General features: G+C 45.9%; 2 protein-coding genes and 1 long non-coding RNA gene across 4 annotated transcripts; 1 reads left to right on the plus strand and 2 right to left on the minus strand.

Annotated features, from left to right (window-relative positions):
* The first annotated feature begins 3,914 nt into the window (after positions 1 to 3,914).
* Positions 3,915 to 30,578, plus strand: LOC132447981 (progestin and adipoQ receptor family member 3-like). The gene is made up of 6 exons (XM_060039044.1): positions 3,915 to 5,237; positions 5,632 to 5,794; positions 16,913 to 17,068; positions 17,521 to 17,718; positions 17,965 to 18,055; positions 28,201 to 30,578. The coding sequence occupies exons 1-6, from the start codon at positions 5,023 to 5,025 to the stop codon at positions 28,344 to 28,346; spliced, it is 969 nt and encodes a 322-aa protein (XP_059895027.1). The 5' UTR covers positions 3,915 to 5,022; the 3' UTR covers positions 28,347 to 30,578.
* On the minus strand, positions 25,351 to 26,052 carry LOC132447824 (uncharacterized). The gene is made up of 2 exons (XR_009523218.1): positions 25,792 to 26,052; positions 25,351 to 25,528 (listed from the first exon to the last, which is right to left on the minus strand). It is a non-coding gene; the product is annotated as an uncharacterized LOC132447824 (long non-coding RNA).
* On the minus strand, positions 30,290 to 56,277 carry slc26a1 (solute carrier family 26 member 1). Of its 2 annotated transcripts, none has more exons than XM_060039043.1 (8): positions 56,073 to 56,277; positions 48,218 to 48,692; positions 47,671 to 47,859; positions 40,457 to 40,703; positions 39,935 to 40,166; positions 39,490 to 39,673; positions 33,826 to 34,113; positions 30,290 to 33,386 (listed from the first exon to the last, which is right to left on the minus strand). In XM_060039043.1, the coding sequence occupies exons 2-8, from the start codon at positions 48,614 to 48,616 to the stop codon at positions 32,799 to 32,801; spliced, it is 2,127 nt and encodes a 708-aa protein (XP_059895026.1). In that variant the 5' UTR covers positions 48,617 to 48,692; positions 56,073 to 56,277; the 3' UTR covers positions 30,290 to 32,798. The 2 variants fall into 2 exon arrangements, with proteins under 2 accessions (XP_059895026.1, XP_059895025.1); XM_060039042.1 differs by lacking the exon at positions 56,073 to 56,277 and adding an exon at positions 54,918 to 55,077.
* Positions 56,278 to 72,089: the final 15,812 nt, after the last annotated feature.

Consider the following 72,089-nt stretch of genomic DNA (forward strand, 5'->3'; position numbering starts at 1 on the left):
AGCTTCGGGGTCTCTGGTGAGGGGAAGAACCCAACGGGAACCGGACGGCGACAGACATGGCGGCGCCTTTCTCACATCGAGCCCAGTGACCATCAAGACGCCTAGATACACCGGTAAGGCTGACTGGGAAGCTTTCCACGCTCAATTTGAACTTTTGGCCGATGCTGCCGGATGGTCAGTGAAGGTCCGAGCGCTGCAGCTTGCGATGTGTCTGGCGGAAGACACACTGTCATGTTTGTTGCTGCTTAGCCCAGAGGACAGGGGGGACTATGTTGCCCTAGTGGGGGCACTAAGGAGGCGCTTTGGACTGTGTGTTTAGCCGGGGCTAATACGCACAGAACTCTGTAATAGGCGCAGGATGCCGGGGGAGACGCTGCGGGCCCTGGCCAACGATATCGAGCATATGCCCACATGCCGCCAGCCGTGCAGAGCGAACTTGCTCGGGATCAGTTTCTCCAGGCCCTTTCCCCTACAGAACTACGCACGCAAACCCAGCTAGCCCACCCGCAGACCTTGCAAGAGGCCCTGGAGATGGCCATAGAGAGGGTGCTGGTGTGGGCTGGAGTGATCGTCAGTCATCCTGCTCCCCAGCCGATGGTGAGATCGGCAAGGGAGAAGAGTGAGGACTCACAGATGCCTGCTTGGGGGGACGAGCTCACTGAACTCGTCCGCGCTGTCTCTATGCAGGTGGACCGCCGCTCCCTGTCTCGCCGAGGGCAGAGGGTCTGCTGGGGCTGCGGGCAGCCTGGCCACCTTGTCAGAGAGTGCCCTAAAGCTGTGAGAGCCCAGTGAAACGAGTCAGGGTCTACGTAATTGGGGAGACGCGAGGCCCTGCCCCCTTACCCCCACCGTCATAGTCTGGGGGAGCCCACCATCGCAGCCGGGGGGGGCGGGGCTCCACCCCCCCCAGAAGCAGACGATGGCATCCTGGAGCCTGTTGTCATGGTGGGGCGGACCTGGGTGGGGGACTTTTGTCATGTTCCTGTCACTGTTGAGGGGGTGGCCTGTTTTGGCTTTAGTCGATACAGGGTCTACAGTGACCCTGGTGAGGCCAGACATTTTGCCAAGCTGGAAAGTACTCCAACCTACAACTGTGCAGCTCCGCACAGTCATGGGGGAGAGGGCTCCCATGAAAGGAAAGGGGTTGTCGTCCATCTGCATGGGGGGAAAGACTGTCCTCCACCCATCCTAGGGCTGGACTTCCTGCGGTGCACAGGCTGCCAGCTGGACCTTTAGAGGGGGGCGATTGGCTTCCAAGGAGGGCCCACAGTCTATATGGCCCCGCCAAACATCTCCTACATCCGGCCCCCACCGACAGCCCAGATGGACCAGTCACACGTCGCCGGCCCCCTTCACCCCCATGCAAAGACCTTCCAACCACCCTGTCTTCCCGATCCCTTTCGATTGACCCAGTCCTCCTTCCGCAACCCTTCCCCCTCCCTCCCATCCCCTCATGTCAATGTTGCGGCCCCTGCAGACTACTCCCTTGCCACCCCAACACCCAACTCCGTGAGCCTGGGCCCCTTCCCCTGCCCTGCCTAGCTTCCCCAGACAGGTGAGGAGACTGTGCTGTCTACTGCGGGCAATTACGCAGGGGCACTGTGATGGACTAGACCCTCAAGAGCAGGAGCAGCTGTGGCGACTACTGGCGGAGTTTAAGGACAGCTTTGCCTTGAATGAGAGCGATATGGGTCAGACGCACCTGGTGCAGCATGAAATCAACACTGGGGATGCCAGGCCCATCAGATTGCGCCCGCGTTGCCTGCCCTTGGCCCGCCAGGAGGCTGCGGACCAGGCGCTGTGGGAGGCCTGGGCAGCAGGCGGGCCTCATAGAGCCCTTAGATAGTCCCTGGGCAGCAGCCGTGGTGATGGTGCCTAAGAAGGGGGGTAAGTGGAGGTTCTGTGTCGACTACAGCTCACTTAACGCAGTAACAAGGAAGGACTCCTACCCCATCCCGCGCATTGATGAGGCCTTAGATGTCGTAGCTGGGCAGTCCTGGTTCTCCTCACTCGATCTCTGCTCTGGCTACTTCCAGTGCCCTCTCGCCCCTGACGCCAGACCCAAGACTGCATTCTGCACTAGAAGAGGATTGTGGCAGTTTCAGGTCCTGCCTTTTGGCCTCTGCAATGCACCTGCGACCTTCGAGAGGCTGATGGACAGAGTGCTCGCCGGCATCCCCCGGCAGCAGTGTATCGTCTACCTGGACGATATACTGGCACCCGGGGGCTCCTTCAAAACAGCACTTGCCCCGCTGCGTCAGGTTCTGGAGAGAGTAGCTGCGGCGGGCTTGAAGCTCCTTCCTGATAAGTGCCATTTCATGAGGAGAGAGGTAACTTTCCTTGGGCACAAGGTGGGGGGAGAAGGCATTAGCACCATGGAGGACAAAGTGCAAGCTGTCCAGGACTGGCCCACCCCCACTGACACCAGACAGCTGAAAAGCTTCCTCGGACTGGCGTCATACTACAGACGCTTTGTGATTGGCTTCTCCTGTGAGGCCGGTCCCCTGTTCCGCCTGCTGCAGAAGAACCGGGAGTTTGTGTGGGCAGAGGTTTGCCAGTCTGCCTTCGAGACACTCAAGGGAGCTCTCACCAAAGCCCCGGTGCTCTCCCCTCCTGACCCTGCCCTGCCCTTCATCCTGGACACGGAAGCTAGTGACATTGGCAATGGCGCCGTCCTGGCACAGGAGGGGCCGGAAGGGGATCGGGTGGTGGCGTATTACAGCAGGACATTTAACAAAGCTGAACGCCGCTACTGCGTCACTCGTCACAAGCTGCTGGCTAGAGCTGTACGCCACTTCAAATATTACCTCTGTGGCCTGCACTTCGTACCATTCAACGAAACATAAAAAGGTCAATGCTTAACTAAAATGGTTAGCAATGACAAGTAATTGATTGACGTAGGTGAGGGCAGATTCCAGACTCAGATTTCCACAAAAAGTAGACTAGACTATGAAATAATATATGTCAACATTATTAGCGTTTTTATTTATTATAGTTTTATTATATTAAAGTTCACTTTACATTCCCATAAATTTTTTGTTGGTAATTATAGCACAAAATGCATCACCCATTAAATTAAGACTGCATCTGCTGGGGTCAGCTGGGAATCAGCTGATCCAGTACGAGTCGTTACGCCCCGTGCCCACTACCTCCGTCAGTTGTCCGTTGCCCATTGACTTTGAATGGGGACGGTCGCGCAATGCATTGTGGATCCGTCCGTTGACTTGGAGCGTTCGCCACCGTCAAAAAGTTGAAAAATTTTCAACTTTTTCGGCCGCGACGGATACGTCATCCAATCAGATCGCGTATGCAAATTTAAGCACTGTGACGCGACTCGGGCTCTGACGATACTGGAAAGCGGGAAAGCGGGTCATCTTGCCTCGCAACAAGCAGGAAGAAGCGGGAAGAACCCGGCGAAGCGATTTGATTGGCTGACGGTTGCCTCTGCAAAGACTACTCCCCCATCCGTCAGCCACGCCTTCCCACGTCCGTTGACTGACGGTGCAGTGGGCACGAGGCGTTACACAGCAATCACGTTCAACCTCGTGCGCAGCTGCGTGTTAAACTCCAAAACCGCCGTTTTAAGGAGTACGGTTTTAAAGCGCAGCAATGCTAACTGACAGAGCAATTGGCCCGTGTAGTCTTTCTCATTGTGTTGTCTCTACAGCCTTTAACTGAACAATTGCGAAATAAACGGTCAAACTCTTGACATGAAAAAATATCATTTAAATCCACAAACAACATATGTGTAATCCGGGGCATATAAAGACTGGGACCAGAAAATAATTACTTTCTCTCCATTGAAACCCATTCATATTTTTCGATCTCATAGGTCCCATGGGCTCTAACGGAAAAGGGCGTGACTTCGCCACTCTATTGTATTTATTATAATAACATTATTAGTGGCTAGTAATAATTATTATTCGTATCATCTATATTAAGTCTAATGTTTTGGGATTATTATTTCATATATTTTATATTTCTTTCTACAAATACTCAAATAATTGGTTTTGGATTTAAACTCGCTAATCTACTACCACGACTTTATAGAGATCAGAGGAGAAAGAGAGGACGGATTCACCGGAAGTTACCAGGAAGATATACGGAATTGACAATCCACAATGATTTACAATCATTGAGATCTTTCTTAAATGAAACTACGGCTCATTTATTTATATTCACAACTTGACTGCTGATCAAGTAAAAAAGGATTTCAGATCAATTTAAGTGATAATCATTACATTTATTTAATGTATTTCTTATCTTCCAGGACCTGACCTGCTCTACGGTAACCGGAGCGGAGCTGTTACCCGGGCTGGGAGCATAGCGCTACACACCGCGTTTTATTCCTCCTGTACAGTATTAGAAGTGTACTTTTTTTGTCAAGTGTAGCTATATCGATGTGTATCAACTATCCGGACGAACACCTCGACCGCCAAACCACAACAAATGGTATGGAGTTTAATGGATTATTTCCTGTTATTATCTCTGTCCCATTAGCGCTATATCACTAGGTCTACTGTGCACACACGTAACACAACACCCGTCATACAACACCAACAGGACAACACCGAACCTCTGTACAGATCGGTATGTGAAGCCTGCGTGTGTTTCATATTGCTTAGCTTTGACTGTGAAATCCACGTCACATGGGCGGTGCAGTGGAGCAGGGTCCGACTCCTCAGGTTCAGTCATTGAAACATTCATTCACTCGTTCACTCATTCATTGACTTCATCAAACCAGGCAGCGGAGCTGACAGCTCATAACCCACAAGTTATAATTATAGTCGGGGATCATACGGATGCATCCGAGGCAGGGAACTGTAGGCCCTTATCCTACCAGCACCCCACATCTAAACCAAACAGTCCAGTCTATAAACCAGTCCGGCTGGTCAATGTGGGTTATGTTGAACTGAGACAAAGTGAGTTAATCAGCTGTTAATCCGCACCACCACGTTCTGTCCCCGTCGCCCCAGCTTGTGTCCCGTAGCTAGATTCGGTATTTGCGCATAAAAGCGCACGATGCTGCTGAAAGCTGCTCAGCAGAAAGCTGTGCGCAGCGGGGGGCCCATGGAGCAGTACATGGTACATGGAGGCAGCGTCCACCACTGGCCCGTTGTACTCCCGCAGAGAATCCGGCTGTACACGTACGAGCAGATCCCCCAGTTCCTGAAGGAGAACCCCTTCATCACGGACGGTTACCGGGCACACCTCCCCTCCAAACTATGCCTCAAGAGGTAAGACTCGACATGCATAACAGGCTGTCTGTGATATAAAGTCTGGTTATGTGTGTGAAATTAATGAAGCATATATAGGCTACGACATTATTACAGTTTGTGCGCTAAGAAATGTCCGCATTCACACGTTTAGAAATTTAGAAAAACTGACATATTCAGCACGTGTACTTTGACTGATCTTAATCTGATTTAAGGCAACCCGTCGGATTCATTAACCATGTTGACAACGAAATTCCGTGAAATTCATTAGTTAAAAAAAATTGATGTACATGTATAGTAATAAAAACATGTATCATTATGTTTACATGCACATTAATTAACATTTCACTGGTCAGGTCAACACTGTAGCTGGATTTTGCCAGTTAATAGTTTTCCACTGCCTTCCTGTCTCCAGTATCTTCATGCTGTCCAACGAGACGGTGAATATCTGGACCCACCTTCTGGGCTTCCTGCTGTTTTTCACCCTGGGGGTCAACGACCTCGCCTACGTCCTGCCCTCGGCTGACGCCAGCCACGAGGACTACCTCATCTACGCTGCCGGACTCTTCTGCTTCCAGGTGTGTGTGTGTGTGTGTGTTTGTGAATGTCTTTGAATAAAAGCGGCTTTAGATAAAAATTGTAATGTTATGGGCTGTTAAGAGACATTTTGTCTGGATAATTTATTTGAATGAATATTTCTGTTGCTCAATGTTCAATCTAAATTTACATTTTAAGATGCATTTTAATTTGTTGCTGCAAGGGTGATATTATCTGCCATGTCCCCCATCCGGTAGCAGGATGTGATCATCCTGCTACTGGGTTAATCATGATTGTCATTTACACGATGTGTTGTTTTCATTGCATTGGTTTCACAGACATCAGACGGTTAATGGCCATGTGTATCCATGTGTCACGCATACAATCACATACACACACATCTCTTCCCTCTAAGGCTGGTAAGATGTTAGCCTTAGCACGGCTGCTAGGTGGTTAGCCTTAGCATGTCTGTTTTTAACCCAAATCAACTGTGCCGCCCCTCCACTAGCATTGATATTAGCGTAGTGGTAGTGTTGTAAAACGTGTATCAGTGTGAGCTCAGTCTGTAGTACAACTGTTTGAGTGTGGATTAGGGATGTTAACCGATGACCATTTGACCGATGGTTGACCGTATCAACGTTAACCGATCAATCTTGTCGCTTGTCGGTTAAAGAAAAAATTGGGGTCAATGTGGACTGTGGAGTGTGTGTTGGTTTCACTTCACACAAAAAGATGAGGTGACTTATTGGAAGTTGGACGGACACCACGTCTCTGGCCCACTGTTTAATTTCTCCTAAAGTCTTAATCATTCCCGCATGCGAGCGGCGGAGAATATGATCTCCTAAATTATTATGGATAGTGGACTATGCGCTATAAGACTACAGTTAGCCATCTCATTCCAAGATCTTTTTGTGTGCAGTAAAAAAAGGTATCCCTCACACTCAATTTTTCCGTCTGCTCAAAACTAAACAAGCGGCGTCTCTTCGGAGCTGTCATTTTCTTATATGAGCCGCGGCAATGTTTCAAATGAGCTCCTAACACTGCCCTCTTCCGATTGGCCCCTGGTGAATCCCGCGCAGGGTCTCAACCAGGTCTGCGCCATCTCAGACCATTGTGGCCGTTCGAGCCCGCTCTCTACACACGGTCAACTAAGCATGCCTCGTGTTTCAATTCAAACACAGGTCGTGCCGCGGTTAGAGCCACTCACTCGGAGAGTGTGTGTGTGTGTGTGTGTGAGTCGGAGGCAGAACAGGAGGGAGATATGCAGAGTTACGAAATAGCAGGCTGCTGGCGCGGCTCAAAATGGCTGTTATTTCAAATAGCACATTTTTCTCTGATCGGTTAACCGGTTTCAACCGGTTAATGAGGCTCGGTGGTCAGTCAAGAATATTTTACATTTTCGCCATCCCTAGTGTGGATCTCCTGTATTGTGTGAACCTCAGTATTAGACCCTGTTTTTAATGGTTTTGTCATGTTTCTTTTTTTTAACTATGCTACATTAGCGATATGAATGAATTTATCTGTAGTTTGTGGAGGTTAAGTGAGGTTTTTTATCATGCAGAAGAATTTGCAACACATTTGCAAAATGATTAACTATTAATCAATTTTATTTATATGGCACATTTCATACACAAGGCAGACTCGATGAGCTTCACATAAAAACATGCCTCACAATGAACAGGATAAATAAGAGGGCGTGAAATTCATTTAACAACTGGATTTAAAATAATCCGTAAAATACATATGAAAACCGGTTTTAAAAGAGTGCATGAAAGACATTGAAGTTAAAATTGAATAAAAGCAAAAACAAAACGTTTTTAACCTTGATTTAACCATAGTCAGGGTCGGAGCAAGTCTCAGCTCTTCAGGAAGTTTGTTCCAGCTTTGTGTTGTATATTCGCTGAATCCTGCCCTCCATGTTCTGTTTTGGAAACAATTAGCTGACTGGTCCCAGTGGATCTTAAAGGTCTAGAGGGTTTGTTATAGCGGAAGTGTTACGGGTCCCAGGATTGGGTGCCACGGCAACAATAAAGAAATATTTCGCGGAATGCCCGCAAGGCAATACACAGGGTGAACAATAAACCCATAATCGGCGGGAACTGCCGTTTCGCGCCTTCCGGTATTTACCCCTGCCATTGTACTCAACGGCGGTATTTTAAAGTCTTTTAAGTTCGCTAAAAACACAACAAAACATGACCCGAACTTCTTTAACAGTTATACATATAAAGCAAGGCTTTAGAAGGTTGACATTTTATAGTTTGAACCAACTACTGACCTGTAATGTACAGAAAATGGTGAGAAACAATGAAGACACGACTGCTCAGTTCGTCATCCAAGTTGCGTCTGAGGACGCGGGAGGAAGTGCTCCCGTCTGACGACAACCCGGAACGCAACTACTTCAGTGTCAACAGTTCCACCTGGGTGCTGCTTAGATATTAAGTTCCTCTCAACCCTAATTATGAGGAATAAATGAATGTACTGGTCTCATACATTTATAAAAATCGTTTCAAGCCCTTAAATTCAGAGAAAATTACCTTCTGCTAATATAAATCAAATAATCAGTTTTGAGAGTACCACATACTCCCCCACAAACAAAAGTGGCTCCCGACACTTGCTTCTAACAGCTCAACTTAAAATGTTCACCCTTGTTTTCTCTCTTTTTGTTATTAAAGCTTAATAAACTCAACAGTGTACAAAAAAAACAAGCACAAAAATATATTGTACACCCAAAATCTGAAGTGGTGTAAGTAATGTTGTAAGTGTGCAATGTTTACTCATCAATAGCAGTGTATAGGGTAATAAACTGGCATGTATGGAGGAAGGATAATGGGTAGGGGTTGGAATGGATGGAAATATGGCTGTGGGTACTGATGAGTGTAAACTGTGGGCTGTGTCTGTATTGCACTCACGATGAGACGTGGCTGGTATGTCGGTTGACCAAGGGCTGTATAGGTGAGCATCTGGCCAGGGTGTCTTTCTCTGGTAGACCTCCTTAGTGCAGGCTGAGCGTCAAGCTGAATGTCTTGAATATCTCTGTCTGGACTGTGAACCTGAGCCAGCTCCTGTTCCTGGTAAGGCTGGGGTTCCTCAGCACAAGGCACACTTTCATTTTGTCTTTCATGTTCTTCCTCACTGTTACTTTCTCTTTCAGGTGCAGGCTCAACATGAACTGTTTCCTCGAGGTAAGTTCCAATCTGTTCGGTATTGTGTTGTGTTTCACAGGTAACAGTTTGATGAGGTAATGGATTTGCGATCCTTAGCACTTCCCTTGCTATCCGCAGCCAATATCTTGGTTGATCGTCTTCGTCGTCTGATCCACTTGAGTCATCATTCTGTGTCTGTTCGATTTTTCTTGTGGGTTTGGTTGACTTTCCATTTCCCCTTTGTGACTTGGCAGGTGCATTTGTGACTGGTGGCTCTACAGGTAAGTCATTCACTTGGAGCAACAAGTTTCGGTGGAGAGTGCGAGTGGGACGGTTTCCTGTCTCAGGACTCACCTTATAGACTGGGTTTTCACCGAGCTGTTCTTGTACAATATAGATTGTCTTTTCCCAGTAGGGTGTCAGTTTGCATGGACCTCCTCTTATAGAAACGTTGCGAACGAGAACCCTGTCTCCTGGCTGTAGAGTGACGCCTCTGTTTTTCCTGTCATAATATTGTTTGCCTTTTGCACTTGATTGTTGGCTATTGGTGCTGGCTATTTTGTATGCTTCGATCATTTTCTCTGCCCACTTTTCCGCATAGCTACTTGCTGTGTTTTCTTCTTTCTCTGTTACCAAACCGAACAGAAGGTCAACAGGAAGACGTGGATGATGACCATATAACAGGTAGTATGGGGAATAGCCTGTTGCCTCATGCTTGGTACAATTGTATGCATGGATGATATGAGGCAGGTGGTCCTTCCAGCTTTCTCTCTCTTTCTCGCCCAAAGTTCGGAGCATTTGTAACAGAGTCCGGTTGAACCTCTCTGCGGGATTACCTTGGGGATGGTAAGGGGATGTTCTTGAATGGTTCACGCCTGCGAACTGTCTGAGGGCTCTGAACAGTTCATTTTCGAACTCCCGGCCTTGATCATGGTGGAGTTTAGCCGGGTATCCGAACCGAGGGACAAAGTCATTGAAAATCCTGTCAGCAGCTGTTTTGCCGGCCTTGTTTTTGGTAGAGTATGCCTGGGCAAACCGGGTAAAGTGGTCGACCACCACCAGGATATATTCGTATCCACCACGGCTGGTTTCAAGGTGGAGAAAGTCAATACAGACTAGATCGAGGGGTGAGCTGGATGTTATACTGCCCATCGGCGCCCGGTCATGTACAGCTGGCTTCTTTTGTTTAATACAACGACACTTCCTGGTGATGTACTCCTCAATATCATTTTTCATGTATGGCCAATAGAATCTCTCTCTTGCGAGGCTCAAAACTCGCTCTACACCAACATGTCCCATATTGTCGTGCAGGTAGGTTAGGGCTGTCTGTTTATAAGTGGCTGGCAAGACTAGCTGTTTACGACCAAGAGTTTTCCTATACAGGATGTCATTTTCCACGTGCAGTCTGCTCCACTCTCTTGAGAGTTTTCTTGTGGATTTGTCCATTGCTCTGCGTCCCACTTCCGTCAATTCACTGTTTTTCTCCTTTAATTCCAAGATTTTCCCAATGACTGGGTCTTTTTTCTGTTCACTTGACAGTTCATGGTGGTCAATTGTTGGGAAAGGTTCCGTGTAAGTTTGCTGTTGAGATGAGATGTTAAGGGCCGCCACCCATGCTACTTCTCCATGCTGGGCTGTCCTGCTGCCTTCCCAGGTGGCGCACACTGCCTCCTCTGACAATTTCTCAGAACACTGACTCATGTAGGCATTGATGTCAAGGGGACAGCGGGATAGGATGTCTGCAACAACATTCAATTTCCCTGGTTTGTACCTTATTTCAAAGTCAAAGTCTGCAAGCTCCCCTACCCAGCGATGGCCCACTGCATTAAGCTTAGCTGTGCTCATCATGTAGGTCAAGGGATTATTATCGGTGTAGACAATGAAATGGGGAGAATAAAACAGGTAATCCCTGAACTTTTCACATACTGCCCACTTCAAAGCCAAAAACTCGAGCTTGCCACTGTGAAGATGGTAACTTTGCTCCGCTGGTGTCAGTGTGCGGGACCCATAGCCGATCACTCTCATTTTCCCATCCTGATTTTGGTAGAGTACCGCCCCAAGGCCCTGTTGGGAGGCATCAGTGTGGAGTATGAAGGGCTGATTGAAATCTGGGTAGCCCAGTACTGGTGGGTTTGTAAGGATGTTTATCAGGCGTTCAAGGATCTGCTGGTGCTCACTGTTCCACTTCACTGGGGTGCGTGAATGTAGTTGAGGGCCCTGTGGTTTTCCCCTTGCAGGCTTGGGTTCTGGTGGACTTTTTTTTTTCTGAAGTAGCTCATATAGGGGACTGGCTATCCGTGAGAAGTCTTGTACGTATGTTCGGTAATAGCTCAGAAAACCTAACAGTCTCCTTACATCCCCCACTGTTCTCGGAGTTTTCTCCTTCAAGGCTTGCACTGCTTCCACATCTTTCGGATCCACCCTCACCCCATCTGCAGACACCAGCCGACCCACATACCTGACCTCTTTGCGAAACAGTTCACACTTTTCAGGTCTTAACTTTACTCCATGGCGCTGCAGAGCTCGAAGTACATTGCGCAGTACCTCAACATGCTGTTCGAAGGACTTTGAAAAACAGAGGACGTCGTCTAGATAAGGGATGCAACACTCATCCCTCAGCGTGTCAAGCATCTCCTCCATGCTTCTTTGAAAAGATGCTGGGGCATTTGACAAACCGAAGGGTATTCTAACCCATTCGTAAAAACCCCAAGGGGTTGTGAAGGCGGTCATGTGTCTGGACCCCTCTGCAATGAAGCCTTGGTGGTAGGCTTTGCCCTGGTCTAGGATGGAAAACCAGCCATAGCCACCAAGTGAGTCGATTAAGTCCTGTATCCGGGGAAGAGGATGTTTGTCGGGTACTGTCTTTTGGTTGAGCAGTCGATAGTCGACACAAAGGCGCAGTGATCCATCCTTTTTCCTGACACAAACAATAGGTGCGGCATAGGGTGAGTGTGATTTCACGATCCATCCTTTCACAATCAAATCTTGGATGTACTCTTTCACTTCCTTGTACAGTGGTTTTGGGATGGAAGCATAAGACCTCTGAACAGGGATGTCGTCTTTAAGCCTGATTGACATCTGAAGAGAGGGGATACACCCTATGTCTTCGCCGTCGTGGGCGAATGCTGCAGACTCCTCGCGCAACATTTCCTCAACCATTCGCTGCTGTTCAAGGTCAAGATGACTGAGGTCAACAGGTGGTCGCCAGGGCTCAGTCGGGGGGGTTTCACAGGTGGTAACATTGTGGACTTCAGCCCTAACTGTTGTACCCTGTGGTTTCTCAACCTGTTGTGTCTCTGTCTTATCCGTTTCAATGACTTTGGCTACGTGCTGGATGGATCCCAGCTGAGTTCTCTTTGGGAGAATTACTTCATGCTTAGTGTGGTTAGAAACAGGCACGTTGACAAGAGGCCACCTGCTGTTATTAATTTCCAGTATACCCTCCCCGACACTTAATTGTTCCAAGGGTGTGCTCCCTTCTGCGGGTTCATAAAGGACAACAGGGTTGGACGTGTCAAAGGTAGGTGGTACTCTGCACCGCACATGCAATGTTTTTCCAGCTGGGATGCTCACATCCTCTTTACCAACTCTGATCGTGGCCATGCTGTAGTTGGGTGTCTTTTGGCCCTGTATGAAGTTAACCATAGCTGCTGCCTGTTCCTCTTCAACACCCAATGCTTTTTGGAAGAGACCAATAACCATTTCATGTGCATCAGCGGGAGATTCTTGCCCATTCATCATCACTTGGAGAACATTCGCTCCCAATATAGGCTGAGGGAGGGGAAGCTGGCTGACCAGAAAAGGTGTCTGTATTGAAAGGTTTGGATTGTCATTTCCGGGGAGGTTGACCGTTAGCTCCACCCATCCATCATACGGGATTGGTTGTCCATTTGCTGCATACAGAGTGAGGCTTTCCTCTGTGTCAAGAAGCTCATGCAATGGTCGTACTGGGTGATTGGGGATAAATGTCTCTCTCCAGGGCCGGTCAATCATGCTCACTTGCGAGCCAGAGTCAAAAAGCACTGTTACTGCATAACCGTTGATGAAACATTTGAGCATGCTCTTTCTACCAACCAGCGGTGCTGTGAGAATGGCATCTTCAGGGGTTACTGGTGTCTCTCGAGAGTAGCGATCACAAGCTCTTTTACGATTTATATCTTTTTTTTGGCGTTGCTGCTTCAGTGTGGAAGTTACTGAGTGGGACTGGAACTTTGGAACGGCCCCTGGTTGTCCCTCATCAAAGACCGGTTCCCGTTTCCCTGCTGCCTGGTTCTCTTTAAACAGCCCACAGCCCGGTGTCCTGATTCACCACACACAAAACAATGATTACAATCCTCCGCACCTTGGTGTGAACACTTTGTGCAGACAGGCATTTTACCCTTTCTTGTGTGGGAGAGCTGGCCGGGGAAAGACGTAGGAGGGGCGTGTGGCTGTACATGAGGTTGGCCTAGTGCTTGGACAGGTAGGATCTTTGAGTGAGTCGCGTATACCACTGGGTTTTGCTGATCTATTAAAGCTGCAACCATGTTGGTTAAAGTCTCCACCTGAGCGCTGAGCTGCTGTATTGTCTTCTGTTCTCTAGTGTCTGAAGTCTGATCACCATCAACTTGAACACTGTTTGTGTGTGTTGCTCTCTGTCGGGAGACATTACCAAATCTACGTTGATGTTCGTTTTCAGAGTTGATTATCTTCATCACCCTGCTGACGATCTCTTCATCAGAAATTTGGTTGTTTGTGATGAGTGGCCTCAGCTGCTGGCGAATGTCTGTGTGTTTGGACCCGAGGCCCTGGTAAATGGAGTGCAGAAAAACTTGCTGGATGGTCTTGGGGTCATAGTGGATTTCTGTGTTTGCCTGTTTTGACTGGAAGAGGATTTTCTGTTTGAGGCCTATCATGCGATAGATGAACTGCTGAGGAGGTTCATGTTCGTCTTGCTTTGCACACATTAGATCCTGAAACAGTTCAGTGCCTGCCTTTTCACACAGATGAGACCGGAGAAAGCCCTTCAGTTCACAGATTGTAATGTCATCTTTATTGGTGAGCATGTTCTTAAAAGCACCAGGTTTTACACACTTCAGCACTCCTCGGATGACCTCTGTCTCTGTAAAGCCCTCTCTGTCTCCTTCGTCTATTTGCTTGCTGATACTGTTATATGTGATATCAGAGCTTTGGTCCCCAATCTGTCCTCCATGGACCTTGAATTCCCTCCGTTGCAGGTAAGACAGATGCTTTAAGGAGTCCACTTTCTCTTCGTCAACATGTAGTGGGTCGTGACGTGGGAGTTGGTGTTGTAGTTGCTGACCTAGACTGGTGGACTTACTGTGTGCTGTGCAAGCCATATCTTTGTAGTATTGAAGCTTTTTTCCGAGGTCTTCGTGCATTGCTTGTAGCTGGTCAATACTTTGAGTGGTAATGTCTCTGTCGAGGTTAGCATGTTGTTGTGTGGTGTGGTTTGTCGTGGTTGTAAGGGCAGTAAAGTGTGAGGTGGTTGGCGTGTCATCATTGACGTGTGAGAATGTAGTGTGGCCCTCTATCATGGTTGGCACAGTGGTGAGTGTAGTGTGTTTCTGTGTTACACCCTTTGTAATTACAGTTGCAACAGGATTATCAATGATACTCTTAACCAGGTCATTTAACATTAACAAATCAGACATTCCCTCATCTTCGGATTCAAGTAAGGTATCAGACTGCATATAGTAAAGGATATAGTTGACACAACTTTCTTCATCACTGGACTCCAAATCTTGGCTGCTGTCGCTGGCGATGTCCTTCGCCAGCTTGTAGACATCGTCGCATGACAGTCGGTACAAGTTCTTTTTGATGCTCCAAACGAGTTCTTTGCGTACTGTAGACATGACGTCTGTGGACCTGACAATGATAGCGTGGTTCCCCTTGGAAGAATGAAGACCCTTCTCTGGCTCCGATCTCCCCTTGTGGACACCCACCAGCTGTCGTCTCGGCAGTAGTCACGTCACCTCGCCTTGGCCTCGTGGTTCTTCTTATCACTGGATCTGCTCCCCTGGACAGTATTGTTGGAGGCAGATCCCGGACGAGCCCCCACAATTTGTTACGGGTCCCAGGATTGGGTGCCACGGCAACAATAAAGAAATATTTCGCGGAATGCCCGCAAGGCAATACACAGGGTGAACAATAAACCCATAATCGGCGGGAACTGCCGTTTCGCGCCTTCCGGTATTTACCCCTGCCATTGTACTCAACGGCGGTATTTTAAAGTCTTTTAAGTTCGCTAAAAACACAACAAAACATGACCCGAACTTCTTTAACAGTTATACATATAAAGCAAGGCTTTAGAAGGTTGACATTTTATAGTTTGAACCAACTACTGACCTGTAATGTACAGAAAATGGTGAGAAACAATGAAGACACGACTGCTCAGTTCGTCATCCAAGTTGCGTCTGAGGACGCGGGAGGAAGTGCTCCCGTCTGACGACAACCCGGAACGCAACTACTTCAGTGTCAACAGTTCCACCTGGGTGCTGCTTAGATATTAAGTTCCTCTCAACCCTAATTATGAGGAATAAATGAATGTACTGGTCTCATACATTTATAAAAATCGTTTCAAGCCCTTAAATTCAGAGAAAATTACCTTCTGCTAATATAAATCAAATAATCAGTTTTGAGAGTACCACAGAAGCATTTAAGATAAGATAAGATTGATTTTATTGTCATTGTACAGCCACCTATACAACGAAATTGGGAGTGCCAACTGAAGGTGCATTACACATACAAAATAAATAAACAAGCAATTTAAGTTAAAAATTGTAAAAAAAAACAAGACAGAAATAAGAAAAACATTTGGAACAAGACAAGGACAGGTGTTGTCAGAATAAATAAATGTAAAGGCCGTAAGCATATTGCACTGTATAGAAAGTGAGGAATCAGTTTCAATTTCAGTGAGAACTGGCCCTAAACGCCTGAGTGAGTAATAGTTGAGCAGCAGTATTTGGAAATCATACTTTACTAGTTTATAAGACCACAGCTGAGAGATTAGTGTGTATGTTTAGGTGTGTAACGTTAAACCCTGTCCCCCTGCTTTAGGTGTGTAACGTTAAACCCCGTCCCCCTGCTCTAGGTGTGAGCGATGTGTCCCCCTCAGTTGTTGCATAGGTTACTCCTGACCAACCTTTACGAAAGGAAGGAGAATTTTGTAACCCATAATCCTTTATGGTGGCAATATTTAAAAGCAACAGGCCACCGACGAGAAGAAAAGAAAATTGATAATGGATCCCAGTTCCAGAAACATATTTATTTGAATCTAAATCAATTCATTTATTGCTGGTTAGTAAATAAAATTACATGAAAATACACAGTTGAAAGTAGGCAATGGAATAACTCAAAATAATGTACAAACATAATGAAAAACCCTAAAGATAATAAAGAACTCATAAAAGACCAAAAGAAGACCCAATAAAATACCTATTTTTTTCACATGTGAATTGGGATTCAAGTGGCCTAAAAGGTTCCCGTTGGTCAAGTCCAACCTAAGTGAATCTTACTGTTGGCGACAACCTGATTGAAATAAATACGACAAGAATGCATTGATTGAACGAACGCTTGTTTTAGTCCATCTTCGGGCTATGACGTCGGTCTAATTAATTTAAACAGTGCTGTCTTTTCCTATGTTCAAAAGGAAGCAACTCTTCTTGACCCTGTGACGTTTTCCACAAAGGGTTAAGGAAAGGTGGCATAGAGGTTACGAGATTTGATTTTCCGAATTGGGCCCCGGTCCTCTCTCTAGGTGTGTAACGTTGAACCCCGCCCCCCTGCTCTAGGTGTGTAACGTTGAACCCCGTCCCACTGCTCTAGGTGTGTAACGTTGAACCCCGTCCCCCTGCTCTAGGTGTGTAACGTTGAACCCTGTCCCCCTGCTCTAGGTGTGTAACGTTGAACCCCGTCCCCCTGCTCTGGGTGTGTTACGTTGAACCCGGTCCCCTCTAGGTGTTCCAAATTGAACCCGGTCTCCTCCAGATGTGTAACGTTAAACCCGGTCTCCAGGTGTGCATGCTGTGCTCTGTGGGCTACCATCTGTTCTCCTGTCACCGTAACGAGAGGACGTGCCGGCGCTGGCTGGCGCTGGACTACGCTGGGATCTCTGTGGGGATCCTGGGCTGCTACGTCCCGGGGATATACTACGCCTTCTTCTGCAATACTGTGAGTTGTTGATTCACCTTATTTACTGCAGTACTGCTCGTAGTTCAGCATTTTGTGTCTTTCTGTGTGTGTGCGCCATTGACAGGATGATACCATGAACAAAACATCACATTTCTCTGGGCATTCTTTGAAACATTTCGGGTAATGTAAGTAGATATGTTTTTAGATATTTAATTGGGTAAATGTTGCATAGTACACATTTACCTTTATGGTTGTGGTTCTTTAGGCCTGTCGGAGTCCACCATTGTGTCTTTAAGCAAAAGCAGCTCAACAGAACCTAGTTGAGGCCAGTTGACTCTCTGTTAATCCCCTGTGGCGCCCTGTGAGACCCCTCCACTGATCAGCCTCCACTCAGACCACCTTGGCTCTATGTGAATCCCCTGTAAAACCCCTCACTGATCAGCGTCCATGCAGACCACCTTGACTCTCTGCTCGCTCCTGTTCATCTCTAGTTCTGGCGGCAGCTCTACCTGATGATGATCCTCTCCCTGATCCTGGCCGTGTTCTGCGCCCAGGTGCATCCCCGTTACCTTAGCAACGACTGGCGTCGCCTACGCACGGCCATCTTCTGTGCGGTGGCGGGCGGAAGCATCGTGCCCGCCTTCCACTGGGTGTGGCTAAACGGAGGGCTTCGCACTGACGCCGTGGAGGTAGTGTGTGTGTGTGTGTGTGTGTGTGTGTGTGTGTGTGTGTGTGTGTGTGTGTGTGTGTGTGTGTGTGTGTGTGTGTGTGTGTGTGTGTGTGTGTGTGTGTGTGTGTGTGTGTGTTACTGACATGTGTGTGGGTGTGTGTGTGTGTTACTGACATGTGTGTGGGTTACTGACATGTGTGTGGGTGTGTGGGTTACTGACGTGTGTGTGGGTGTGTGGGTTACTGACGTGTGTGTGTTTGTGCAGCTGTTCCTGCCTCGTATCATGGTGATGTACCTGATCGCTGGAGCTGCGTTCCTCTTCTACGTCACCAAGGTCCCTGAGAGATACTTCCCAGGTAGGACCCCGTCCCGTCAGACCCCATCATCATATCATTCGTTATGATAATGAGAAGGATTATACTGTTTGTTCACCAATCCCAAAACCAGATTATAACCTTCAATCTAAACCCAGATCATGTTATCTATAGTTTAAATCTGGATCATATAATCTATGATTTATTAAATATTACCATTGATCTGCACATTCCTCAGGCCAGATGATATAATCCTATAGTGTAAATAAACATTACATTTATGAGCTCTGTAAATTCCCCAGATCAGATTATAATCTTTAGGTTATCCCTGTATGTTCTCTGTTCTCTAAACCAGTTGATAGTCTCTAGTGTAACCCTGTATGATATCTAAACCAGGTGATAGTCTCTAATGTAACCCGGTATGTTCTCTAAAACAAGGGAGTCTCTAGTGTAACCAGTATGTTCTCTAAACTAGGTGATAGTCTCTAGTGTAACCCGGTTTCCGTTTCAATGGGATTTACGAAACGCCAAATAAAAGACGACAGAAACGATAGTTATGTTATTATAACTCTAGTTCTATGATTGTAGGCGTAGCCGTCTAGGCTTCGCCTTATGGGCTTGTCCCGTGCGCGCGCCTGTGCGCGCTGAAAATTCAAACTAAGCGTGGGCAACGCCCACATTTCCCACGGTATTGTCTATATAAGGCGGTGTATACCGTCGCTCATCCTCCACGCTTTTCTTTCAGCATTTGGAGGGTACAGCAGGTGGGAAACTAGACGGCTACGCCTACAATCATAGAACTAGAGTTATAATAACATAACTATCGTTCTATTTCATGTAGGCTACGCCGTCTAGGCTTCGCCTTATGGGCTAAGGTGAAGCTGCGAGCGGAGCCCGATCAATGTACTCCTGCTGGACCCCAGTCAAAACGACCTAAGTCACCAGAGCACATTAAGACTCAAAAAGCCAAGGAAGTGTAAAACACAACAGCTTAATAAAAAACTAATTCCTCCTAGATCAAGCTAGGCAATGATCAAGGGAGAAAAAAGTGAGTCTGTAAAGACTCCGGCTCTAATCCGTGCTTAATGGAACCCATGAAAAGGAAAAGAAAAACCAGAGCAACACGGTTTCCATTAGGTCCGCTACCACCGGGGGCGGAGCTACGGAATCCGGCTCTCCAATAATGGGACTCTCTCGGCCGTTTCTTATTTGAAGAAGACGGCGGGAGTGCCACACTGGTAAACAAAACCACCAGACAATTGGCGAGCCAATAGAAAACCCCCTAGCCTGTTTTTCATTTGAAAAAAGGTGGGAGAGTAAGACTGGTAATCAAGTCCAACTCGCCAGCCGGCGAGAGGAAATCCAACCACGCCGCTTTAAAGAACATGTCTATATTCTTAAGCCGTAAAAGGGGTCCCGGACTCCAGCACAGAGTTGCCGAGTGAGCCCCTGGACATGTCTAACATGTAAAAACGGACAAAGGGGCAGGGGGAAGACCAAGACGCAACAGCCGCGCAGATGTCTTCCACTGAAACGCCCTTGAGTAGAGCCGTTGAAGCAGCCACGCTCTGTGTGGAGTGAGCTTTAACGACCAACGGTGGCGCCAAGCCCTGCCGAGAGTAGGCTAGGCAAACACCCTCACATACCCAGCGAGAAAACCGCTGCTTAGAGAGAGCGGCCCCTGCTAGCGTCGCTATCAGTGTTGTGCCTGAACGCGTTCATTGAACGATAGTTCATGAACTCATTCATATTTTCGGCGAACGTGAACTGAACGTACTGTATTACTGCCTGATGAACGTTACTGTGAACTCGTTCATTCTGGTGTCTGTGAACGGCACGCGCACTCGGTTTAACTTCGTTCAATTGGGGGGTTATTTGTTTATCAAAACGGCGGATGCGCGCGCAGAATGATTTGTTTGACCGGTTGCCATGGTTAATAATAAAAATAATAATACATTTAATTTAGAGGCGCCTTTCAAGACACCCAAGGTCACCTTACAGAGCATACAGCAAAACAGAATAACACTCAAAAGAAAGGGGGGGACCTCACTAACCACCACCAATATGTAGCACCCACTTGGGTGATGCACGGCAACCAATCGGCGCCAGAACGCTCACTACACACCAGCTTGAGGTGGAGAGTTAGGGATGAGGTGGAGAGTGAGGAAACATTCCGTCCCAGAGACATAGAAGACAGTGTGGGGAGACAGGACGGAGAGACTGTCAGGCGATTGTTCACGAAGAACCATGCGGCCCGCATTATATAAGAAAGTTTCAAAGCTAAGACAAGAGGGAACGAGGGGAAAAAAATTTGTCAATACCCCAAACTATGCTCCTATAAGGGGGGCACAGTGTAGGATTTATCAAAAAAAAATAATAATCTCCGGTTATCTCCGTGTGTTTCATTTGCAGTTGCGGCGTTGTCAGCTTACTGTTACATTAAACTGCAATCAGAAAATGCGGTTATATGCTATAGACCCTATAGTGTCTGTGGTGTAAAGGCTGGGACGAATTAAAAAATATAAATACACTTTATGTTGAAAGTTAGACCGTCCCGATTCCCATTGAAACGAATGGCGCGGTGATTATTCTTCAGAACGAGATCTGTTAAATAGTGAAAAATGAATCAAACTGTAATCAGACAACACGGTTATATGCTATGGACCCTAGAGTGTCTGTGGTATAAAAGCTGAGACGAATTTCGAATTCTAAATATGTACAATCCATAACGTTATCTCCCGCTGGCTCATAGCTCAGCGGACTAGAATACCTCCTAGAATCATTGCTTGTTGGCCGAAGTGGGCTCGATGTTCAAAATACCGGAAAAAAATAATAGCTCACACAGCAACATATTGAAAAAATGAACTATGAACTAGTTCATTTTTTGGAACTGTGAACTTAGTTCAAATCTTTGAATTATGAACGTTGAACTGAACTAGTTCATTTTAAAATTTGTGAACTGAACTTTGAACTAGTTCACGTAGAAAGTGAACTATCCCAACACTGGTCGCTATAACATACAAACAACTGTTGTGTGGAGCGGAACGCGGCCGAGCGATTCACGTACATAGCCAAGGCCCGAACCGGGCACAGGAGATGCAACTCCGCCTCCGCCTCACTAGAATGAGGCGGGGGGTGAAAAGCCTTAAGCACAATATCCCTCGACCGAAAATAACTATTAATGTTCTTCGGGAGGAACGCAGGATTAGGTCTGAGCAACGCGAAGGAGCTGTCCTCGTTTAGCAACAAGCAACTCGGGCTGACAGACAGAGCGGTTAGCTCACCGGCCCGCTTGGCAGAAACCAAGGCCAACAAGAGCGCCGTCTTAAATGACAGGGCATCCAAAGGGGCCTGAGAAAGAGGCTCGAAAGGATCCCTGGACAATCCGCAACACGGTGGGGAGATCCCAGCGTGGTGTAAGCACGCGTGAAACAGCTGTCCCGAACCTCTGCCAGATCAGTCTGACAATGTCGGGATGTAACCGCCTCGAGACATGAGGTCCACCCCAAAGTTCTGGGCGCCCGCGATATGCAGGGCTCTCAGACTGAGGAGATACTGATGAGCCCAAAGCCAGAGCTCGACCGCCTTTCGGTGGAGAGCAGGGGAGCGGACTCCCCCCTGTCTGTTGATGTACGCCGCCGCCGCCACGCTGTCTGTCCTGATCAGAACGTGGCGGCCGCGCACCAGGTGAAAGAAGTGCAACAGCACTTTCCTCACAGCGTCGAGCTCCAACACATTTATGTGTGCTGTGGGGGGCGTGCGCCACTCGTCTCCGACCGAGTGAGAGAGGCACGTTCCTCCCCAACCCGTCAACGAGGCGTCCGTGAAGACCACTACGTATGATGCCACCCTGCCCAGGGGAACACCCCTGAGAAGGGCGGAGGGTCCTTTCCAATATTCCAGGTCTGGCGACACCGAACCAGGAACGAGGAGCACCTTGAGCTTGTGTCGCCTGGGGTCCAACCGTTGGCGAGCAAACCACCGCTGGAGTCTGCGCATAAAAAGCAGACCCAGGGGGACCACGGGGTGGGCAGCTGCCATCAGCCCTAACAGGCGCATGGTGGACAGTGCGGTCACGTTTCTGCGAACGTGAAAACGGGAGAGCGCAGGATGAGACAGGATGGCGTCTCGCCGAGGAGGCGAAAGCATCGCAGTCATGGTGGCTGAGTCTAGGCAAAGCCCCAAGTAGACTGTCTGCCGGCTGGGGAGCGGGGAGCTCTTCTCCCAGTTGATGGCAAAACCCAGGAAGGAGAGATGGTTTATCACCAACATGGTGTCCCTTCTCGCGGTCTCTTCTGAGTTGCTCAGAATAAGCAGATCGTCTAGGTAGAAGAGAATCCTCTTTCCCTGACGCCTGAGCGGTTCCAACGCCGTCTCCACACACTTCGAGACGGTGCGCGGAGCCAGTGAATAGCCGAACGGCAGACACTGGTACTCGTACGCCATCCCCATAAAGGCAAAGCGGAGAAACTTCCTGTGCGCCTGCCGAACAGGGACGTGGAAGTAAGCATCCTTGAGATCCAGGGATGTGAACCAATCGCCCTCTCTCACACACCGGAACAACGCTCCGACAGTGAGCATTCTGAACTTCCTCGTGGCAACGAATCTGTTGAACACGCGAAGATCCAGAATAGGTCTCTTTTCCCCTGACTTCTTGGAAACCAGGAAGTAGCGGGAATAAAACCCTAGGTGAGACTCGTAGGGGGGAACGTCAGTGATGGCCCCCGGGTCCCGTAGCGTGGTCTCCACCAACCCCATAAAGGGTAGGGGACGACGCTTGAACTGTATGGGATGGCCCCATCTCAACGTGGTGTCCAACCACGATGGCAGAACGCACCGCTCTTGCCAACACGCATAGCGGTCGGAGAGAGGGCGAGCCGACAGCTGAGGAAGACCGTCCACGAATAACCCGTATTCCTCTGCCCCTACCGCCTCCACACTGCGTGTGAACCAAGGGGGGCTTCCCATGAAAGGGAGGAGGCTCAGCGAGCGTAGGAGACGTACCAGAACTAGCAGCTGTAAAAACAACGATCTGTCTAGACGTCGCGCTCGTGCCCGCTGAACAGGGAGCGAGCCGTCCGGCCGCAGCACCTGTGCGCATGCGCTGTCCGCAGGCTGTAGCCACAACGCGCGGACCCATCTCCTCACCTATAATGTGGGGAACCAGGAGACCGGTACTAGCGGCCGTATCCACGGGCTCGTGCAACGAGTCTCTAATCCGTCCACGAGGCTCCAAGGGACGCCGCTTCTTAGAAGCAGGTGAACCTGAGGCCATGTGAACACGCCGTCCGACCGCCACCCTACAGCCACCGGGCTGAGAGGGGGAAAGTGGCAAAATGGAGGAGCGCACCACAAGCGTAGGACGCAGGTGGCCTGAGGAATATCGCTCTCTAGGTACCATGTACTGCCGTTCGGCCGAACGGTCTTTACTTTTTTCTTTAATAGGGAAAGAAAAAGTAGGAGCAAGCGTCCGGAACTTCCCGGTCCGTGGCGCTGCTGCTCTCCCCGTGCGCGGCGGCTGCAGCTGCTGCTGCACCGGGGCTGGAGTCGGAGGCGGCCCCCTGGAACGCTGGGACCGGCCTAGACCCCGCTTCCTCCCAGCCTGCTGGCGGGAGGAGCCCGTGAGAATCGCCCCGAACCGGGAACGATTCTCACGGACTGACTGCTGGTGCGCGAGCACCTCAGAGGACCAAATAGGCCATCCGGCGCTAGTGGACCCTGGACGAGGCTGGCCCGCTCTCGTTCCGGCACCGCAGTGTGGGAGAGCCATATGACCCTTTGAATCATGGTAGCCCACGCCATATGCTGGCCGGCCGAAACGGCTATCGGCTGGCATAGCTGGAGGATGGCGCTTGAAAAGCGGGAAATCACCAGCCATCTCGCAGCTTCCTCCGGGCCGTAGGCCTCCCTGTCAGCCGACAAGGAGACCATGGCAGAGGAGAGCAGGGCGATGTTGTTGACCGCCACCGCGGATTGAGAGGCACAAACGAACACCCTGTCCGTTAGGCCGACTATCTGCTTCTGGAGGCGGTCGGGGGGCAGCGGCTTTTCGTTAGGGAGCCATCCGGCGCCCGGACAGAGAAGCGCTGCCAGGGGAGGCTCCAGGCGAGGGATCCCCCTCGCCTGAGTTTCGGCCCACCCCTCCACGTTGGTGAAATCCGTGTAGGATCTTACCGGAGCCTTCAGGGTCGAAGGGTCCTCACCTGCAGCAATAAACAAGTGCTGCAAAGGCGGGAACAAGGGGCACTGGGTAACCCGCCGGGAAAAAGATGGGGTACGAAAGCACTCGCCCTGCATATCGTCAGATACGGGGGCGAGAGGCGGGGCCGGCATGGGAATCCCTTTGATGGCCGCCGCCTCACCCATGATCTCCCGGAAGAGATCGGTCATCCGGCGCGGACCCTCGTGTTGTATGACGGTGGCGGTTGTAACCCGAGAGTGGGAAAAACCGGACGCCGAGTCGCCGAAGACGTCGTCCAGGGAGGCGTCGATGATGCCATCGTCGACGTCAGGGCCGGCCCTGAACAGGTCGATGGCGTCAGCCAGTTCCACCGCAGGGGAAAAGAAGAGATGCCTGGAGAGCATCCCCTCTTCAGGCAGCTCCCGGCAGGCGACACAGGAGACGGGGGCTGCCATAGCAGCCGTGGCGTGGTCGGCGCCGAGGCACCGAAAGCACGCCAAGTGCCCGTCACCCGGTGCCAGGGAGGCGGGACAGGAGGCGCATAGGAGTCCTGAAAAGGACCTAGCTCCAGGAGCTCCCTCAGGTGGCCCTGAAAAGGGCCGTTTGTCCTTCTCATCTTCTTAATAGTAGTTCTCAATTTCTCGCTGATAAGCACAAGTGCTGAAAGAAAAGGGAGGATGAGCGACGGTATACACCGCGTTATATAGACACGATACCGTGGGAAATGTGGGCGTTGCCCACGCTGTTAGGTGCATAGTTTGAATTTTCAGCGTGCGCACGGGACAAGCCCATAAGGCGAAGCCTAGATGGCGTAGCCTACATGAAATAGAACTGTATTTCGCTACGATACTTGATTAGGAACATCAACGAACACCACTAACCACTTAGGGTTGAACGAACGTTTAGGGTTGTTTTAAGGACATGTTTTGCATGCCCAAAGCCAGCCATTCTGAAGCAGGCAGGGGCGAATCGAAATGCGCCAAATACCTGAGGCAGGTCCAATAGTAAACTTTTCGGTGTGTCAACCACTATATTTCATCCTAGACAAACCACAAAGGGAGCTCAATGTGCTAAATACCGGAATTGTCCTTTAAACATGCGTTGATCCCGTGAACACACAACTTTCTTCTTTTTAATTTTTTTTGCCGATCCGCGGATAACTTGCGTCCTGAACGTGAGGGTTGATCCGTACAGTTAACCCGTGAACCGTTGCACCAATAGTCTCTAGTGTAACCCTGTATGATATATAAACCAGGTGATAGTCTCTAGTGTAACCCTGTATTAGGGCTGGGCGATTCTTTTGGTTTAAACGATTAATTTGCATTTTTACTTTGCTACGGTTTGTGAAATGGCAGAACCGAAAAATCGCGATTTATTCTTTTTTCTTTTCTTGAAAACAGGTTTGGGGGATAACATTTGAACTGTGGGACGTCATTACACAAAATTTCGCGGGGTTGGTCAGTCTTGCGTGCTGAACGTAGTGACGAAATTTGACATGAAAACCTTCCGTGGTTTTCGAGGAAATCGCTGTGTTTCAATCGTCCCGTGTTTCAATCGACCCGGATCTCCCCTACCATAAAAAAATGTCCACGAACACAGATGAAGAACTCATTCATAAAAAGGGTGCTACTTCAGTTGTATGGAAGTGGTTCGGGTACAAGCAGTCAGACATAGAACAAACTGTTCCATGTAAGGTTTGTAGAAAGTCGATCGCATTTTACAAGATTTTCAAGGAAGTACTACAAGATCATTCTTTTTCAGTTTGATATAAAAAAATCTTTGCACAATAATGACAGCCAAGTGGTGCTGATTTTTTTTTTTTATCCTCGAACAACTGATTCGTTCACATAGGCCTAGATTACTTAGTAATCTCATTTATTAGGGGTCCAAGCCAACAGGTTGGAACCCTATTGTTTTTGTAGTGTTTATTATACTTACCTCCCTCAAAGTGGTACCACAGCCCAAACCGTAAATGGTGCAGACACGCCAATTGCATGACTAGATCCAGATCTGAGGTTGGAACCCTATTGTTTTTGTGGTGTTTATTATACTTACCTCCCTCAAAGTGGTACCACAGCCCAAACCGTAAATGGTGCAGACACGCCAATTGCATGACTAGATCCAGATCTGAGGTTGGAACCCTATTGTTTTTGTAGTGTTTATTATACTTACCTCCCTCAAAGTGGTACCACAGCCCAAACCGTAAATGGTGCAGACACGCCAATTGCATGACTAGATCCAGATCTGAGCGGACTACGCAGACCACAAAATCCAGACACGCCGGTCACTAGGTGGCGCTATACCAAGGAAAGACACGTTTGGGGCTATAACTCCTAACCAAACCTCCGACAGTCAAAAACGTTATACCCACAGATTCACTGGAGTCTGCTGCATCTTTTGGCATAGGCCACGGCCATTTGCGTCTGTAATTTCTTTTCAATCGCGAAAACCGCTAAACTGCCTTTTCCCTACTCCTCCCACATTTCTTTACCAATTGACACCAAACTTTGCACAAGACATCTTCAGACGCACACGAAAAGAAATCGTTAAAAACTATTTTGACTCGACCGTCGATGACGAAACGGTAGCGTTTTGAATATTTGTTTATTAGCTACGTTAAACAGGAGACGTACCAGAACTAGCAGCTGTAAAAACAACGAGCTGTCTAGACGTTGTGCCCGCTGAACAGGGAGCGAGCCGTCCGGCCGCAGCACCTGTGCGCATGCGCTGTCCGGAGGCTGTAGCCACAGCGCGCGGCCCCATCTCCTCACCTATAATGTGGGGAACCAGGAGACCGGTACAAGCGGCCGTATCCACGGGCTCGTGCAACGAGTCTCTGATCCGTCCACGAGGCTCCAAGGGACGCCGCTTCTTAGAAGCAGGTGAACCTGAGGCCATGTGAACACGCCGTCCGACCGCCACCCTACAGCCACCGGGCTGAGAGGGGGAAAGTGGCAACATGGAGGAGCGCACCACAAGCGTAGGACGCAGGTGGCCTGAGGAATATCGCTCTCTAGGTACCATGTACTGCCGTTCGGCCGAACGGTCTTTACTTTTTTCTTTAATAGGGAAAGAAAAAGTAGGAGCAAGCGTCCGGAACTTCAAAATTAGACATCGGATCGAGTTTAAATTTTACACACATGTTGGTGCTAACCTTAATGTTGTTCGATAAAAAAATCGGTAAAATTCGCCATTAGGGGCCGCAATAAACGAGGAAATTGTATATCTTCTACAAAATTTCGCCATTAGGGGCCGCCATAAACGAGGGAATTGTTCATCTCCTAACTGGCCAAAGGAATCTTCTGAAAACGCGTTTGGGGATATAACTTCCGCACCGAACCTCTCACAGTCAAAACCTTTATCCACAGGTTCACGGTAGCGTTTTGAACACATGCTTCGCGTTCTGCCGGCGAAATGCACATTTCTTGGACCCCTGCATAACTGCTTGCAGTTCTAGTTTTTATTGTTAATAAAGAAAATATGTATTTAAATTTTGCCTTGGTCTTTTTAATTTGTTTAGAGAAAAACAGAAAAAAAATCGAGGTTTAAATCGTAAATTGTCCATTAGTTAGAAAAAAATTTTGATTTTATTTTTTGGCCAAATCGCCCAGCCCTACCCTGTATGTCCTCTAAACCAGGTGATAGTTTCTAGTGTATCCCTGCATGATATCTAAGCAGGTGATAGTCTCTAATGTAACCCGGTATGTTCTCTAAACCAAGTGAGTCTCTAGTGTAACCAGTATGTTCTCTAAACTAGGTGATAGTCTCGAGTGTAACCCGGTATGGTCTCTAGTGTGACCAGGTGATGGTCTCTAGTGTGACCAGGTGATGATGGTCACTAGTGTAACCCGGTATGGTCTCTAGTGTGACCAGGTGATGGTCTCTAGTGTGACCAGGTGATGGTCTCTAGTGTGACCAGGTGATGGTCTCTAGTGTGACCAGGTGATGGTCACTAGTGTAACCCGGTATGGTCTCTAGTGTAACCCGGTACTCTGTGTGTCCCTAGGCCAGATGAACTACGTGGGGGCCAGCCATCAGGTGTGGCATGTCCTGGTGGTCCTCATGTTCTACTGGTGGCACCAGACGGCCGTCTACATCATGCGTTTCAGACACAGCCAGCCGTGCCCGGGCCGTGGACACTCCACCCACTAGTCCGCCGCCAAGGGACTTTAACACAGGAGGCGGCTGGCAGCGGTGAGCTAGCATACAGGAAGTGGCCCAACAACATCCAAAACTTTATAGCGGGGGGCAGCAGATTGGCTGCTAATGGTTTGCAGCGGTAACAACTCCCACCGCAGGTTCCTGTGTTGAGTTTTGGTGAAGGTGAGGGCTACTAAGGGTTAACGGCTAACTGCCTTTTAAGTGTTTCGGAGAACAGTGGGGGCCGTCCACCCAGTGGTGGGTTTCTGAACTGCTGGTAGCGCTTGGTAGACATTGGCTCTTAAGGGCTCCTCAGTTTACCACGGGGCGTGTGAGGCCTTTGGTATGTCGCTACCTTATAGTGACATCCCAAGAGCGTGTGTCATAGTGGGTGCAGTCCACAGGATTGGCTGGTCTGGCATCTTTCCATGGGAACCGCCAACTTGTTATGTCACGATAGCGTGGGTTTGTAAAGGTCCCGTGGCGTGGTAAAATAAGGGCCCTTTAGACATTAACATGATTCTTTATTCTGGGACCCTTGAGCCCATACTATAACTATAAGAGGTTCTACTAGCATGGTTGTGAGGAGTGTAGTACATGTATATAGGGTATATATCCACATCATAACCTCTATTACCTGACCAACAACTCAAGGACAGTTATCTAATCCCGAGAGAGGGGTCTGCTTGAATATTTATGGTTATGAAGGCCCCTGTTAACCAAAACAACTCACCACCCTTTTTCTAGTTTTTAGAGAAGCAGCCACAGTTGTATTCTATTGATCATTCGATCAGAGCAATCAAACAATGAAATGATTATCTAGGCATGAATTATTGAAGTCCCTGTGTGTGATTTTGAGTATACTGAATGCTTACACTGTGTGAACAATGTTTTGTTTTGGATTTGTTTTGGGTCAAAACGACGTCACAAAACTAGAATGTTTTTAAGACTCTCAGTGAACTGCCCATTCCAGATGTTAAATACGCCTTATTTTTTCTTTTACACATATCTGTTTTAATTTTTCACCATGTTTGGTGTTGATTAGCCGTTTCAAAATCCCCTTTAATGATATCACATACGAGCGTCCCCCCCCAGTTGGTACGGTCCACTGTGTAGGTACAGTCCACTGTGATGGTATGGTCAACTGTGTTGGTACAGTCCACTGTATCGGCTCTCCACTGTACAGCTTGGGGTGGGCTCCCATTTGTGATGTCACCATGTGTGCGATTTCTAATTGGCGCTTATTGGCTCATCAACATGAAGCCTGGTGGTGAAACAGGATCCCTTTACCCGGTCACAGGTCAGCGATCACGAGCCAAGGAGGAACAAAGTGTTGAACAAGCTAAACTTTTACTCTGAGTTAGACTGGGATCGAGATCCCGGTGTTTTATTGCCGTTACTTGAAATGTTGTGTTTTATTTCTGTCTGTGTCGTACAGGCATCCTGCTGGAGTAATGTTACGGGGGTGGGGAGGGTGTGTTGTGTTCTCTGTTCAGGGGGGGGATTTTATGGTTGGGTTCATGTGACTCCAGATCTTTTCTGTTTTAATGGTGCAATGTTATTTCTACATGCATTACTATTATTGTAAAATGTGCATTTGTTTATTCCTGTATCAGGTTTGCCTTGTCCACATTATGTTTCAGCCGTTTAGAGTGAATTAATGAGTGGCTTTTTGAATCTGTCTTGCACATGCTGGTGTTGAATAATGAAATGTGGGCTTAATGGTTTCAGCCATTTTCCCAAAGAGCCATTGAGAACAAGTGAATGCTTTCCTTACTGTGAGACGCTGAGGTCCGGAGGCCTGTGACCATGCCCGTTTGTATTATTTAAATGAGCGATGTGAATGGGCCCAGCAGGTTATCGGAGAATGTGGTTATCTTCTGGTGCCAAGAAGCAACGGTTTATTAAGTGTTACCTTTTAATGATTGTTTATTTTAAACATTGCCTTGAGATGCTGTGTGTGTGTGTGTGTGTGTGTGTGTGTGTGTGTGTGTGTGTGTGTGTGTGTGTGTGTGTGTGTGTGTGTGTGTGTGTGTGTGTGTGTGTGTGTGTGTGTGTGTGTGTGTGTGTGTGTGTGTGTCCTTGCTTTGAGCACACACAACCAGTGTTTGATTTTCCACATGATTATCACGTGTTATATTTGTTTTGTTTAGTTGCGCTGTAAACTATATTTTAATATTTGGATTGATTGAATAAAAAAATGAAAATCTGTAAAGCAACTTTTGTTTGTAAAGTTGCAGGGTATTTCCAGAGTGTACTTGGCCCAGCTGTGATGCGTTACCAGATTGGGTGCTTTCCACCGTTTAGACCCTTGTGGTCCTGGGTCTCTTGCAGGGCATAGCCAGAGTGATGGGCCTTCAGGCCCAAAGACCATCCAGTTCTGATACTGTAATGTGGAAGAGATGTACCGTTTCTCTATCCACTAGGGCCATTCACTTCATTAGTGAAACTATACAATCACTCATTCACATACATAGTCGTTTACACATGTGTTCAATGTGTCCCACAAATTCAATATTTCACAACCATTCTTGCATTCACTCATTATTTCCCAAATGGAGGACAGTCATTACCTTTAAAAGGATATTCCATAATATCTGTAAAGTGGTATTTGACTGTCTTAACTAGATTAAACTGGTTTAATTCCAAGTTCCTCATTGTGTGTCCAGGAGGGGGTTTTGCTGGGATAGCGTTAGCTCTGTTAGCCCCTTCCATTGACCTGCAGAGTTCCAGTGGCCTAACAGCGGTTCATGTCAGGGGAATACCCTTTAAATTACTTCAAAAGACTTCCAATGTTTTTTTAATAGCTTCTTATTCAAAACTAGTGCCGGTAGCAACACGACAAGACTGTAGTTTGTCAGTGAACACAGATAATACAGCGCTGTTTTCGCTGCTGTGATTTATTGGATTACCTGTGATGTTGGCATGCTTAATGCTTCACATGTTTGTAGGTTGATTTTTACAAAAGGAGGGGAAAAGACAGCGATAATTGTTTAATACAAACAACCAATTTATTTGGTTTTGATTTTTTTTACAAATTGTGTTTGCTACAATAGATATCACAGTATTGGGACAATTTTGAACAATTATATTCTCAACTACGAATCAAATAAAAGCAATTGGACAAACTTGTCAACACATTTAGAGGATAAAAGTACATATCTCGTACTTGGTGACGGTCAACTTAGTTGCAATCTTGGTTACCATCTTGGTGCTAAAGCTGAGTTGTGCTCCTGAAGGCTGAATCCCCCCCACCCAGATAGCAATAACGGCCAAGCTTGGGTTTTCATCAACCAAGCTCATTAGCTCTCTATTGATTTCATTCAAGATTTTCTCATGAACCATTTCAAATACAATATATTGGGGAGAAAAGCTATTTGGGGGAATTGCAACAATTTATAAAAAAATCTAATTAAATATCATTGAATATGAAATTGTCTGAGTACAACATGGCTCTTGGCCATCTATTCTTCAAGTATCAGTGTTAAGGCTACATGGGTCTGATTTTACATAAGACCACAAAAAAGCACAAACTGACATGAACAGGAGTGCACCCTATAGCATTACAAATGTTCCTACTAAATATTTTAACTTCATCAATCCGCTTATCCGGGGTCGGGTAGCGGGGGCAGCAGCTCAAGCAGTAAGTAAGACCAAGTTAAAATAAATACATGAATAAAGAAAACAACCGAAAGTGAGGAAATTTAAAGCTGCACGCTAACGGAATGTTGAGTAATCCATTGGTACCATACATTGAACCAACCAAATTTATTAATTGAATAATAAATTCTTCCCTTAATAAGGCAGAAGAGGGTTAAAAGGGTAATATGTCCATGAAAACACAAGAAAATTCGTTAATGGATTATTGAAGTTCGGATGCTTCAGACCAAACAAGGATAAAAGTGATTAAACACGTTTCTCATTAATCACAAAATGAATCTTCATTGCCGTTTTGGCACTGCTTTAGATGGCTTCCCTTTATAGTCTTTGTATCAGAAAAAGGATCATGTTGGGGTTTCAGGAAACTCCTGGAGTTCTTAAACTAATTCTTGTGAGGAATGTAAGACTTTCTAACGCTGACAAAGCTTGTCGTTTCAGAGTAAACAAGCATCCGTTTTTCCTTTCCATTGATCCCGGAGCCTGTGAGGTGCTTCAGGGTCCCCAGAGGCAACGGCCAAGCACATTTGTTACGTGTGGCCGTACGGCTGCGTGATATGTAAATGTCTGGTGACGTGTGAGCGGATCAAAGAATCTCACTTCCTGTTATGATACACCTATGTATCCTTGCTTCCCAAGCCGAATGAGCAGCCGATTAACTTACTTGTCGAGCGTTTGACAAATGGAAAAGCGTACAATGGAGGTAGAGGAAAAACAATGGTAGATTCAATGCAAGATGAATCGCGGTCATCTGCAGCCCTTGCTTTTCTTCTTCTTCTCCTCTTCTGAACGCTCCTTCCATGTCATCTATACCTGTGAGTCGCCGGCTGTGTGGCCCTCAGCTGCCGCCCTGCTCCTGGCGGAGAGCACTGCAGCGTGGACGGTGTAGAAAAGCCGGAGGCCCATGTCTCGGTCCTTCTCCCCGAAGAAGGCCCCCCGGTGCAGGGCGTCGATGACGGGGGTGTTGCAGCCGGCCAACAGCACGGCCACCCCCAGCTCACCGTAGTCCTTCACCAACCCCGCAAAGGCACCCATCCCGGCCGAGTCGATGAAGGGGATGGCAGAACAGTCCAGAACGATGGTGTGGAACTCCAGTTCCCTCCGGACCAGTCCCACGCAGAGCTTGCCGTTCTTGTGGTTCTCTGAGTCCTCCCCTGCCTGCTTGGCAGCCAGGCGTTTGGTGGCCTTCTTGTCTCTCTTCCTCCTGCTGGTCATCTCCAGGAAGGGGTCCACCCCCACGGTCTCGTACAGCGTCCGGAGGAAGCTGTCCTTGTTGGCGTAGTAGAGCGGCGCCTGGAAGCGGAAGACCCGGACTCCAGCTGGTGCGGCCAGGTTCTCATACTCGTCCAGGTCCTCATAAAGCTCTGAGTCCTCGGAGCGACCCAGCAGAGAGACCTCAAGGGACAGGAGAGACAGAGCGCTTTGTGAACCATCAACCACGTACTGAATACATACAGTACACACCACGGATGGGAAGCTTGTTTAACTCGGGACCCAAAAGACAACTCCAATGTGCCTCTTGGACCGCTGAACAGTACAGAACAATCAGAAAACTGGAAACACACTTTGGGTGTTCATGTTGCATTCGCTACAGGGCTTCTGTGTATTGCCAGGACAAGACCCACCTCTTAGTGGATGGCCACGCATTTTGAGTACCGACCCTCATTTAACAAATGGTATACAGTATATACACATACAAATTGCATCATTCTTACATTTCCTGAAGTTAGGAAGGGAGGGAGAGAAAGAAAGGGAGGGGGGAAGTAAGGGGGGAGGGATGGATGAAAGGATGCATAGGTGACGGAGACAAAGAAAGAAACCCCCCCAAACCTACCTTGGGGTTCTGCGTGACGAAGATGACACAGACCATGGAGAAGACCACCCCCACCACCAGGCCGATCTCCACACTGATGAGCACCGTGGCTGCCATGGCAACCAGCCAGACCACGGCGTCGGCCCTGCTCACGCGCCACTTGGCGGGAACGTCGCGAAACTTCCGCAGTGCCCCCCGTAGGCTGACAATGATGATGCAGGCAAGGACACACTTCTGGAGGGAGTAGAAGTACGGAGCGAAGAAGAGGAGCACCAGGAGGACCACCAGGGCACTGATCAGACTGGAGACCTGAGGACCAGCAGTATTAAAGGTTATACCATGGCACTGACCACACCTGAGGACCAGCAGTATTAAGGGTTATACAAGGGCACTGACCACACCTGAGGACCCACAGTATTGGAGGTTATACCAGGGCACTGACCACACCTGAGGACCCACAGTTTATGGGAGGTTATACCAAGTCACCGACCAGACTGGGCACCTTAGGACCAGCAGTCTTAGAGTTTATACCAGGGCACTGACCAGACCTGAGGACCCACAGTATTAGAGGTTATACCATGGCTGGACACCTGAGGACCAGCGGTAATAGAGGTTATAACAGGGCACTGACCAGACAGGAGACCTGAGGACCAACAGCAGCTGTAAATTCTAACATAATAAGATCATATTTATCTCTGGAAATCGGGGCATCACACCAAAAGGTAGCTGTAGGAGTCATTTCTCATTTTACCACATATTCATTAGCAAGTGGGCCAAGCAGGATGAAATCATATGATATCGCAACTCATCCAGCGGAAAGATCATAGCTGACTCGGTTCTCTGCTGTCGCCTTCAAGGGAGAGTTTGAGAACAAATAATGACCAACTTGCCAGTTGACATTGGTCCAACTTTGGACCGATAGAAGTGAAGAGAGGTCACGGTCTTGTTAAGAGATATGGAGTTATCTTTCCATGTATCAATACCAGGGCAATGGAGGTAGCCTACTGCTTGGACAATGTTTCAACCCCTTTAGATGTTTCTTGTTTTGCGGAGGTCAAGTTATACATCTGAGATCAGACAATGGTTCATTGGAGCTGAAAGGGTAATTAGAGAAGCCCTTTAAAACGTTGACCACTACAAGATACAGTGCTTTAGTGCAGAGTGGAATGGAGTGGAGCTTTAATCCCCCTGCTGGACCATATAGGACAGTGAACCCCAATTAGCGGCCCGCGAGAGCCAAATGTCCGGCCCGCGCGGACCCAGTGCATAGAGTGGCGAAGTCGCGCCCCTTCCGGTAGGGCTCATGGGACCTATGAGATCGAAAAATATGAATGGTGTCAATGGAGAGAAAATAATTATTTTCTGGTCCCGGTCTTTATATGCCCTGGATTACACATATGTTGTTTGTGGATTTAAAGGATAATTTTTCATGCAAAGAGTTCGACCGTTTATTGTGCAATTGTTCAGATAAAGGCTGTAGAGAAAACACAACGAGAAAGACTACACGGCTCGTATGTGACGTCACGCTCCCTGCGACTGGCGTGGAGAAGACCGACAATCTTCCCATCGGCATAACTGAAACTCTGCACGTGCCCCGATTTATAATGGTTTTCACCTCTTTCGATGCTTTTATCCTCCCCTTGGAAAAAGCGGTGAAGTGGGGCAGAGAGATCGCCATCTCTGTGCCGAGTTCCAAGGGCGGGTGTGGTGACGCATATCATATGCGTCGAGAGCAGCGAAGAGCTGTAGTTCACAAAGCGGCCTCACATAAAACCTAAAATTATCAAACTTCTTCACGAACATTTTTAGTTTTCTTTGCATGAAAAATTATCATTTAAATCCACAAACAACATATGTGTAATCCAGGGCATATAAAGACATGGGACCAGAAAATAATTATTTTCTCTCCATTGACACCCATTCATATTTTTCGATCTCATAGGTCCCATGAGCCCTACCGGAAGGGGCGTGACTTCGCCACTCTATTCACATGTTATCTCCAAAAAAAAAAAAAAAAAGATTTGCGCGGCCTGCTATATTTTCCCCTCAGCCCACACCATCCACTTGACCGTTGACGTTACTGCGTGCATACGTAATGACGTGCATCGTGCGTTTTCAACTTCACTAGCGTCACACGCCAGAGAGTAGCCGCCGCATGCTGTCACTTTCCCGCTATCCATCTGTCATCCCAGGGTATTACAACTTTGTCAAAAATCAACGGATTGAAAATTGATGAAAGAAACATGTCATTTGCCAAGAAAAGGAAGGTCAACCAGGAGAACCGCCAGTTTAAAACTGAATGGACCGATAAGTATTGCTTTTCTTTACCGGACCATGCCAACGCAAAGCCGACATGCTTAATATGCAAGCAGACCGTGGCTGTCATTAAATCTGACAACCTGACACTTTAACTGTTTGCATGCTGCCAGCTTTAATGGAAGTTTCCCAGAAACATCTGAGCAACGCAAACAAAAGATTGCAAGCATGTTGACATCATACAAGCGGTCAGTTTTAACCATATGTGGCAATATGTGGTTTGTTGTCATGGTGACTGTCAGCTGTGCGGCAGTCCCAGCCAATCACGGTGGGAGACTATCTATAAAGGCGGGCGTAGAGCACCTGTCGGCCTCTTGCTTGCCGTAGGCTGGGTCACGTTGCGCCTGGGCGTCCATTTCCGCTTCCGTGCGGTGACGGGTGAGCTGCCGGTCACGGCTGCATCTCTCGCATGTTGCCCATCCAGTACTAATTTTAGTTATTGTTTTGTAAAGGCTCTTGCTTGCCGGAGGCTGGGTCACGTAGCTCCTGTGCGTCTATTTCCGCTTCTGTGCAGTGATAGGTGAGCTGCCGGTCACGGCTGCATCTCTCTTATACGTTGCCTTTCCAGTGCTAATTTTAGTTATTGTGTTGTAAAGGGCTCACTTGGATGTTGCTGCTGGCTGCGCGCTGCTCATCGATACATAGCCGATGCCGCCTACTGAACTGTCGCTTTTGGATAGCGTCCCGTTCCCTGCTCCACGCCACGTTGGCCGGGACTGCCCGATTGGGTGGCCGACAGTAGCGGCGCAGCGGCGGCCAATCCACCTATAAAAACCACTGCTGCTTTGCCTCCACGTTATTACCGCCTTGCCAGGGCCAGCTCGGACCCGATCGCTTTGCCATTCATTCGGCTAGCGATAGTTTGTTCCTTTTCCTGTTGTGTCGCTATCTCTTTTGTTTAGTTGGTACAACTACATTCTAAAGTGTGTATGTTATGTTATGTAAGAGTTTTTGCTGACTTCTCCTTGTGTTTACTTATTATAGATTTTGTTTATTTAATTAATTTCTCTTATTATTATTTTGTTTCCATTATGTTTTCTAACTGGTTGCTCTGCGATCCCCCTCAATTCAGGTGCTGAGCCTACGGTGGTGGACTGGTGTCCTGGTCACGGTGTCCCTTTTGTATTGTGTTTGCATTTGGTTTATTTTTCATTTGTTTTACGTGTGGTGTTCCTGGGACCCCCTTTCCTTTGGATGCAGGTGTTCACAGTAGGTCTCAGCACTGATTGGATCTCAGCACCCAATTTCCCTCCTTAGTGAGTAATTCTCTAGTTTTAAGAAAAGACATTTTGTATAAATAAACGTATTTTTGTATGATCGAACTGCCGTCTCTGCCTCATTGCATAACGGACCTCAGTGCCTTTCCTTCATTTGTGCTAGCCCACTTAAAATAAATCTCTGGGTGAAATTCCCAGGGTGGCGTTGTCTGGCAATAATTAATGCTACCGATACTGCCTTAAGAAAAGGGGCATCACTCCATAGCTCGTGCTGCCACACATATGCAAAACGGCATCGGCACAAGAGAGCACAACAGCTGCTTCATTGCATGTTTCCTGACGGCGAGTGGACTGCAGAGGCCAAAAGGCTTGTGCCATCCACAGATTAGGCAGCTTAGTTAATACTCAGGGTATTAAGTTTGTGACAATGTAAGTGGCTGTTACTTTGTTTCCTTTATTTATATGGGTAGATCAAGCAGAGCTGTGGTTGTGGCAAAGAGGGAAGTCATGCACGGGGTGTATGCTCAGATACTCAGGCAAAATAAACAAACTACACGACTGCGCCTGGGTATCTGAGTGTATGTTTTGTGTATGACTTTTTTCTGTGTTGTGATTGCAGCTCTGTTTGATTTATTTACATATGCTTGCTATATAACTGTATATGTTGTTTAGCCTGTAGTTATTTATTTATTATGCTTCATAGAAGCATCCCTCCTGCATTATCGCTAAAACAGTAATTATAATTAAAGCTAAATTTGCACATAAAAATGGCGAATTAGAAAAATGAAACGACATTTCGGCCCTTGGCATGGCATGTTTGACCAAATTTGGCGCTCTGGAAAAACGAATTGGGGAACCCTGATGTAGGAGCATGGGAGCAGATCATTCACCTCATTAGGCGAGTGCTGTGAACCATTCTCATTTGTCTCTGGATGTCGAGTGAATCCATGCATTCTCCGTTAGGCCACTCTTAATGGCCGTCCAATCACAACATTTTCAAATTATACATAAGACTCAGTATCACTCACTTCCAACTACGGAGCATAGTGGAACATTTTACAAACTGTTTGCCGTAGACAGACAAAAACATAGGAGTTAACTTCTGTTTTCAATCCTGGTTATCACAAAAGGACGGATCCGTGAGTCCAATCCACTTCCTTTTGGACTCTTTCGAAGAGCGAGTTTTACATCAAAAGAAGATGAGACAGGTCCAGTATTTGTCCGACCTTCTGGAAGCGTTGGGTGAGATGGTGTCTTCCTCTGCTTTAGGAGAGTCCAAATGGACAGCGCCACAAAGGCACTTCTTGGTAGGTGACAGAGTGGTCTTCATGGACCCCAGTTCTCCATGGAGCCCCTGGCTTGTGGTAAAAGGTAACCAAGACCGATCCTGACAAGAGAGTTCGCTCTGTGCAACTGTCAACCAAGACGGGTTACCTCGGTGTGCCTTAACTCTGTATGATATTGGACGCAGAAGAACTGGTTGAAATGTTCCAGAAACCCCCAAACACAGGAAGATTGAAGATTCACACATGTACACACACCTTTTGGGTCCTTATCTTAAATAGGGTAATTGTAGCTGCACACCAACACAATTATGGGCCCGGTGTAGCAGACATTTAGCACGTTTATTTATAGTTGTAATAAACGGTGTGTAATGTATTTAGAGAATACAACGTGCTGACCACTAGAGGGGGCTATGTATCTGGTTTATAAGGGAACTCTGGTCAGGGGTTCCCTGACCAGAGTTGGACCATATTTGGTGGTAACACATGGTTCTTGCCGTAAGCGTAATCATGGCACAGCATTAACAATAAAATATTAACCAAGTACGGTAACTGCCAAACAGCAATTAATCTGGCTGACTTCACGTGCACGTTGATCTCATCACGGTAAACCCGATAAACAGGATTATTCTTCAACTATGATGTTGTGACGATGTTGGAAAATTAGAATTAGAATAATATTAGTAAGAATAAAATAATAAATATTAAAATAAAAGTCCATTTAAGGATTGCCTTCCTCCACTACATGTATGAACCAGAGACTTCTTTACTTAAATACGAATTACTATAAAATATTAGATTTTCATATAAACAACAATGTCACAACAACAATTAAATCATGAATCTATATTCAGTGCGTGGGGTTATACCTGAGTCTGGCAGCCTGTGGAGTCCTTCACCATGGTCTTGGCCAGGGCAGCGCTGGTGGTGAAGCAGTGGAAGAAGGAGGGGATGATGTTACAGCAGCCGATGGCTAACATCTCCTGGTTGGGACGCACCGTGTAGCCGTTCTTCTTCGCAAACATCTCAGACAGCGACACGGTGAAGGCAAAACTGAAAAAACAACAGACAGGCTTTACTTTCCAACTGAAACCGTGAAATGATCACGCATCCACCAAGATGTTGAACGATGGATAGTTGAGCTTCCTGTTCACCCACTTGGTGGACTGTGCCAACTGGTAATCTGGAGTATAATCTAGGTGGATGCTCCCACTTGTGAGTTCACGAGTGGCTACATTTTACAATAGCTTAAAACAACTTAAATCAACCTGGTGGTAAAATTAGTGACTCTTTCTCTCAGAGCATGCACTATACCTGATGACAGCCATGGGGACAGCATCCAGAGCGACGCGGTGCATCAGGTCCAGAGCGGGCACCGTGGGGGGGATGAACCCTGTGGGGATGTGACCGGACACACTGGAGCCGTAGAGGGCGTTCAGGTTCCCAAAGTGGCTGGCCAGGGTGGCCCCAGCCACCACCACCAGCTCGGTGGGCAGGGGGATCTTCAGGCGACTCTTGTAGCGATCCTGGATCTCCTTTCCTGCCACTAGGAGGATACATTCAAGATATTGTTTCAGATTTTTAAAATAATGGACTTTTATATGGGAATGAGGGTTAAAAGGAGCAGCAGCTAATTAATAACTTTCTTTTGTTTTTAAGGTTAAAAAATATACTGGCAGACTAAAACTATTGGATATCTATAAACTAGCGTAAGTGTTTATGAAATGTATGCCGATACATTTAATGAATCGTGCATGTATATAATTTATATAGTGCATTATATATAAATATATAATGCAATATAACGAGTACATTACGACTAGTAGACCCGCCTACCTAAGACAAAGATGCAGATGGCACTGGTGACTAAGTCACAGAGGTTTGTGTTCTGGATGTTGGCGAAGATGTTGATCCACGTGACCACCACAGTGCCGTAGCCCTGGTGGCGAGGGATCTTCAGGCCCAGGAGGTACTTGGCCTGCACTGTCAGGATGGTGAGGGAGGCACCTGTTGCGAAGCCGTCCAGCATAGGAGCCGACAGGTAGACGGAGACGAAGCCCAGCCGGAACACTGCCATCAAGACCTGGAGAGGAGAGGGAAGGTAGGAGTAGTTAGAATGGAACTCCACCATTAGGACCTAGAGCGGAAACAGAAAGGAGAAGGAAGGTTAGAGGAGCTAGAATTTTAGGCTGCTATCAAGATTCAGAGAAGAAAGGACTGTTAGGCTGGAACACCACCATGGATATCTGTAGAGGAGAGGAAGAACCCGTGTCGTGTCCACCCATATGGTTTTCTAACAACAAACATCTAATTAATAATGCCAGAAACGATCAATAAATAGATACCTTCATATGCTATAGCTGCATAGCCAGCATTAACATCTAATTACTTACCAGTCCAGAAGAAAAGTTGTGAGATCAGCATCAACTTAATTTCTTAACACTCCAACAGCTGTCTCCCGGAGTGGAAAGCAACAATGTAATGTTGCATTGTAAAGTTGATAATTGACGGTTATTAATTTTAAACTGATATTCATACATGCTGCACCTTTTAAAGGCCTGTTCCACTCCAGGTGTCAATGCAGATGTGTGATGATAGTTGGAACCAAGTTAAGAACCGGTAGGCTGATATCACATCCATCCGGATGGACACTCTCACTTATCATGCAGCTCGATGATAGATTACACAATGGCTTCTATTTGCTGGTGAACATTCCCAACCCAGTCGCCAAGAAAAAACGTCAGTGGTGTACGTTTCCATGAACACTGGATACGTAGCATTTCAACGTAAAAAATAGCGTGTTATACCTACAATATCCACGTGTGCCGCTGTGGAGGCGGGTTTCGGGGTTTGGGTTTCACGGCTTTCGCGGCAAATTGTGGACACGATTGTTTAGGGGGGGGGTTGGGAGACTGTTGATGACCGGGGAGGGGGGGGGGGGGAGAGACACGTTTGTTGAGGGGGGACGACGACACACGATTGTAGGGGGGGGGGGGGGACACGTTAGTTGAAGGGGGGGGGGGGGGGGGACACGTTTGTTGAGGGGGGGGGGAGACACGTTTGTAGGGGGGGGCGCGCTCGACAACGAGAGTTGGTTTTTATTGAACGCTCGACAACGAGAGTTGGTTTTTATTGAACGAGACTTCAACACGGAACAGCTGCGCGAAACGATGGTCACGTCACTCTCGGTGACGGTGTCGACAATAATGAACACACGAACAATGTTAATAGAACAACACACAACCACATAACATCCCGAACCCATTAACCCCACTTAATCCTAACAACAAAACAAGTTAACAAAAGCCCCATTTGTCAACTGAGAACCCCAATTCCCAGAATCCCCCGCGGCTCCGGAACACGGCGTAGCTTATATTAATCTTTATTATCTGAATGGGAAATGCAATATTTTAGGACAGATACACCATTAAACGCGTTTCTAATGACATTTCTAGCGAGAAATGTACATTTTCCTTACATAATCTTCAGTCAGTGAATGTGTATGATCTTTATTAATCTTTATTATCTGAATGGGAAATGCAATATTTTAGGACCGATTCACCGTTAAACGTGTTTCCAATAACATTTCTAGCGAGAAATATACTTTTTAATTGCATAATCTTCAGTCAGTGATTGTGTCTGATCTTTAGTTTTATAGTTATTAGGAGTTGATCGGCTCGCTCGCATGTTTCAACGACGTCAGGTTGCTTTCGCTAAACTAGCAGCTCACGTGCTTCCTGCGTTTGTGTTATTAAACTGTTACTTTATGTAACTTTTAATGATATCATCTTGTTAGAAACACGTATATCTGAGATTCAACCCAGTCGCCAAAATCATACCTACGTTGACAGTGTACGTTTCGTGAACACTGGATTACGTCGCATTTCAACATAAAATAGCGTGTTATACACACACACACACGCACGCACATGCACAGACACACACACACAAGCACACACGCACGCACAGACACACAGACACAGACACACACACACACAAAGACATGGTCATCCATTCCTGCAAACTCCAAACACTCTAACACACTCCTACCCTTCCACCCACACACCCCTCCACACACACACACACACACACACACACACACACACACACACACACACACACACACACACACACACACACACACACACGCACACGGTGCATTTCGCTGCTAAAACAACAACAAAAAAATATTCCCTCAAATATTATTACTTTCAAAACGTTGGCCAAAATGGCCAATAATATCTTTTTTTTTTGGGATGCTTCTAGGACATTTTGGGTGGATTTTGAACGGTATGTGGGGGGCACGTTTTTTGCAGGACCTGGCAACCCTGCGCTGTTGCCCGAGATCTGGATCCACCCCGGCGTGGTGCCGTCTCCTTTTGACCTTTTGACCCCAGACTACTGGGGGAATAGCTGAATCAATTCATTAGTCAATCAGAAGCATGTAAATATCTTTCCGGTGGCGTAAGAGGACGAACAAGGTGTCCTTCAACATCTACGCTTCCAGGCGATTGCAACGGTGCCACACATGAGCATATTCGAACATGTTTAATGGTAGTAATTAGCTGTCGAAATTGGAGGCCTTAATCAATACTGAGCAGCTATTGATTTGCTTCCCGATAAAGATTTGTCACAAATGACATGTTATTTAGCATCTACACGTTGAGCTGAGTCCAATGACACCAAGAACGACACTCTAGCTAATGGTAACATGTATTTTACATGGTACACCTAGGTCTAGGACATGATCTCGGTGTAGCAAGAGGCCGAGCTTGATCTCATTGGACTCAGCTTAACGTGTAGATGCTAATTAACATGTAATTTGTCAAAAATCTCCATCGGGAAGCAAATCTATAGCTGGTCATTATTGATAAAGGCCTCCAAAATCGACAGCTAATTACTACCCCGAAACATATTCAAATATGATCATGTGTGGCACTGTTGCAATCGTCTCGAAACGTTGATGTCAAAGGACACCTTGTTTGCTCTGTTGCACCACCGGGAAGATATTTTCATACTTCTAATGGATTGATTCATATTTTTAGGTTCTCGGAGTGAGACTTTAAGTGGCTGCAGCAGAAGTGTTGAGACGAAAGATGATATCAAGAGATTTATAGAATATTCCCATTCACATTATGATTCTTCGTCGTAACATCCGACCAAACATCCTTTACATTCACAGAGCGAAGATTATGAAAGTCCAGGCTCAGCAAGTGCTCCATCTCGTTGCACCTGCACCCAGCGGCTCGCTTGCAAGATTTTGGCCTGAAGTTCATCCCAGACCAACACCCTAGCCATCCAACATGCATATCTGAGAATCAGGCCTCTCTTTAATAATGACAAAAAGTTATGAGAGAAATACACATTAACTTTTTGTTATCTCATAAGCGGCGTGGTGCCGGCTCCTTTTGACCTTTTGACCCCCGACTTCAAAAACGTGGCCACAGGCCAGCTGTGTCTACACACCTTTAGCCACAAATGTACACCTCCATCCCACAAAAAATGGGGACTAGAAACTAACCTCTGTCTTATGTACATTTACTGTACTGTTGGAGGTCACGCCCCTTTGCCGACCTTTTCAAGATAGCTAGGGATGCTAAAATGTTTACACACATTTCCCGGGGCCCCGTGTACGACATATCCGAGATTTGGAGTTCTAGCCCTTAGAGATAAAAAAGTTTTCCCAAATGGAGTGTCATTTGGACAAAGCCCCTCAGAAGTGTAGCCTGCAAGACCTAATGGTTCAGAATGTGGTGGAAAAACAGTTTTTGAGATAGGAAGGTCCTACCGCCCTGAAATTTTAATACCTTATTCTAGGGCCTAACTGGGACCTCCGCACCGAAACTTGGCCCGGTCGGACCCCGAGGGCAGGAAGGGGGGGCCCTTCCTGCCCGAGACTTGGCGCGGTCAGACCCCAAGGGCAGGCCCCCCCTTCCTGCCCTCGGGGTCCGACCGGGCCAAGTTTCGGTGCGGGGGTCCCAGTTAGGCCCTAGAATATGGTATTCAAATTTCAGGGTGGTAGGACCTTCCTATCTCAAAAACTTTTTTTCCACCACATTCTGAACCATTAGGTCTCGCAGGCAACACTTCTGAAGGGGCTTTGTCCAAATGACAGTCCATTTGGGAAAACTTTTTTTCTCTATGGGCTAGAACTACAAATCTTGCATATGTCGTTCTCGGGGCCCCGGGAAATGTGTGTCAACATTTTAGCATCCCTAGCTATCTCGAAAAGGCTGGAAAAGGGGCGTGACCTCCAACGGTACAGTCAATGTACATAAGACAGAGGTTAGTTTCTAGGCCCCATTTTTTGCGGGATGGAGGTGTACATTTGTGGCTTAATGTGTGTAGACACCGCTGGCCTGTGGCCACGTCTTTGAAGTCTGGGGTCAAAAGGTCAAAAGGAGCCGGCACCACGCCGCTTATGAGATAACAAAAAGTGAATCTGTATTTCTCTCATTACATTTTGTCATTATTGAAGAGAGGCCTGATTCTCAGATATGCATATTGGACTGTTAGGGTATAGGTCTGGGAAGAACTTCAGGCCAAAATCTTGCAAGCGAGCCGCTGGGTGCAGGTGCAACGAGATGGAGCACTTGCTGAGCCTGGACTTTCATAATCTTCGCTCTGTGAATGTAAAGGATGTTTGGTCGGATGTTACGACGAAGAATCATAATGTGAATGGGAATATTCTATAAATCTCTTGATATCATCTTTCGTCTCAACACTTCTGCTGCAGCCACTTAAAGTCTCACTCCGAGAACCTTAAAATATGAATCAATCCATTAGAAGTATGAAAATATCTTCCCGGTGGTGCAGCAGAGCAAACAAGGTGTCCTTTGACATCTACGTTTCGAGACGATTGCAACAGTGCCACACATGATCATATTTGAATATGTTTCGGGGTAGTAATTAGCTGTCGATTTTGGAGGCCTTTATCAATAATGACCAGCTATAGATTTGCTTCCCGATGGAGATTTTTGACAAATTACATGTTAATTAGCATCTACACGTTAAGCTGAGTCCAATGAGATCAAGCTCGGCCTCTTGCTACACCGACATCATGTCCTAGACCTAGGTGTACCATGTAAAATACATGTTACCATTAGCTAGAGTGTCGTTCTTGGTGTCATTGGACTCAGCTCAACGTGTAGATGCTAAATAACATGTCATTTGTGACAAATCTTTATCGGGATGCAAATCAATAGCTGCTCAGTATTGATTAAGGCCTCCAATTTCGACAGCTAATTACTACCATTAAACATGTTCGAATATGCTCATGTGTGGCACCGTTGCAATCGCCTGGAAGCGTAGATGTTGAAGGATACCTTGTTTGTCCTCTTACGCCACCGGAAAGATATTTACATGCTTCTGATTGACTAATGAATTGATTCAGCTATTCCCCCAGAAGTCTGGGGTCAAAAGGTCAAAAGGAGACGGCACCACGCCGGGGTGGATCCAGATCTCGGGCAACAGCGCAGGGTTGCCAGGTCCTGCAAAAAACGTGCCCCCCACATACCGTTCAAAATCCACCCAAAATGTCCTAGAAGCATCCCAAAAAAAATGATATTATTGGCCATTTTGGCCAACGTTTTGAAAGTAATAATATTTGAGGGAATATTTTTTTGTTGTGGTTTTAGCAGCGAAATGCACCGTGTGCGTGTGTGTGTGTGTGTGTGCGTGCGTGCGCGTGCGTGTGCGTGTGTGTGTGTGTGTGTGTGTGTGTGTGTGTGTGTGTGTGTGTGTGTGTGTGTGTGTGTGTGTCTGTGCATGTGCGTGCGTGTGTGTGTGTGTATAACACGCTATTTTATGTTGAAATGCGACGTAATCCAGTGTTCACGAAACGTAAACTGTCAACGTAGGTATGATTTTGGCGACTGGGTTGGCTCTCAGATATACGTGTTTCTAACAAGATGATATCATTAAAAGTTACATAAAGTAACAGTTTAATAACAAACGCAGGAAGCACGTGAGCTGCTAGTTTAGCGAAAGCAACCTGACGTCGTTGAAACATGCGAGCGAGCCGATCAACTCCTAATAACTATAAAACTAAAGATCAGACACAATCACTGACTGAAGATTATGCAATTAAAAAGTATATTTCTCGCTAGAAATGTTATTAGAAACACGTTTAACGGTGAATCGGTCCTAAAATATTGCATTTCCCATTCAGATAATAAAGATTAATAAAGATCATACACATTCACTGACTGAAGATTATGTAAGGAAAATGTACATTTCTCGCTAGAAATGTCATTAGAAACGCGTTTAATGGTGTATCTGTCCTAAAATATTGCATTTCCCATTCAGATAATAAAGATTAATATAAGCTACGCCGTGTTCCGGAGCCGCGGGGGATTCTGGGAATTGGGGTTCTCAGTTGACAAATGGGGCTTTTGTTAACTTGTTTTGTTGTTAGGATTAAGTGGGGTTAATGGGTTCGGGATGTTATGTGGTTGTGTGTTGTTCTATTAACATTGTTCGTGTGTTCATTATTGTCGACACCGTCACCGAGAGTGACGTGACCATCGTTTCGCGCAGCTGTTCCGTGTTGAAGTCTCGTTCAATAAAAACCAACTCTCGTTGTCGAGCGTTCAATAAAAACCAACTCTCGTTGTCGAGCGTGCCCCCCCCCCCTACAAACGTGTCTCCCCCCCCCCCTCAACAAACGTGTCGTCGTCGTCCCCCCCCCCCCCCCCTTCAACTAACGTGTCCCCCCCCCCCTACAATCGTGTGTCGTCGTCCCCCCTCAACAAACGTGTCTCTCCCCCCCCCCCCCCTCCCCGTTCATCAACAGTCTCCCCCCCCCCCCCCCCCCCCCCTAAACAATCGTGTCCACAATTTGCCGCGAAAGCCGTGAAACCCAAACCCCGAAACCCGCCTCCACAGCGGCACACGTGGATATTGTAGGTATAACACGCTATTTTTTACGTTGAAATGCTACGTATCCAGTGTTCATGGAAACGTACACCACTGACGTTTTTTCTTGGCGACTGGGTTGACATTCCACATGTGTCCTTTTACATGATACATTTCACTGATCTGTTCATTACCTGGTAGATTCCAGCTAGCAGCGTGAGAGCGGCTGCTATGGCAATAGCATAGCACTCCTTGCTATAAACTACTCCCATCACTTCCACGGTGGCTGCCGAGAGGTTTGAGGCGACACCCGTTCCATTGAAGGACCCTGGGTCTGTCTCGCTGAGGTCAAACCCTGCCTGGAACACCTCTCTGTCCACCACCTGTGAAAAGCACAGCACAAACAATCGATTGATGAGATCATTTGATATAACCTGTTCACTCGTTCGGCAGTGATTGCACAGCTAACCATCCCTGAACGCGGGACCTCTATTCTGGGTTCCTTCTCAAGTTTCCTTCCCCCTGGGTTTGGGGAGGTTCTCCTTTAGGTCCTTTAGGTTTAGAGGACTTAGAGGTGTGCTATAAAGTGGGTCTGTGAAGCCCTTTGAGACTACAACTGAGAATATTATGTGTATTTCTGAACTTCCTTTAATTCAAGATCATTTGACAAATATTATGAAAGATAATCCCGTCTAACGTGTATTAAACTCCCTTAAACCCTGGTATGAAACCTCAGATTACCTGGCCCACCATGAGGCTCATGAGGCTGAAGATGCCCACCGACACGTGTCTGGAGGTCCCCATGAAGAAGTAAATGATGTTGGCAAAGAAGGAGGTGTACAGGCCGTAGATGGGCTGCACCCCGGCCAGGAGGCAGTAGGCGATGGCCTGCGGTACCAGGATGATCCCCACGATGACACCGGACATCAGGTCGCCCCACACGTACTCCTGGAGCTTGTACTTGGGCAGCCAGCTGACAACGGGGAAGAAGCCCAGCAGGGTTGAGCGAGCCCTGGGCATGGAGCACGCCACCTCCTCCTTGACTCTGGACCGGAGGGCCGAGAGCGGGGGTTGGGCTTTGCGAATGCGGCGCTCAAGGAGCTGCGGTGGGTCCGTGAGGGGGAGGTCCTGCGGCTCCATGATGGCCCCTTGGAGAAGGCGATGTGTTGGGGGGAAGATGGAGGTTGGCTGGAGGCCTGGGCGGTCAGCTCTGCTCCTGTGTTGATGCAGAGAGAGGAACCGGAAGAGTTAAAGGCTGGGTGGCCAACTGCCCTCTTTCAGCTCTTGCCCATCACCTCGACTCCAGATCGACCTTGCTAACGACCTCTTTGAACAATTCCAATCTGGCTTTCGCCCCAAATATAGCGCAGAGACAGCCCTGGTTAAGAACCCCAATGACCTCCTCTGTCAGCTGACATTGGTTTACTCTCAATCCTCATCCTCCATTCTCCATCATATCCACATACTGGATTATATTAAAGAATTCAAAAACTCTCAAAACCCTTTTCTTACACAGTTTTCTCAGATTAGCTTCATAAACTGTGTCTTATTTTAAATTACGATATTGATTGTTGAGCTCTGTCGCTTATTGCATGCCTTACTGTTGATTTAGTGTTGTTGTCTACTGCTGCTTGGTTGTTTATTAAATGTTTTATTTTGTACATACTACTGTATGTTTAATTGTTTACACTGAACAGATAGAGACAAGATACCACAAAGCAGACATAGACAAGCTCGAAGGGAGCAGATAGAGACAAGCTACCAGTGAGAAGATAGAGACAAGATACCACTGAACAGATAGAGACAAGATAACACAGAGCAGATGTAGGAAAGATCAGCCCTCAATAATAACATGAAATAACATTATCAATAACTTTAACCGTAATCATAGATGCAATAATGCCTCAGACAGGGTATGGGCTTTTTGGATATTTCTCACACCCAAAACACACACACACACACACACACACACACACACACACACACACACACACACACACACACACACACACACACACACACACAACCACACACACACACACACACACACACACACACACACACACACACACACACACACACACTCACAAGCACACGCATACGCACACACAAACACAAGAGAATACATATTTTAAGCAATACAAAATGCGTGCAAGCCTAACTGCATGACAACCTGCCTCATGCTTTGTCTGCCATTTATGTCATGCTTATTGTGTCTAAGTATTGGGTGGGTTGGAAATGCATGGATGTGTGCTGTTGTCTTTTTTCTGTTGACATTTGTTTTTGGCCCTAACTCTTTCCTGCAAGAGGCTTGGCCCTCGGCCCAGTCGCCATTGTAAATCAAAATTGTTTGTAATGCCATGCCTGGTCAAATAAAAATCACATTCCATTATATTTAAAGCTTTCCTTTACATAGCTTAAGACATTTCCACTATAAAGTGATGCAGAAAAGCCACACATTTGGGGGCTGATCTTTCCATAATAATGTTCCCCTCAAAATGTCCTGGGGGAGGACCCCCACCTTAATGTCACCCCCATGTTCAAACACAACATACTTCAGTGCATGGAGCAGACAGACGAGATGGACACTATAGCACAGAACACACAGTCAGGACAACCTCCACCAAGGACACTGCGGCTTCTTAGCTCCCCCTCGAGGGAGCTTTAGTGTTTTCTGTTTGAGGCTGAGGGGAGGAGGGCAAAAAGGCCCGGAACACCCCAGAGCTCTCCCAGTCCCCCCAGGACACAGGAGATGTGGATCTGGGCGGATCACAGGAACGCTGAGATGCAGATTGGGATATCGGCTTGACACAGACACTGGATTTTGCGTTTGTCTTGTTAAGAGAAATTTCATGTTAAATTGCACAGCTTCACAATTAATAATTCATTAGCAGACTGGTTGGTCCAGAGCAACTCAATTTTAGATACATGTCAGCTGGGGTAAGGTTTGGTGTTCTAACGCACATGCTTCAAGCTAGGAGTCAACACCACAACCACTAGACTACCCTGTGTGTGTTTATGTGTGTGCATGTGTGTGTTGAATGTTAATGTTTGTACCCATGCCCATGTGTCTGCATGCCCATGTCCATGTACTGTACGTGTGTGTGTGTGCGCGTGTCTGTGTGGGATTTTATGTGTGTGCCCGCGCCTGTATGTGTGCATTCCCATGCCTGTGTGTGTGTGTGTGTGTGTGTGTGTGTGTGTGTGTGTGTGTGTGTGTGTGTGTGTGTGTGTGTGTGTGTGTGTGTGTGTGTGTGCGTGTGTGTGTGTGTGTGTGTGTGTGCATGCCTGTGCCAATGTGTGTGGGTGTGTGTACTGGCCAGTGTGTTTGTCTTTTTTTGTCTTTTTACGAAATTGCCAACCTTTAACTCTGGTACGTGGGTCTCTCTGTTCAGCAGACAGCTGAATAATTACCCAGCAAGTTTTTCATTTAAACCAGGAGAGGTTATGGATCCGTGAACAAAGCCGCCGGTCTGCCAGTCCGAAATCAAGTGAAAGTCTTTTCACTTGATCTCTGAACGCAGTGAAGGTCAGTCAAGGTCACTCCATATCATACATAATATGTGTGTTATTTCTCATATCTCTCCAAGCCCAGATAGGGAAATAGACCAATACCACGACACCTAGGTTAATTCAATGGATTCTCAGCAACAAAGTTGTGAACAAACAGACTTTGTTCACAGATGGAGACATTGACCGACATGAATAAATTAAAGTGAGAGAACTTGAATTTCATACCAAATCGAACATTTGATCAAATAGGGTAAACATTAAGAGAGAAAAACAAAGACAACCGTAGAAAGAGAAGCTTTGACCAACCAGGAGCCCATCAGTGATAACTGATGACTGTGTATCCACCACCATCTAAACAGACGTACCATTTCTGCACATTAGTACTGCTCTCCAACGCAAAGAAAACTTCAGTTTTAACTAACTAGACCCAATTCACCTTTCGCAAACCTTCCGCTGGTTAGGAGTTGTCTTAAAGGAAAACTTTGCGATTTTTCAACCCGGACCCTATTTTCCAATCATAATGCGGACATCCAATTTTGAGATTGGTCCAGTACTGAACGATTACGCAGAAGCTGTAATATCAGTCAAAGTCAAATATATATGTATCGCACAGTATCAGACACAGTGGTTATTCAAAATGCTTTAAAATAAAATAAAAAAACAAAATAGAATGATATATATATTTATAGATCATTCTATTTTGTTTATATATATATATATATATATATATATATATATATATATATATATATATATATATATATATATATATGAATAAACTAATAAAAAAAAATACATATTTCTTACAGGCTGCAATGTTCTCATTGGGGCAATAGCCTCAGTCCGTGCAGTCTTTTAAAGAGCTGGTTCTTGTACTGACAGGCATCTTCTTGAGCCGGACTTGATAATACACAACAATACACAAAATAAACAAAACTTTTATTCCTCTTTAAGGAGCCTTTGCATAATGATGGAATATTAAAAAATGATAGTGTGGCAACCCGGCCGTTGCCAATTAGGGAGATGAAGAGCACCTGAGAAACCGGTGGAGAAGCAGCTTAAATAGCCTGCTTCTCCACTCATTCGGGGCTCTCAGCCATGGGGCTTCGTGCCGGGAGGGAGCCGAGTGAGAGACAGTCACGGGAGAAGCCGGGAGCGGGAGCCACGCCGACCTCACCGACGGACCGGACCCGGAGACCCCTCACCCTTTTTGCCCCAGTGTGGAAGAAACTTGAGTTACTGTATGATTTCCCCTCTCTTTTGTGAGCTGCAGTAACAAAACCGTTGCACCGCTACTGTCTCGAGCGTTTGTTTCGGGAATCGCAGCCGCCGACGACCGGGGTTGCCACAATAGAAAGAGAGGATTACAGCTGCAGGGTATTCGTTCAATCCTGGACTAATCTCAAATAATGCTGTCTGCAATAGTCCCTTCGACCCAAAATGATCAGTTAAAAGTTTTCCTTTTAACTAAAAATTTACAGATTCTATTTAGAATTTGCAGGATTCTAAGAGCTCCATTTTGAGTAATAAACGTCAGACTTGTAACCTCTTTAAAAGTAAGGTCAAAGGTCTATGTTTAATCGTAAGATTTTATGGCGATGGACATAAGATGTTCGGACAGTTTTTTAGCAGTCAGGCACTCATTAACCAGTCCAAGATTGGGCCCCTTTACATAACAGCGTTGAAACTATAGGCCCGTCATGGAGGTCAAAGTCAGAGAAACCTTGGAATAGGCACACAAATGTATTTTAAAGGTTTGCAATGTTGGACGGTGTCTAAATGTATTTCTAAGAGACAAAATACTAGACAATGTGCTTCATTACTCCAGAGTACATCATATTCATCTAGGCAGAAAAAAAAGATCGCACCACTAACCTTCTCCATGTGAAGGCCAGATATTTACACCTTAATAACTAGAGCAAAGAGCAAAGGAAACATGGAAGTTTCCAACCAAAGAACGAACTCTCACCATTGAGCTTTACGAGCATGTTCTATAAATACCTATCATATTAAGCCATGAATCATTGACTAAACTGGAGCCATGCCAACATAGTTCATCTATCTGACGGAGATTGATGGACGCGGTTGGTCATAAACATTGTTCCTAATGTTGCTCCTGCTTGTTCAATAAGTTTAGCGTATCCAAGAACAATATAAGCAATAAAGTTCATTATAGCCTTTAAATGAGACCTGGCTATAAATATAGACCACTCTGATAGTTTAATTCAAAGATTAATATTTTCTGCATTTTACATGTTAAATAATATGTATTTGTATTGTCCTTGAAATGTTCTTGTAAAGCATCCTGAAGTATTTGAAGGAGGCTTCGGAAAGTGCAGATTGCTTAAGGCGGCTTCCTTGACGAATAATATATGTGTGTTGGTCTTGCATACAATTTTATTGTATATATGCTTTATTCTTTATCATAGGATAATGTATTCGATTTAATGTATTGGCTTGCAGCTTCTGTTTTAAAGTTTATTTGATTTAGTTAATTGTAACTGTAGAAAATAAGACATTAGGATTCAGTACTTTACACTGTTGTTCCTCCTACATCTCTGCTGGACTTGTAGTTTATTTAGTTTATTTTAGCTTAATTTAGCATTATGTAGCATTGTTTATTTAAGCTAGACATTAGGACTTTCACCTAATTTCGAATGAGGAGGGATGCCTGAATAATGTTTTAAAATATGTAATCTGAAGTCACATTGTATAAGGAGTTATTGAGAAAACACAGTTCACCAACCTCATTGGAAGAATACCGTTAAATGTTCAGCTGTTAATCATCTACTGAGATGGTGTTGAAGAGAATGGTCTATAGTTAACCAGTCAAACAACCTGAAGAGAGATGACTCCTGCCACAAACACATCAACCCAACACCTCTTACAGGGTTGACTGTCTCAATTGGAAGCATCTGGTGAAGTTTAGGATAGGTTTATTAATCAATTGATAATGTCATTGGTTTAAGGGTGTGATTTTGCGTGCCCATCACAGGCATTACAGCTACTGCATAAACATGGTTTATTCACCAGACATGTAATCTGTTTCCTGAGTTCCTATTCTAATTCTACACGCAGGAGATGGGCTTGTTGATTCTTGTGTTTCTGTTCCAACAAGTTTATTATGTGTACATATTTAGCATTTATTCTCATGTTACTAATTTGATCCTACATTATCCTCCTTTGTATAGTAGTGTCTTTATAGAGCACAGGTTACCAAATAACCAAACCCTAAATCCTAAACCTAAAAGGAAACCCTAAAACTCAGAAACCAACCCCTAAAACATGACCCTAATAGGAAACCCTAACCCTAAAACCAAACCAGTGCAGAAAATCTAACCCTAAAACATATTGCAAATAAAAAAACCTAACCCTTAAAACAAAAACAAAAAACTAAACCCTCAACCCTAACCGTAATATAAAACCCTAATCCTAAAAATAAACTCTAAAACCAAACCCTCAAACCTAACCCTAATAGGAAACCCTAATCCTAAAACCAAACTCTGGAATGAAACCCTCACTAATGAGCTATGGAGAAATATCAACAGTACGAGGTCAGAAATCACTTGTTTCCCCATGGAAAACATACATTAGCATGAATGTATGATTTGAAGGACAAAACCACAGAGTAGATCTCAGGCTGACCTTTACATGACAAAACCACAGAGTACATCACAGGCTGACCTTTACATGACAAAACCGCTGAGAGATGCTCGTTAATCACCTTTATCAGGTGAAGGGTGATTTATTTGCCCAATCCGTTTCTTTTTAAAACTGTCTACAGCAGGACTCCTTAAACTTTGCCTCTCGAGAACCAAGGACAATTCCATGAGTTTCAGTGGAGGGGGAGAAATAAACAGACTTGGGGTCTTTTTGAACTATGACCCTTTGTTTTAGTGTTCCAGAAGATGATGGGAGATGTACTCACGTTGGTAGAGGTGTTTGTGGTGGAGGTGGAGAATAAGAACCTTTCTGGAGCCCTTCTGATCCAAGACAAATCTCCAATAGGGTCCAACCTCAAGTTACCTTCTCACTTCTCTCTCTCTCTCTCTCTCTCTCTCTCTCTCTCTCTCTCTCTCTCTCTCTCTCTCTCTGGCACCTCTGCTTGCTCTTTTGCTCTCTCTGTCTCATTCCCACTCGGTTTCCTTTTCTCTCCCCCCCCCCGTCTCTCTCTCTCTCTCTCTCTCTCTCTCTCTCTCTCTCTCTCTCTCTCTCTCTCTCTCTCTCTCTCTCTCTCTCTCTCTCTCTCTCTCTCTCTCTCTCTCTCTCTCTCTCTCTCTCTCTCTCTCCCCTGTACAGTGTGGTTGATCTATGAGGGGTAATCACTCAAAGATAAAGCAGGTCTGTTTCCCTATTGGCTCTTATTCAGCCCGGGTGGGCGGGACCTCAACTCTTAGCTGGTGTTTGACTGGTGTGGATTTGTGTGTGTGTGTGTGTGTGTGTGTGTGTGTGTGTGTGTGTGTGTGTGTGTGTGTGTGTGTGTGTGTGTGTGCGTGTGTGTGTGTGTGTGTGTGTGTGTGTGTGTGTGTGTGTGTGTGTGTGTGTGTGTGTGTGTTTGTGTGTGAGATGAAGCTTGTGAAACACACACTCCCAGGGTCTTTTCTAAGCTAATAACGTGTTCAACCACTATGTTAGCCTTAAACAAACTATCTTATCACCTTATCAGCTGGCCAGAGTAATTTCACACTTTTGAAGCAACTTCTAATTAATTCAGATGCATGTCCCGAAAGAGGACAGGTAAGGATTAGGGGTCACCCTGCTTAAGGATGACTCCAGGTCGCCTGCAGACACTGGGGATCAAACCAAGACCTTATGAAGAACCCCCTCCCACAACCAGACAGTGAAGGGATGTTAGGTCATGGCTGCCATCCCTTCGGAGAGAGAGGAAGAGAGCAGCAGTTTGTAGAGGAAGGAAGGAGAGAAGAAGAGAAGAAGACACGGGGGGGCGGTAGAGAGGAGGACATGAGGAGACAGAAGAGGAGATGAAGATAAGGGATGAGAGAGGGGCTTATGTAGAAGAGGATAGGATAGAAGAGAGAAGAGAGCAGGAGAGGCAAAATCTTTGATTTGTGAAGAGGCTCACCGGGAGTGTGGTGGTGGGGGAGGGGAGGTGGTGGAGGGAGAGCAGCATAGGCCATGTCCTCCCTGAAGTCTCTCTCTCTATCACTCCTGCTGTCCTCTTCAATGCCGGCATCCTCCTCTACCAGTGTGCCACTTCCTGCTTCCTGCAGCAAGGCATCATGGGAGGAGGATGGGAAGGTAGAACAAATTCACTCGTCCAGACACTTGTCCCTTCAGCCGGCCAATGAAGACGAAGCAGACGGGGGCCTGGGCGGGAGCAGACAGAGACAGCATGAGGGGGGAGGTGGACCTGTGGGCGGTTACCATGGCAACTCATTCTGAGCGTTTGTGTGTCTGTGCATGGAGAGAAAGGGAGAGCTAGTGGGGGAAAGAGAGAGAGCTTTATGTTGGAACACTCTGATGTCTGCATGCACTCGTCTGTGCCTTGGTGTGTGTGTGTGTGTGTGTGTGTGTGTGTGTGTGTGTGTGTGTGTGTGTGTGTGTCTGAGTTTGTCTGTGTGTGTGTTTTTGTGTGTTTATGTGTTTGTTTGAGAGTTAGAATGTGGGTTAGGGTTAGGGTTAGGGTTAGGGTTATGTGTGATCTACAATAATATGTACTGTACGTAATGTTCACATGCACATTATAAATGTAATTGTAATGGTATTAAACTAAGAGTATAACTTGCTGTTGCAGTCCAGTACTATACTGGTACACCCCAGGGAAGAGGAAGGGATTGAACTTCCATCCAGATCATAACTAATCTGGGAGCTTTTCATAAACATAGCACAATTACCATGTAATCTTGTAATTTCCATCACAGCTTTTCTTTTCATTTCATTTCATTTTCATTTATTTATTTATTTAAAGGACAGTGCACATTGATCAACATTTCTGTAAATGCGCCAGTGTTAGCCAGCAGGCTAATTTTCAACTGTAGTCCTTTGGCAAGATGTTATACTAGGCACATGGTGGCTGAAAATAAAATAACATTAAATCACACAGCAATTGATATACAGCAATAAAACATAATGCTATAGGACTGAATCCATTAAAACATAAGACATATAACCATACAGCCATACATCCCTTAGGGGATCAATAAAGTAACCAACTATCCATATAACTACAGGACAGCTAAAGTATAGAGGTAGACAAACATTAATGTATTATGAGAGGTGCTCACATTTTTGTATGGTCAAAAGCCAGCCCTTAAGATGGTGTGTGAATGTATGGTGTGAGGTGGAGTTTCTAATGTCCACTGGCAATTGGTTCCATAGTTTAGAGGCTCTCACAGAAAAGCATAATTGGCCAAAGGAACTGGACCTAAGAGGGACTACACAGTCCCCTCTTAAGGCAGACCTTGTGGTTCTGCTGCTAGATTACTTCTGCTGTATGAAAGTGCAGAGTGGTGGAGGAGCCTTCCCATTAATGATCTTAAAGATTTGGCATGCATCACTGTGTTTTAAAATATTTTCCCAACTGAGTAAGTTATATTTGTTAAGAATGTTACAGTGGTGGTAAAGTTTGGGTTTTTTGTCCAAGACTTTAAGTGCTTGTTTGTGAAGTGATAAAATAGGCCTTAATGTTGTGCTACATACCTGGGTCCAGCTTGTCATACAATATGTTAGGTGAGGGATTATCATAGTATTCATGTATAGCTTTGCTACAGGTGTTGTCAAACAGTTCCTTATATACCTAAAGTTCGCTAGGTTATATTTGGTTATTTGCACTACCTTTCTCACTTGATGTTTAAATGATAGAGTAGAGTCAAGAATAATGCCTAGATATTTAAACTGTGTAACTGTTTGAATGACCTCCCCAGACACACAGACATTGGGTTCACAGTGAGATACAGTTTTGCTTTTGCTAAAAAACATACAGACTGTCTTGTTAACATTGAGATTCAGCTGTGAGCAAGTAAGCCATTTACGTACATGTACCATTGTGTCGCTGAGCTTGGCAGCAGCTTGGGCTTTAGTTTTTGCATGAACATATATGACTGTATCATCAGCATACATCAGAATCTCACATCCAGTGCACACTGATGGCAGGTCATTTAGATGCTGAACAGAATAGTGTTTCACAGATTTTTTATCAATCTATTCATCTAGACATGTTGAAAGAGAAAGCTATTTAAGTACATTTACATTTACATTTAGGGCATTTAGCAGACACTATTATCCAAAGCGACTTAGAATAAGTACATTTGTCACAAGAAGTGCAACAATATATCGCTGTCGGTACAGTAAGGATGTTCATAGAACCAAGTGCATGTACAACAATCGCTAGGCTAACCAATTCCCCGTGTTACAGCAATGATAGCAGCTACTGCAGTTGCTACACAGTTAAGTACTATAATACAATACAACACAATACAATACAATGTACAATGGTGGCCAGAAGGGGGAGGGTGGACATTAGCTGACTCAACTCAAAGAAGCACGAAGTGGGACAGGTCCATTCTTTAATCATTACAAACCCTCCTAACCAGTGGAAAACCTCTAGGGCCATTAACTGGTTAAACTTCAGGCTCTTGGTCAATGTTTGAACTGGTGAAGACTCTGGAGGAAGATATGTGTCCTCAGTCCTGAACAGAATACGTCTCAGACTAAAAGACCAGTGTCCTAAACCCCTCCCTCTACTGGGCCCTCCAAGCACCCACTCTGATATAGCCATCACAACAGAAACAAGATCAAATGGCTTCTATCAGTTACAGAGTAATTACTATTATCAAATATTCCCCATACAGATCATAAATATGAATAAATAATATATTTTATTATGGTACCTTTTAAGATACCAAATTAAGATAAAAAGCAAATCTAAACTAAGCTAAGCTATGTTCAACTATGCTAAGAACATTGTTTAACCCGAAGAGGGAAGTTCCGTTGTGAGTGAAGTAGTATCCAATGAAGAACAAATTAAAGATTTATGATGCAATAAATAATGTTGTATAGTTCAGTAGTATGTGTGCATGTTGTCCATAGTGTGTAGCCCCACAGTGTCTACAGAACAGAGAACCAACCTTGTGGTCATACCGCTAAGTGCTTACCTGATGGCCATGTCTGGATCACCTGGTCTTCACAAACGCCCTATCTGAGGTTGCTACAGCGCCAACGACAGGAACACTCATTACACCTGTGAGGTGGGAAGGTACGGTTTTAGAGATACTTAAGGTACTGAGCTACTGTGTTATTTACCATCCTGTTGACGCCTTAAAGATCCTTTCCTGATCCGGGAGATTCCCCTCCATCTTTAAAAGCTTTGAAATGTGCTGAGTTCAAACCCTAGGAGTGAACTGAAATGTCTGACTAGTTCCTCATCCAGAAATACTGTATTAATATATCAAGCAGCTTCTGTGATATTAGGTTATATAATTTAGCCGTAATAGAACAGTGATTTCAGATCCAGGTCATTAAGGAGCAGGCTACAGGTGGACATCAAACCCAGAACCTCTCAGCTGGGACTCAAGCACCCTAACCAGCAGACTGGGATGATTCCTAGAAATACTGGGATGATTCTTATTCCATACTGGGATGATTGCTATTCCATACTGGGATGATTGATATTCCATACTGGGATGATTCCTATTCCATACTGGGATGATTCTTATTCCATACTGGGATGATTGCTATTCCATACTGGGATGATTCCTATTCCATACTGGGATGATTCCTATTCCATACTGGGATGATTCCTATTCCATACTTGGATGATTCCTATTCCATACTGGGATGATTCCTATTCAATACTGGGATGCTTGCTATTACATACTGGGATGAATGCTATTCCATTAAACCATTGGTGATATTAAGGGCTATTTCAAGACAACAGGGACGTTCAACGTTTCCTCTGCTATTTGAAGGAGGCAGGACTATGGTTAGCACAATGTACTCAGTTTGATTCCCAAATGTCTGCAGAATGACCTGAAGGTGACTATGAGGCCTGCTCACTGTATATACAGTGATGGAAACGGTGTCCTCTTGCTACTAACTACTTGATATATTCTTTGGAGAGGAAAGGGTCCTTCTAGCTGACGACCTCACGTGGGTTTATATAAGTGCTCCCAGTCAAGGGTTGGATCTGAGTGGACGTTTTCGTAGGGCACTTCTCTTCTACTGATTAAGCCCAAAAGGTGAGGCAGGTTGGTCAACCAGTGGGTCAATGTTTAAGTGGGATTACTCTTTTTGTCCTGTGTTGTCTTGTCTAAGAAAATTGTTCTGCTTACATAAAGATCATTAACCAACTAATCAAATTCAACATTTGCTAGTAATTGCTAGTATAGAACAAGTAAGTCCGAAGAGGTTGAGAGGATTTGTTTAACTTGGAGGGGATCAACTGCTGCTCAAATATTGAAGTTTTGAATTATAATTTTTTTATTCATTATATTAATGGCTATAGTAACTTTGGATAATGTGAGTATTGCGAAAAAGGGAAGGTGTTTTTTATTTATTCCATTTCAAGTACAGTAATTTGGTATACGCCTAATGTATGCCATGAATATTTAACAATCTTACATTTCATGCCCTTTAGTTATTTATCTACTATTCCTAATTCCCTTGTTTTCTGTAATGAATGGGTGAGAAACAGGGGATAACGGACTCACTCATATTCATGTTTATCCGGGCACATCGAGAAAGGAAGTTTGAGTTCATGGTCATTACCCTGCAGAAGCTTGTGCCTCTGTTCTTTGCTCTTGATCCCCAAAATGATGCCAGGCTGATTCCAGTCTTTATTAGAGACTTGGATGGGCTCCCAGATACCATCCAGGCACAGTTTAAGGAGGGACACTGGACAATAACCGGAAGCAATCATTGTTTCTCATCTATACCGATAGATCAGGCAAACAAAAATGTGAAAGGAGATTGTGGCATAATTGGTCTAACAGAGAAACCTGAGATGTACGTGCGTTGTGACTGGCCCAGAAATCAGCCGCGTTATCGAGCAGTTTATCACTGAAGATGAAAACGAATATTGCGAAGAACGTCCACATCAGGAGAAAGGATCTGCATCTCAGCTTCGAGATGAGGTCGGTAAAGACCTGGTTACATTGGACAACAAGGTGTTTTAGTCTGCAGCCACTGCTGTATCTGTCGACCAAGTTGAATCTACTGGATAAAAGCAGTACACAAACTTCAGGAAGAGTGTACTTGAATCAAATGACACACTTTTGACAACACCAATCAAGCAAAACAACTTATTGTTGTTCCATGAGACGAAAACAGAAGAAGACCGTAAATAAGCTGAGAATGCAGCACTTCAAAGATCATACTGAGCTTTATGGGAAGCTTTCATTGTGCTAGACATGGGGGGATTTGGAAGGGTTCTTTGGTCACAAATCTTCCCCATACCTACCTGCATTATCATCTGAAGGAGCACTCAACTCTTGCAACGAGTCAGTTTTGTTGGTATACATCATGGATGTTGGTAAGAGTAGCAACATCTCTATCGATGAGGAGTTAGTTGCGCTAGGTGTTTATGACTTCATTGTCATTGATGGTGGTGTGCTGATACATTCTCTTCCTGGTACAACTATCCAAGGGAAGACCTTTGACTCATATTTCGACAAGGTATTCTGCCAAAGAGTTCACTATGACTCAAAACAATCAACAAGAGTAGATATCATCTGGGACCAGTATCGTGAACTTACAATCAAAGGAGGCACAAGGGAAAAGCGAGGAACAGGCACCCCACAACTTGTATCTGGAATGGCCAAAATCCCAGGAGTTTGGCAGAAGTTTCTGGCACACTTTGACAACAAGAAGGAGCTGTTCTCATTCCTTTGAAATAAGTTTTTAACAGATGAAAAGTTCCCAGATGATAAGGATGTCTACATCAATGCAGCTGATCAAGTCCACGATGTTGGCAGGGATCCAATGGGTCAAATACAACCATGAGGAAGCTGACACTCGTGTCTTAGTAGATCTCCTCCATGCCCTCCAAACATCGGAGGGCATGGAGACATTGATGTCTCTTCTCAGAATGAGTCTCGTCTCACAGAAGACTAGGGATGTGGAGAGAATTCCCCCAACAAGTGATGCTTTGGATCAACATCTCAAAAGGAGTGTCCTCCAACAGCCCAACGGAGTATTGTGTACATATATTGTATCAACATTTCTATGATTGATTCATGATTCCTGTTCCGAATCCCATTGAACATGGATGGGAGGAAGAGGACAACAAGCTGCTTACCATTTGGATTTTGCCCCTCGCTAAAGATGTATTGCATTTAGATGGGAAGTGCAGTTGTAAAAGCACTTGTTCAAGTAGGTCTACCAGCTCTCGATGCAAGTGCATGAAAGAGAAGCTGAAGTGTACACGTCTGTGCAAGTGTAAGTGAGTGTAACTGTAAAGATTATTAAAAAGAAACACCTGTTTTACATCACCAGCCCTATGATTTTCTGTCTATTTTTTAAGTGATCCTGGACAAAATATGGGTTGTATCGGTCATATGATAAATATATCAGTTGCTACTCCTGATCCTGAATCAATATATACATATAATGTTCAGATCAGATAATCTGATCAAAAGTTATAGCAGCTAAAACAATTATATAGAGACCCTAACAAACAAATTAGAAGTGTAAACAAAACTTTTGCATCAATTTTAAATGAAAATGACAGATTGCCTTTACACGGACCCCACTATGACTTTGAGAGCAGGAGCAAAAGACAAAAAGAAAGATATTAAAACATAATATTGTTTGTTTGTTTGCTCTTCTGACATTAAACTTCCTATCCCTTTTGGAATTCTTATCCAGGTATTTAAATCGCCATGGAGACCAAATAAACCATAGGAACAATGATGATTGAGCTCCCCAGATCTTGTCTTCTTAAAAGTCTACAAACTGACACACACACACACACACTCTCACACTCACACTCACACACACACACACACACACACACACACACACACACACACACACACACACACACACACACACATAGACACACACATAGTACATGTTTCATGGTCATAGTCGTGGTACAAAGATAGTGTTGTATCACCCCCTAGTGGAGTTGTACTCAACATTGAACTCATTCAATTTTTACTTCAACAATAAGGAATCACAAACAACCCTTCAACTACAGAAAGAAACAGTTAGCAGTGGTTTGGGTAGTTTCTTTGAGTATTCCTATATAGGCCACCAAAACAACATATTAAATTATACTTTACCATACTATTCAAATACATATATAGGAACCAAGGTTTATGATTCAGGGACTGACTCCATGTTAAATGATCTCTCGACCGCTAGAGGGATCTTCTACTGGGGGAATTTCTAGAGGAATTGTGCGGCTTGCACAGGCTTTTTGCTACATTTGATAAATTCTGAAGTCCTACAAATAAAATGTGTTGACCGCTGAAGAGGAGATTAGCAGAGAGGCAAGAGAGGCTCATCGGTCAGCTCTTATGCCTCTAGGTTGGTGTGGTTGACTCCCAGCACAAAAGTTTTACATGCAATCACCAACATCTTCACTGGTCTACTTCTGCTCACTAAAGTCACAGACTATCATGAAGGGTGCTTACAAATAAGAAGTATTACAATTAATGGGTACATACACTTTAAGTGGAATTAAAATTAGATCAAATTCACAATAAGGTGTGCTAATATGAATAATATTTTTGTACAGGTTTTATATGATTACACTTCATGGCAATCGGATACTTATGAGTAAAGTGTGACATTTGTGAGGAATTCTGGGATTGAACTGAATTAGCCACTAGGCTTTCAAGCGATAGACAACACTGAAGTTCTTAATTATTTTCATGGTTTATGAGTGAACGGCAACGCTTTTTAATATTTATAATTTGTTTATCATCGGGATTCAAATAATTATTCTCAGTCCCTTTCAGTAGCTTTCTGCTGGAAGCCTAATACACTAGCCCGGTTGTTGACTATATACTCCATACTTTATGTTTAGATTAAAATGTACTCATCAAAGAAAGTAGTTACTTTGCAACTTTGTAATGGAAGTCAAACTAACTAACTTAGTGCTGTCAAGCGATTAATATATTTAATCGTGATTAATCACATTAATGGCATAGTTAACTCACGATTACTCGCGAGTAACCGCGATCAATCGCAAATCTTTTTTCTATGCTAAATATCCCTTGATTTCTTCGTCCCATTAATTGTTCTCATTTTAATGCTCTAATCAACATGGAGAAGTGCATCGGCTTGCCTTGTCCAAATGTTTTTTTTATTGATAACAACAGTGGCATATACTGATCAAAACAGGACGATACAAAAAAAAAGCCTATAGTGCGGTCAGACCCCAAGGGCAGGCCCCCCCTTCCTGCCCTCGGGGTCCGACCGGGCCAAGTTTCGGTACGGGGGTCCCAGTTAGGCCCTAGAATATGGTATTCAAATTTCAGGGCGGTAGGACCTTCCTATCTCAAAAACTTTTTTTCCACCACATTCTGAACCATTAGGTCTCGCAGGCAACACTTCTGAAGGGGCTTTGTCCAAATGACAGTCCATTTGGGAAAACTTTTTTTCTCTATGGGCTAGAACTACAAATCTTGCATATGTCGTTCTCGGGGCCCCGGGAAATGTGTGTCAACATTTTAGCATCCCTAGCTATCTCGAAAAGGCTGGAAAAGGGGCGTGACCTCCAACGGTACAGTCAATGTACATAAGACAGAGGTTAGTTTCTAGGCCCCATTTTTTGCGGGATGGAGGTGTACATTTGTGGCTTAATGTGTGTAGACACCGCTGGCCTGTGGCCACGTCTTTGAAGTCTGGGGTCAAAAGGTCAAAAGGAGCCGGCACCACGCCGCTTATGAGATAACAAAAAGTGAATCTGTATTTCTCTCATTACATTTTGTCATTATTGAAGAGAGGCCTGATTCTCAGATATGCATATTGGACTGTTAGGGTATAGGTCTGGGAAGAACGTCAGGCCAAAATCTTGCAAGCGAGCCGCTGGGTGCAGGTGCAACGAGATGGAGCACTTGCTGAGCCTGGACTTTCATAATCTTCGCTCTGTGAATGTAAAGGATGTTTGGTCGGATGTTACGACGAAGAATCATAATGTGAATGGGAATATTCTATAAATCTCTTGATATCATCTTTCGTCTCAACACTTCTGCTGCAGCCACTTAAAGTCTCACTCCGAGAACCTTAAAATATGAATCAATCCATTAGAAGTATGAAAATATCTTCCCGGTGGTGCAGCAGAGCAAACAAGGTGTCCTTTGACATCTACGTTTCGAGACGATTGCAACAGTGCCACACATGATCATATTTGAATATGTTTCGGGGTAGTAATTAGCTGTCGATTTTGGAGGCCTTTATCAATAATGACCAGCTATAGATTTGCTTCCCGATGGAGATTTTTGACAAATTACATGTTAATTAGCATCTACACGTTAAGCTGAGTCCAATGAGATCAAGCTCGGCCTCTTGCTACACCGACATCATGTCCTAGACCTAGGTGTACCATGTAAAATACATGTTACCATTAGCTAGAGTGTCGTTCTTGGTGTCATTGGACTCAGCTCAACGTGTAGATGCTAAATAACATGTCATTTGTGACAAATCTTTATCGGGATGCAAATCAATAGCTGCTCAGTATTGATTAAGGCCTCCAATTTCGACAGCTAATTACTACCATTGTTCGAATATGCTCATGTGTGGCACCGTTGCAATCGCCTGGAAGCGTAGATGTTGAAGGTTACCTTGTCTGTCCTCTTACGCCACCGGAAAGATATTTACATGCTTCTGATTGACTAATGAATTGATTCAGCTATTCCCCCAGAAGTCTGGGGTCAAAAGGTCAAAAGGAGACGGCACCACGCCGGGGTGGATCCAGATCTCGGGCAACAGCGCAGGGTTGCCAGGTCCTGCAAAAAACGTGCCCCCCACATACCGTTCAAAATCCACCCAAAATGTCCTAGAAGCATCCCAAAAAAAATGATATTATTGGCCATTTTGGCCAACGTTTTGAAAGTAATAATATTTGAGGGAATATTTTTTTGTTGTGGTTTTAGCAGCGAAATGCACCGTGTGCGTGTGTGTGTGTGTGTGCGCGTGCGTGTGCGTGTGCGTGTGCTTGTGTGTGTGTGTGTGTGTGTGTGTGTGTGTGTGTGTGTGTGTGTGTGTGTGTGTCTGTGCATGTGCGTGCGTGTGTGTGTGTGTATAACACGCTATTTTATGTTGAAATGCGACGTAATCCAGTGTTCACGAAACGTAAACTGTCAACGTAGGTATGATTTTGGCGACTGGGTTGGCTCTCAGATATACGTGTTTCTAACAAGATGATATCATTCAAAGTTACATAAAGTAACAGTTTAATAACACAAACGCAGGAAGCACGTGAGCTGCTAGTTTAGCGAAAGCAGCCTGACGTCGTTGAAACATGCGAGCGAGCCGATCAACTCCTAATAACTATAAAACTAAAGATCAGACACAATCACTGACTGAAGATTATGCAATTAAAAAGTATATTTCTCGCTAGAAATGTTATTAGAAACACGTTTAACGGTGAATCGGTCCTAAAATATTGCATTTCCCATTCAGATAATAAAGATTAATAAAGATCATACACATTCACTGACTGAAGATTATGTAAGGAAAATGTACATTTCTCGCTAGAAATGTCATTAGAAACGCGTTTAATGGTGTATCTGTCCTAAAATATTGCATTTCCCATTCAGATAATAAAGATTAATATAAGCTACGCCGTGTTCCGGAGCCGCGGGGGATTCTGGGAATTGGGGTTCTCAGTTGACAAATGGGGCTTTTGTTAACTTGTTTTGTTGTTAGGATTAAGTGGGGTTAATGGGTTCGGGATGTTATGTGGTTGTGTGTTGTTCTATTAACATTGTTCGTGTGTTCATTATTGTCGACACCGTCACCGAGAGTGACGTGACCATCGTTTCGCGCAGCTGTTCCGTGTTGAAGTCTCGTTCAATAAAAACCAACTCTCGTTGTCGAGCGTTCAATAAAAACCAACTCTCGTTGTCGAGCGTGCCCCCCCCCCCCCTACAAACGTGTCTCCCCCCCCCCTCAACAAACGTGTCCCCCCCCTTCAACTAACGTGTCCCCCCCCCTACAATCGTGTGTCGTCGTCGTCCCTCAACAAACGTGTCTCCCCCCCCCCCCCCTCCCCGGTCATCAACAGTCTCTCCCCCCCCCCCCCCCTAAACAATCGTGTCCACAATTTGCCGCGAAAGCCGTGAAACCCAAACCCCGAAACCCGCCTCCACAGCGGCACACGTGGATATTGTAGGTATAACACGCTATTTTTTACGTTGAAATGCTACGTATCCAGTGTTCATGGAAACGTACACCACTGACGTTTTTTCTTGGCGACTGGGTTGAATTAAAGCCATGCAAGCCAATCAGAATCCGCAGAATCAACAACAACGAATAACACGAGCGTCTTCCTGTAACAAACAAACTGTAAACATAGGGCGCTCATATGACGTTAAGCATTTCCTGGCGCATAATGTGACGCTTCAGAACCTAAAACCCCGTTTCCCCCCGTTGACACGACAACACATAACCAGCGTTTTCAGAAATCTCCACTTTGGCCGGAGTTTATAGAAATGATCGTTTTCTGTGACAAAAACGGCGTTTTCGTGTAAATGGGAGGCCAAACCGCGTGGAAATATCTGCGTTTTCCCTTCGTGTAAATGGGGCCTAAGTAGCCTGCGTCTCCACTCATTCGGGGCCTTCTCAGCCATGTGGCGTGCCGGGAGGGAACCGAGTGAGAGACAGCCGAGTTGGAGAGACGTGTTAGGGGGAGAACGCACTAACCCGTACTAACGGCAATACGCTTCCCCCAGGGCTGAGCGCCGTCCACGCAGCCAGACCAGAGCCGGGGATGGACCCTTTTTACCCCATAAGAGGAAGAACTTATGTTGTCTTTTGTTTTACCTTTTTCCCACGTGAGGTGGACGAATAAAAATCGTTGACCAGCAACCCTGTTTGGAGCGTCTCCTTTTAAATTCCCAGCCGCGACGATCGGGGTTGCCACAGTGGTGGAGGATGCGGGCAACGCGATCCCTTGGCGTACCCCAAACCAGGCCATGACGCAGCCAGAGACGACGCCGGCAGAGACGAAGCCGCCAGAGACGAAGCCGCCAGAGACGAAGCCGCCAGAGACGAAGCCGCCCGAGACGAGGCCGCGGGGGACGAGGCCGCAGGGGACGAGGCCGCACCAGACCGCCGCCGCGCCGCAAGAGTCGCCACCGCCGCTGCCGCAAGAGACACCGCCGCCGCCGCTGCAAGAGACGCCGCCGCAAGAGACGCCGCCGCAAGAGACGCCGCCGCTGCCAGAAGAGATGAAGCCGCCGCCGCCAGAGACCCCGGCGCTGCAAGGGACGCAGTCGCCGCCGCCGCCGCTGCCGCAAGAGATGAAGCCGCCGCCGCCAGAGATGCCGTCGCCACCGCCAGAGACCCTGCCGCCGCAAGGGACGCAGTTGCCGCCGCCGCCGCTGCCGCAAGAGACGCTGCCGCAAGGGACGCCGGCAGCAGAAGCAGCCATGCTACGCACCGGACCGCCGCTGCTCCGAAAGGCCACCCGAGGCTTCAACAAAGGGTGAAGGAGTGTGGCAACCCGGCCGTTGCCAATTAAGAAGATGAAGAGCACCTGAGGAACCGATGGAGAAGCAGCTTAAATAGCCTGCCTCCTCCACTCATTCGGGGCCTTCTCAGCCATGTGGCGTGCCGGGAGGGAGCCGAGTGAGAGACAGCCGAGTTGGAGAGACGTGTTAGGGGGAGAACGCACTAACCCGTACTAACGCCAATACGCTTCCCCCCAGGGCTGAGCGCCGTCCACGCAGCCAGACCAGAGCTGGGGACGGACCCTTTTTACCCCATAAGAGGAAGAACTTATATTGTCTTTTGTTTTACCTTTTTCACATGTGAGGTGAACGAATAAAAAACATTGACCCGCAACCCTGTTTGGAGCATCTCCTTTTAAATTCCCAGCTATTAACGGCGTAAACGCAAACCAATTTTAATGGCGTTGATTTTTTTGTCGCCCGATTAACGCTCTTTTGGCTTGGCAAACGTTGTCGTTTTTTCACCTGCTGTCTAGCAACAACTAGTCACGTTAGAAAAACTACAACACCATACCGGATCTAGCTACACCGGAAACAAAACAACAAGCACGCCGCACAAACTTGTTGGGGCAAGCAAGGATACGGAACGGGTGAAAAACTCCTTAAAAGTGTGTGTGTTTGTGTGTCACTCTGTTCGAGGCTGCATTAAGGTGCGGACACACCAAAAGCGTTACCCGCGTACCACGCGTATAAAATCGGCAATTTTTCCATAGGGAAGCATTGGTTTACGCGCGTATGAGGTGCGTACACGCGTATCATGCGTACCAAGCAACATTTTACTCGCGTTAGGGGCGTATGAGGCGCGTATATATACGCGCGTACATATACGCGCGTACGCGAGGAGTTCAAAAAATTTAACTTTTTACGCTCATACGCGTGATACTTAGCCGCAATAGCCAATCAGCGTGGAGCTTGACCCGACGTCACTGGCAGAGAGTAGTGACCCTTGCACAGAAGCATACGGCCGACATCTTTCTTTATTCTGGGTGGAAATAGTAACATAGTTACGCCATTAAATGCGTTTATGGAAACATTTTTAGCGAGAAATGTGCATTTTACTTTCATAATGTTCACTCGGTGAATGTGAAGGATGTTTGGTTTGATAGTTATGACGAAGAGTGAACGCTCCGTTCACTTGCATGGACAGAGTCTCTGGTTGCTAAGCAACCTCAACGTCTTGGCGGACTATTTCTCTGCCGATCAACACTACGAATGCTGGAAACACACCAGACACACCATGTGAAGTTATTTAACCCGATTATTGTTATTTATATCCGAGATTATTTAATCTAACCCGATTCAAGCTCTATCATGCACCCAGACACGGCGGCGTTTGGGTTTCCTTCCTCGGACTCCTAAATCCAGCGCAGCCACAGGCGCGTAGCTGCGTATGTAGGACCATTTTTGACACAAAATGGTCAAGCAACATTTTAGCTGCGTTACGCGCGTACATGGTACGCGGGATACGCGTTTGGTGTGTCCGCACCTTTAGAGTTCAATGTTATTAGCTGTTACGTCTTTCTGACCAATCACAGTTCAAGGCCTCAGTTACTCCCCTCTAGACAAAATCGACTTGGTTGCGACGTTGACAGTATGTGAGTGTTGCCTCTGTTGAGTGAGTGAGAGGTTACGGGCGCACAGCTCAGGCTGCCGGATCGCGCTGCAAGGAATTTTATAAACGCTATAAACGCTATGTTATCCCGCAGTAATCAGCCTGACAGCCCTGAAACGTAAACGGCCCATCGGGAATTCTCCCGACTCTCCCGATTACCACTCCGCAACCGTGTGTGTGTGTGTGTGTGTGTGTGTGTGTGTGTGTGTGTGTGTGTGTGTGTGTGTGCATGTAGGCGTTATTCGATAGCCTGGTAATGTGTATAGGCCTACGTAGGGTAGGAATATTCATACTGGTTTAAATAATAAATGTTATAGTATTTCCCATCTTTGCTGAGCAAGAGTTTTGTTCGAAAGTTCAGTGATTTAAACAAATCAAAGCCTGGACTATTGAAGTTTTACGGTAGGCCTACCACTGGCATGCATCTACCCGATGTCAAGAGGACCGGGTTGAATTCACTGCGGGTCTCTCTTATATCCATCTTACCAAACATATTTTATTACTGTCCTTCTCAACAATCTCTGATCTCACTAAAAGGCTAGCAGCAAGAAATCAAGGGATATTTAGAATGGCAATTAATCGCGAGTTAACTATGACATTAATCATGATTAAATATTTTAATCGTTTGACAGCACTAATATATATATATATAATAGGGGATGTAGTACTTCTGGTGGCCACTGTGAGGCGTGAACCGGGAACATGATGACAACAGTCGAGCGCTGACCAGTGTACCCTTTCAGCTCTGCTCATGTGTTGAGGACATCACCTCTTTCTCCTCTATGGCCTACACATGCTTAGGGACAGTGTCCTCTCATACACAAGATATACGAGTAGAAGTAAATGTAGTATTAGTAGCATAAGTGGATAGAAAAGGATTATCTTTCTAATGGTAATCTATGCAAACTATGTCGTTTAACCGGAGCCGGAGCGTCTTGGGCAGTTGGCCCTAAACGCGAGCTCTGTGCCTTGTACAAGGTCGGGTTTCAGAGCGCAACCGGACTAACAAACCTTACAACCGAAAACCAAACTGTAAAAGCTAAATTCAAGCTAGATCTAAGATAAACTTTTTAAGACATGGAGGTCAAACTGAAGACCAAGGCAGTGACTATAGCCACTAGGCCAGTAAGTCACTTCTAGGCTGGTTGAGTATTCTACACACTAACCACTACACTATAAAAAAGTAGGCTCCTCCCTCCACCTCCTAATACCTATATACCTATTTCTAGGTAGAAATGCCTATAATAATTGATAACTATAATAATTAAAGCTCTCAGCTGTCAGGACCCAGAACCTGAGAGCTGATCACTGAACTCTCAGCTGTCTCAGCACCAAACATTGTCTTAAAACATTAAAACACATCCTATAGGTTACGTTGTTCCTTTACTGGCCATCATCACTGAAAGTTGATCAGTGCATTGTACCTTGAGCAATAGCCAGCCACGTAAAGGCATTTTTAAACCAACGATAGACCGTGTGGTGTTTGTCACGTTTTATCGTGACAAAATGACCAAACTAAAAGCAAGAGAAAACTAGAGAAACAATTGCACAAACACTAAAGCTCAGAAAATACACCATATGTACTACTTAAAGGCAAGTTAGTATGGTATGTAGTTAAAAAAAGGCAAGTAGTGTCTAAATGACCAGTGTGTTGCATATCAAACCAGGCAATTGCATGTAAACATGAAGATTGTTGAGGTGTACAGAACAATGCTTGAAAAATTATCCACAACAAGGTGTAGGGTTATTGGAAAAGTATGTCGTCCACTGGGCGACGGTTTGTCTCTGGTGTATTATTGATTCACTGACTAAACATTTGTCCGCTCTCGAACCTCACTTTGAGGTA

Source organism: Gadus macrocephalus, chromosome 19 (genome assembly GCF_031168955.1).
Source record: "Gadus macrocephalus chromosome 19, ASM3116895v1".
In the NCBI taxonomy this organism is placed as follows: domain Eukaryota; kingdom Metazoa; phylum Chordata; class Actinopteri; order Gadiformes; family Gadidae; genus Gadus; species Gadus macrocephalus.

Bases quoted from the DNA above. Each gene is read 5' to 3' on its own strand.
- LOC132447981 (XM_060039044.1), top strand. From the start codon at position 5,023: ATGCTGCTGAAAGCTGCTCAGCAGAAAGCTGTGCGCAGCGGGGGGCCC. The intron at 5,795-16,912 runs GTGTGTGTGTGT...CCCGGTCTCCAG, and splicing joins CCGGACTCTTCTGCTTCCAG to GTGTGCATGCTGTGCTCTGT. The intron at 17,069-17,520 runs GTGAGTTGTTGA...GTTCATCTCTAG, and splicing joins ACGCCTTCTTCTGCAATACT to TTCTGGCGGCAGCTCTACCT.
- slc26a1 (XM_060039043.1), bottom strand. From the start codon at position 48,616: ATGGAGCCGCAGGACCTCCCCCTCACGGACCCACCGCAGCTCCTTGAG. The intron at 40,704-47,670 runs GTAATGAACAGA...TCTCCTCTCCAG, and splicing joins TGCTAGCTGGAATCTACCAG to GTCTTGATGGCAGTGTTCCG. The intron at 40,167-40,456 runs GTAGGCGGGTCT...GTATCCTCCTAG, and splicing joins CATCTGCATCTTTGTCTTAG to TGGCAGGAAAGGAGATCCAG.